This window comes from Phoxinus phoxinus (genome assembly GCF_949152265.1).
Source record: "Phoxinus phoxinus genome assembly, chromosome: 6".
Classification (NCBI taxonomy): Eukaryota; Metazoa; Chordata; class Actinopteri; order Cypriniformes; family Leuciscidae; genus Phoxinus; species Phoxinus phoxinus.
In genome coordinates this window covers 9,275,713-9,347,801 of record NC_136881.1, presented here as the reverse complement: position 1 = coordinate 9,347,801, position 72,089 = coordinate 9,275,713, and the positions used below count along the sequence as shown (strand labels likewise).

The following is a 72,089-nucleotide window of genomic DNA, read 5'->3' as shown; positions in this document are numbered from 1 at the left end:
TATAGGCTACATACAATTATAATGTTGTGTGCTTGAGACATGGATTTTAATGGTGAGGCCTTTGTTTTTGTAATCAGGCTCTCAAAAATTTTGAATTTAGATTTATCAGTCAATACATCGGTTATCAGCTTTCAAATATAAAGAATTATCGGTTATCAGTATCTGCCAAAATGTTCATATCGGTGCATCCCTAATTAGAATGAATCAATCAATTTTGAGTGATTCGATCACAAGAATCAATTACATTTTAAAATATATCATAATAGTTTTTTGTGATAATAGTTTACATTATCTCTGCTTTACTGTATTATTGATTAAGTAAATGCAGCCTTGGAATGAGCATAAGAGACTTCCTTTAAAAACATGTACATTTTTTACTGGTAGTGTATGTAGAAATTACAGTGACTGAAACTTCAACCTAATGAGACAAAAATTATGTTTGGATCTTTGGTTTAATAATAAAAAAAGCTGTGTAATGTCTGTCACTATGTCTATGTCTGCCCTCTGGTGAAAATGCTCAATATTTTATGGACTTGGAAATATTATAGCAGCAGTTGCATAAGAAGCTACAGTAACTGAAAATAAATTTGGTATGATGGAGGGAGGGAGACCTTAGTCAAATAAAAAAACATATATAAAATGTAAAGTTATTTTTTTAAATACCGGTATATATATTTCAGTCATTAGCTTACAAAAATACACTGGCATTATAGTGTATGCCATTATATAGGCTATACTTCCCTGTCCTATTTTTTTTTTTTTTTGCACATTTATACGGGTAAATATTTTCTGAGTTCTGTAAATATTAATATTTTCTGCAATATAGACGTGATAAGTGTCTTGTGTATACTAGTTCCACTATCTTGGCATTGCAATCTATATGTTCAATTTAGATTAAGCAATCAATATAAAAGCATTATGTCTCAGAGGACATGATCTCAGATTTGTAAATAGAATTTATAATAAACAACTGCATTTCATTTTGTACCAACTGCTCTTGCTCTTTGTACCCACCTTCTCTCTCTCATGCTCTCTTCTAATCAGCCAGAAGCTTTCAAGTGACTTGTAGTGGAGTCAGTGCACAATTGATTCTGACAGATTGAATGTGGGTATATAGCCACTCGAGATTTGGTCTCTATGTGATCATGTTATCAGGATAACATGATCACATAGAGACCAAACTGTTGTGCTGCTGTTTCTCTACACATGATGCACATGCCTTGGAGGAAAGTGCTACATCAAAAGCATTGAATTTATAAGACGCTGTGTCGACTTCTTGAGATGTACATTCTGTTCCATTCTGTTGTGCTCTGTCCACCTCTTAGCAGTTCAGACAACCCACTGACTAAAGAATCTTCCTTAGGCCCTGAAACATTCATTCAGTAGGCCATAAAACTGCAGTAGGGATTTTTCTGCATCTGTTTTCATCACGCTTACATTATGTAATTATACAAACCTATAAATAACTGCATCTCCATTGCCAAAGTGGTGTACAGTTGACAGAATTTCAGTATGTTATAATGCAGGGGTGTCCAATCCTGCTCCTGGAGGGCCTCTGTCCTGCAAAGTTTAGCTCAACCCCAATTAAACACACCAAAGCCATAATCAAGGTCTTAATAGGCATACTAGAAACGTCCAGATATGTGTTGAGGCAAGTTGGAACTAAACTGTGCATTACAGTGGCCCTCTAGGACCATTTTTGGACCGCTGATATAATGTTTTCAGAACTTGAAATGTTTTAACTCGGTACTAAGGTTTTCACTGAAGTACACAATTTAAAGTATAAGAGCACTAGACTAAGGGCGTTCACACTTGGCAGGTTTGGTTCGATTAAAACTAACCCTGGAAAGGTGGGTCTCTGTCCGCTTCCAAACGAACTCTGGTGCGGTTTGACTTGAATATGAATGCAACACAGGCCGAAGACATATAAACAAAACGAAAACAGGATATGATGTCACAAGATGCGGCCCTAAAAAGGACAAAATGCTGAAGCAAACCTTTTTTTCCCCAACCCGATCTCCCGGTAATTTGTATGTATTTTACGAGTTGGCTAATTTGCACGAATTCATACCTCACTCGTACGAATTGGTACGATTTTTACTAAATCGTACATATTTACGAGTTGCCCAATTCATATGAATTCGTACGAATGACCTGACCCGCCTCTAAACCTACCCATCACTGGGGTTGTTTATTAACTTTACACAAATTTAGACAAATCGTACGAATTAGTCACCTCGTAGCCTACTCACTCGTACGAATTGGTCGTGAAATAGCGTCTCCTTGCAGCATATCACCATTGTGTGTGTAACAGAGGATTTACCGCAGTTTTGACCACTTTACACATTTTGTAAGTTCTTTGTGAGATCTCAGCCGGTCAAAATACCATCATATCATGTACGCACAACGGGCGCATTAGGCCCAGTACACAGCCTTGTATTGGATGATTGATCATTTCTGTTGCAAAATATACTTCACAAAAGCTGTTTGTCATTTTATCTTTCAGTGTTAATAATAACATTGTGAACACTAAGCGAACCAGGACTAAATATATAATTTTCTTTTTTAGTCCTGACCAAAGGAACCGAACTACAAATGAGAACAGACCCTAAAAATACCTAAATAAACGTAAGAAGTTTGTAAATACAGCAGTATTCAGACAAATCCCTCACAAAAGTGATTTTGTAAACTTTGGAGTGTTTTCTTTTTCATCATTCAAATTCTTTGATAAAGCATGCACATACATATTGCATCTTAAAATTAATAATGACTGTCTGTGAATTCTGCAGTCCTGGCTTTCTCATACATTATTAATGAGTTCATCTTCATCAGCACAGTCTCTGTGTAGATTGATAGTGACATTTTGCCCAAGGGATATGTGGGTAAATTAAGTAGTTGTGTGTGTATTAATAACTAGATGCACCACATGGCCAAAAGTACCCAAACACTACACTCATATGAGCTTGAGAACATTTCAATTAAAAAATCATGGATGTTAATCAGGAGCGCATTAACGCACTCAAGCACAGGGGCCTAGGCTGCAAGATAATAATATTTTTTCAAAAAATGATTTGTATATATGGGTATATATTGTTTTATAGCCAGTCGCGTTCTTCAGTTGCTGCTTTAAAGGACAAGTCTGGTATTTTACACTTAAAGCCCTGTTTTCAGATAGTTTCTGATGAAATAGAACGGTTAAGATTGAAATTTGGACACATGCTGCTGGCCCGAGAATTTTCGGTTGTGCGTTCTACATACTCGTACTTTCAGAGCAGTTTGCAATAGCCCACATTTTTGCCAAGCGATTAATGATGAATTATGACTACTTTGTTTAATTTATGGTGTTGATATCATACCTGTAAACTCGTCACATTTCAACCATGTTTCAGTTGCCTGATTTTTCTTTCATCCTTACGTACCGTAATGTTGTTGTAACCCAGAGATATCTGGTTATCTTCAGGCGCCCCTGGGGTTAATAGATGGCCTCCCTTATTTGCTGCTTTAACAGTTTCCATTCTTCTGGGAAGGTTTGAGACTAAATGTTGGATGTTTTGCCAAAAGAGATTTGCTCCCATTTGTACAGACACAAGCATCAGTGAGTTCAAGCTCTGATGTTGGGTGACTGGTCCTGACTCGCAGTTCAGTGGGATTCTGATCTGAACTTTATGCAGGCTAGACATGATTTTGTTCTTGTCTACGAACATTATTTTACAGTATGCATTATTATAGGTCCATTTTTTTTAAAGGTATTATGCAAGTATGCACATACTGTAAGTCTGACAAATGTGATGTAATGTACCAACATGCGTGTGTGTGTGTGTGTATGTGTGTGTGTGTGTGTGTGTGTGTGTGGGGGGGGGGGGGGGTGTACCTGCTGCGGTCCTAATTCTGCCTTCCAGTCTCACCATCAAACAGTCAGTGTTGTGTAACTGAGGTTTGAGCAGCAGTGTTAGGTCAAGCTAGTTACACATGTGTGTTCTTCTAACTAGTAAGTAACTTCACTGGCTCAACGTATAGGGTAAAATGGGTAAAAATCTTTTTAAATATATTACTATCAGATTGTATTTTACACCTCTGCAATCAAATCTTTGTTTATATCACAAGTTATCTACTCAACAGAATTATGGCAGATTAAATATTAATAAATACAGCTGTTTAGAACAATCAAATGAATGATATATCAAAGGAGCAGCCTGACAGCGCATCATTTAAAATGAGTGACTGCAAATCGTATAAAAATGTAACCGATTAAAGCAAACTGGAACGTGAATTATAGTGTTCATGTAGTTCTACATTGTTTAGTTCCAGACTTTTTCAAATGATAATATAATTAAACTAAGTTAACTAAAATGTAAAAAAAATATAGGCTTATTTGAAAAGTAGCCTACATAAATATTTTCTTAGCTTCAATACTTAGACAATGTTTAAACATTATTTAGCAGAATCAAAGTTGATTTGATCTGAGTTTGATAATTAGCTGGTAAACACTGAGTTTATATATATATATAAATGATTTAACATAAAATTATGGGTATTTAAGTTTATATAGTACATGAATGTAAAAGAAAAAACATGTATTACTTTTGGATATACAGACTAGAGACATGTTATAGGATACACGACTACAACATCAACTGAGATTCTAAAGGCTTATAGTATTCACATCAAGAGAAAAAGCTGCAATCCCGTTTAAAGGTTAAGGTGTTATGAGTCTTCTTGAGTGAGAATGAAAGTTGAAAATTGCCTCTACACTTTCAAACACAGGCTGGCATCAGATATACAGCAATTATATTACTCGAATCAGCCTATTTAAAACCAATATACCCAAAGAGAGCAGAAAGTTTGATTGGGTAGTTTATAATGCATTCAATATCGACGTCACACGTTACTTTAACAGATTGTCTCGAGACTCTGGAGGCTTCTTGCATTCTTTCAGTCTGTCTAGACCATGAAAGAGAATGAGAGAAGAGAACGTGTGATCATCTATGAGTCGTCCATATTAAATACCACAGCTGTGAAGTCTGTCGCAACTAATCGTATGGCTGCCAATCTCACTATACAATACATCAGCGCTGTATCTGAATATGATGCACACAAGATGCAGTCTGATTACATCTGAAAATCCAGCAAATCGATGATGATGGTGATGTGCGTGCTGAAGCTGCACTGTTCTCTATATTGATCTGTGACTGGCGACTCAATATTTCTCTTCAAGGAGCTTTCAAAGTGTATTTTCACGTTGGACTGATTACACTGTTCTGTCTTGTGAAGTTAGAAATGTAATTAAGATAATTACGCTTCTAACGTTTGTTTTTGTTTTTTGTTGTTGTTTTTATTCAGCAAAAACCTTTAGGCCTATACTGTTACAAAAGATTTCGATTTCAAATAAATACTGTTCTTTTGAAATTACTCTTATTCAAAGAATCCAGAAAAAGTGTGTCCTGGTTTCCACAAAAACATTGAGCTGCTGTTTTCAACATTGATAAAAAATAAGAAATGTTTCTTGAAAACCAAATCAGAATGATTTCTGAAGGATTGTGTGACACTGAAGACTGGAGTGATGAGGCTGAAAATAAATAACATTTTAAAATATATTAAACAAATATTTTAATTTGCAGAAATATTTCACAATATTATTCTATTTTTGATGGCCTTGGAAAGTTTTTTTTTTTCAAAAACATTTTAAAATCTTACCGACCCCAAGTGTGTGTTTAGAAAAGCCCACAAATGAAGATAATTTAAAGACATGACAATATTATCACAAAAAGCGCAGAGGGACCATTAAAAGCTTGCAAGTTAGAGCAAAATTACTGAACTGTTAATTAAAGTTTTCTAAATTCCTCAGGGCATGCTGTGTGATCTCAGCATTTCTCACTTTTTAAAAATCTGATGAATAATGATCAAATTGGCATCCAGCAGCATTTTGATTAGTTAAAAAATAAAAACCTTTGACCTAGTATTTTCATTTGAGATAATTACTGATCCGTAGGAGTTACTTGGCTCAGCTAAAACAGAGTTATTCTATGGGCAGAAAAAGTGTCCACAGGACCTCTCGGTGTCTCAAACATAAAAATATAATTATTTCATAAATGATCAGTAAAATTATAAAGTCAATCTGAATGGTAAAGTAAATATGAAAATATAGTCAATTTAAGTGATGTCTTGAATGACAAACACTTTTATTTATTAAAAGTATACGTTTTTACTCATGTCGTATTAAACCTGTATGACTCTTTCAGCCAAACAGAGTTGATGACCGATTGACATACTGAATGGACAAAAAACAGACATTAAAATATCTTCTTTTGTGTTCCACAGAACAGGTTTGGAACGAATCTTGGGATGAACAATTACATTTTTGGGTGAACTAGTCTATCGTCATTGTGATCACATATAATCATTGTGAAACATATAAGCCTATAGCCTCTTTCACACAGCAATCCAGGTAAATTACCGTAAAATGAACATAATTACTTTTCCTGTAAATACAAAGCTGTTCACACTAGCAATGGTGTGCTGTCTTTTTGCCGGTAAGATAGTTGACTCGTATGTTTGTACTGATGTGTGAATAGCCTACAGTACGTGATGCAAATCAGAAATGGTTTTAAAATGCAGAGCCAATGAGGAGAAGTGTCCAATTTGACTACATTTTTTACATCCGAGTATGACCACAAACCAAAACCGATTTACTTGTATTTTTAAGTCCTGTTCACACTTGATCCATTTTTTTTAAAATCAAATGTAAATTCATGTCCCAGTTCAACTTAATGTTGTCACATTTTCCTGGTTAAATAAACATTACTATACATTACATCAAAAAAGAAACCAAATACAGTTTTAGTATTATTTTTTATTGTTCTGTTTATTAAAACCAAGTATAAATCTCAAGTTAGTGTTTTAAGCATTTTTACATTTATTCCAAAAGAATAACTGAAGGCAGTAACTAACATTTTAAACAATATTTTATTTGTGTATTGATGAATAGCTGTTCTCAAGCTATTTTCCGATCATCATTCATGCTTGGTAAACGAAGATGTATCTTTAATTTCACCAAGCTGATTACTCATTAACTCATTAACGGTAAATTACCATTAAAGACTGTATGAATGAAAGGGGCTATATATAGACCGACATATTCCATCATTATTTATTTGAATTTCAATTGACAAAATGTCTTTATGTCAGTGTAGTGAATATGGTACCACAGTTCAAACACACTTCATCAGGTCTGTTGACAGGGGAAGAAAACCTGAACCTGAATTCAACACTGTCTCTCGCTTTAGTGCTTTTTAAAGAAAGTCTTGCCATTTCAAACCCGTGAAGAGGAAGCACTGAGCCAGTCACAGGAGGCGTTCCTGCCATCTCTGTCAGCTTGGCCCTTTTAAGATGAGGTGACATCAACCAGCTCTGCCTCCTCAGGGTGTAAACTTTATCTGGATGTGTGTCTGCCATCGTGATCACAGCTCCTGCAGTGAAGTCTCACGAGTTTAAGGGTGTAAGATTGGCTATTGTTGAACACTGTTGTCGTGCGTCACTAAAGCAGAAAGTTATACTCCTTAAACTATATCACAAAATATTCTTCTTGCTCGAGTGGAGATGATGATTAAAGGCTTCTGAATATTCTCTTATTTAACAGGTGCGTCCATTTGCTGTGGCTGTCTTTAGATGGTTCTTGTTTCAGTTTCTTGTGTGTATTGATTAGGTTTATTTTTGCTTGTTTGTTTGTTTGTTTATTTTTAATATAACCTCTGCAATTAGAACTGCATCTTCGCCTGCCATCTATTCAACCCCCTGCATCATTACAAAATGAGATACATTTTTTTGTTCAAAGTAATTATCATTATTATTATGGCGCTTGTTAATGTAAAGAATAAATCGGACATGTTTCTCTATTTCAGATATTCTATAAAAAAATGCTATCATTAATGACTTGGTGGTGTATTTCATTAGAATGATTAAACTGCATCAATGATAAGGTGATGTCTATGAGTCTAAACAGGTGTGACCTTCAGCACTGACCTTCAAACATTGGCTGCATTCGAAATTGCTACTTCCTTACTATATAGTAGGTGAACAATAGTATGTAACGAAAGATGTCTGAATTCACAGTACTCATAAAAGAGTAGGCAAAAAGTACACGGATGACCTACTTCTTTCCGTAGAGATTCTGAATAAATAGCGCTTGAATTCTCTAAATAGCGCTGCCTGGCGTTGTTTTTTATTCTCTCTTGATAGAGCCACTTTCCTCTCCCATCCTCCTCCATTTATTCCCAAGAAACTGTGCCGTATCAACAAATGCAAACAAATATCAAGCTGCTCTCTCTCTGCCGCTATTTCTCTCGGTCTCACTGTTGAAGGAACCATGGCAACGGATAGCATATCCTGCAAAGATGGCGGCGCCTTCCCGAAATGCAACGCAGCGTGATGTAGCCGTAGGTTCGCATTCTCTAGGTGGAGAGAGGAGAGAGAGTGATAGAGCCAATTCAATGGATGGGGATTATTAGGAGGCCATGATTGGTAAGGGCCAATGGGTGGAATGTGGTCAGGACACGGGGGTTACATCCTACTATATATAGAACATACCATTTTAGCAGTCGTGATGAAGTTATTACTTATTCAAAATAAGTACTCACACATCGGATGGATCTGCCTCCTCACACTTTCAAATGAGACACCTTCCCACCTGTTCAACCATTCATTCATTGATTGCTTGGAGACCCCAGACTTCCTCTTCAAGATTATCATGGATATGCATGAGTGGTGTCTATTAACGACTGATAAACACAAATGCAACGATACGAAATGATCTTGATTAAATGTGACCTGTGCTTCTCCTTTTGCAGGACAGAAAATTAAGGCATTGATAGACAGATTTGTTAAGGAATGTTTTTTCACTCACTCATTATAGGAAATGTATGTAGATTACCTGCGACAGATGATGTGTAGAAGGAAATCCGGAGGGGAAAGCGATTCACATGCAGTCTTCTTACATTTCACATTGACAGGAACATTTCAATTCAAAGGTATATTTGTGTCAGGGATATTTAGTCATGTTTGATCTTAGTTTCACTTTCATGGACATTTAGTTAGTATTCATTGGTTCCTGTTCTCCATTGTCCAGCCCTCGCTCCTTGTTTGTGGAAGGAAATCCAGAGTGGAAAGAGCAGGAAGATTTCACCTGAAGACAGATATACACACAAGTCTTCATACACTTCACTGAACATTCAAAGATATATTTGGAAGCAACAGTGAGTGTGCCATTTGTTTTATATACACACTACCGTTCAAAAGTTTGGGGTCAGTTAACTGAAATTAATCATTTTATTCAGCATGGACACATGATCAAAAGTGACAGAAAAGACATTTAGAATTTTACAAAAGATTTCTATTTCAAATAAATGCTGTTCTTTCACAAAAATATGAAGCGGCACAGTTGTTTTCAACATTGACAATAATAAGAAATGTTTCTTAAACACCAAATCAGCATATTAGAATGATTTCAGAAGGATCATGTGAAACTTAAGGAATAAGCAAAGGAATAAATAATATTTGAAAAAAAAAATGTTTTAAACTGTAAAAATATTTTATTGTTAATCAAATAAAATCAGCATTGCGGAGCATAAGAGACTTTTTTTCAAAAACATAAAAAAAAATCTTGCCGACCCCAGATTTTTATACATTCTTCTCGACATGTAACTGGGAGTGGTTTCCTTGGCATGCCATGAAAAGAGTTCTTTCTTTGATTCATTAAAAATAATTTTTGTGTGTTTTCAGAAAAATTTGATAAACACCATGATATCCCTTATTTTCCTTCCTCTCAGCAATCTGTTTTCCTTCCTGCCAGTTAAAACACAAAGATTTACCACACATACTCACCAGGTCTACCTTTCCTTGATTCCACATTTTCCTCTCTCCCTTTCCTCCCTCACTGGTTGTTTGTTTAGGAAGGCGCCTACAGCTCTGTCCACACTGGTGTTAAAGCATGCTAAGAGGGTGAGCATCTAATCGCAGCCTGAAAACAAACTCACACAGCCTCAAGACATCACTTCCCACACATTTCAAGACGCATATACACTTACCCGAAATAAGCCTGAGACACATGCGGTCACCACAGTCACCCGACTAACCAGTGATAACATTTAAGGACAGGAAGCAGCGAGAACCACCCAATGACCATCCAGAGCCCTCAGGCTTTGTCTGGGACGGTGTGCTGCCCTTATCTTCTTCATGATCGCTCAAGTGAAGCATTCCCTGGCATGCAGGTCTCTAAATCTTATAAAATACAATCAAAATGTCAGTATTCACATATAATTATTTTCCTTCACAGTTTATTGGTGGATTTATTTCTCAATATCACCACTTAAAATTGATGTGAACAATCTTCATGGTAATTCTAAATAAGACTGTTGCCACAAAGACAATGTATAACTTTAGAAAGATCAACCCTAAATATTTGACTTTGTAACAGAATAAATGAAATGTATCATTTACATAATTTAGTAGGCCTAAAGATATATTTTACAGTCAGCTCTTGATCTGGATATACTTAAGTATAATTAAGTATTCTATTGAGTATATAAAAATACATTTTCACCTCTTTTTACTGTCTTATAAACTTACATTGTTTGAAAATATGAATTTACAAAGAGATATTAAAATATTAATTTCCTAACTCTGAATAGCCTGTATGTGTATTATTGTGTACGTGGTACGTAGGTTACTTAAAATCTACTTAACTCTTTCCCTGCCATTGACGGAATTTTCTGTCATTTATGACGCCGTGATTTCCTGCCATTGATGGCAATCCATGTTTTCACTATGATATGGTAGGGGGCGCTATTTTTTATATTACGCATACTTAAAATATGCTTAAACCTTACTTAGCTTTAAATATACTTAAATAAATATTCTAAAAAGAAGTGAAAGTGACATGTGAAGGCCAAGCATGGTAACGTACCGGTATCTGAATGTGTCCTTTGCATTTAACCCATCCAAGTTAGAGCACACACACACACACAGCAATGATATTTGCAGCTGGCTCTAATGTCCCTGTTGTGGTTAACATGAGATGTAATTCACTTTGAGCCTAATATCAAACGAATAATCTTTGGTCTCAAAAATCTATTATTTGTTACCAGGCAAATCGTTTTGGCTGAGGGCAAAGTTAGTTCATAACCTGATATTTAGAGCACTAGGCTACCTTTGTACTTTTCACCAAATTGTTTGCTTGTTTCAATATCAATGTTTTTCAATGTTTCAAATGTCAAAATTAGCAAAATAAAAACTACATCATGACAATATCATTTTTTTTAAATCCTAACACTGATTTTTTTTTTGCATTATTATGACTCATATTTTTGTTGTTGTCTGCACTATAGCTCCCTCCAAACCCATAGCCTACTATAAATGTATGTAAATATCTCTTTGCTAAATTACTACTGTAACTTTACAATAGAATAATAATAGCATACAGTATTTAGACCATAGTAGAGTGACTGTAGTAATGGGGTGCTACTGCTAACATGAATTAGAATGTTGCTTGCATGTTTTAGCACGTTGCTAGCATGAATGAGCATGTTTTAACACACTGCTAACATGAATTAGCATGTTGCTAACATGTTCTAACACGTTACTAACATGAATTAGCATGTTGCTTGCATGTTTTAGCACGTTGCTAGCATGAATGAGCATGTTTTAACACACTGCTAACATGAATTTGCCTGTTGCTAGCATGTTTAAATTTTGGCTCAGAATAATAATAATAAGCTTAAAAATAGTAAATCAGTATGTTGGCTTTGTCAAGCCAAAATAACAACAACAACAATTGTCCTATGTAATACTTTGAACATAACTAAAATATATTTAGGTTATGTCTACAATGAGGTGGTTGTTTTGCAACAAGGTGGAGAAATTTCTGTTCTGTAGGCCTGCTGATGAAGAAGTGACTGGTACAAGAAAAATAGTGAAAAAAACACACACACACACACACAGAGAGAGAGAGAGAGAGAGAGAGAGAGAGAGAGAGAGAGAGAGAGAGAGAGAGAGAGAGAGAGAGAGAGAGAGAGAGAGAGAGAGAGAGAGAGAGAGAGAGAGAGAGATAGAGAGAGAGAGAGAGAGAGAGAGAGAGATTATCAGGGAAAATGAGGAGAAGGAAAATGGAAGTGAAGGTGCAGTTCAAGAACCTTTCATTATTTTGCACAGCCTATGGATTTAAACTTTTTATGTGATGCCCATACAAAAAAATAGGGTTATCCATGGTTCCAAAATTTGTTGTGGGTATATGGGATAGTCAAGGATGATTGTGAGATTTCTCTGCCTGAAATTTTAGCCCTGGAGATATAGACATGTGGTGTGTGTGTGTGTCTGTCTGTGTGTGTTTGTGTGTGGGTGCGTGCGTGCGTGTTTGTGTGTGATGATGATGTGTGTGTGATTTTTTATCCCTTTAACATATAGCCTATGTGGAAGAACATAAATGTCGCTATTGTCGTACCTATGCCACTTTAATGACGTGGGACACCACTACTTTTAGCCATACGATTTCTGCTTCCTGTTTTTCAAATAATTAAAATGCTTAATAGAAAAAAGGCCCCGAGGCCAGTGCCAGTGGTCACACAAAGCGCACATACACGCACTTGTTCTATAACTGTTGCTGACACATAAGCAGGAAAGCACAAGAAATGTACGTCACTATGTTGAAGAGGTAAAAGAGCAAGGTATTGATTCTGTCAGTGCACATTTAGTTGCCCTGAAATCAGGTCTGAGTGGCTTGTTTCTTTAAATGGTTTAAGGAAGAGCAAATCTCTTTAGGTTGGACTAACAAGACCCTCATTTGATACTTCCTCTCACAGACACAAAGTAACATAAATATATCTGTTTTATATTGAAAAACATCATTTTCTTTAATTCTCCTCATCTAATAGTAGCCTCACATTTAATGTTTTTATAAGTTATAGCTAGCTACACAATATCGTTTGATACAATTGTCACTGTTCCACACACAATATAGCCTAACATGTTCCTGTTGTTGCTTTCTGTGTAGGAAAGTACTTGGCAAGTGTAGCATATATAAGTGCCGAAATAATAAATAAAATAGTGGACCAGTATCAGAAGATCTTAGTTTGGCTCAGGGAGGAAATGGTAGAGTTCAATGATACACAAGAGTCACGGCTGCGGTGCAATTGTGAATTGTATTACATATAGGACAACAAGTATTTACAATATTTACACGTGCACATATGAAGTATTCAGTTCAAAGTTATTAATGAGCATACAACAATCTCAGAATTCACTCAATCAATAAAAGGTTGCTTGCAGCCGCCGCGGTTCACAACACACAGCCTCGAGACAGACAGAGTCCAAAGGGTCCACGATGGAACAGTTCATAAGATCAGTACCAATATGTAGATGTATGTAGTGTCAAGGTGTGTGAACATATCTCTGAGGGTGTGTGCGCAGGTGTAGCAAAGTTAGCAGCTGCAGCGCCTCCTACCACACCGGTAGATGCATGCACTCCAAAGCATCAGGTTTGGGCCTAGTGGCTCGCCATCAATGCACAGAACCTGGCCTGTACAAAACAGGACCAATTAATACATCACTCTGGTTCCAAGCATCACAACTATAATCACCATAATCATAATATAATAAAGTCATCATATTATCATAATCATAATCTCAGTTCATTTGTTTCAGCATGTACATGATTCAATATAAATACTGCATATAGCAATATAAATAACTTAACAATCAGCAAGAATACTCTTATAAATAGACAATATCGATAAATAGCTTCAAAATACATTTCAGAATCAAAGAGTAGTTGATAACTTCATAATTCAACAATATTAATCATTGTGTTACTCATTTAAATAAGCACAAAATGTGTAAATAAGCACAAAATGTGTATATATAGTCAGACTCAGTATGATTAAAGTACAGCCAGCGCCAGCACCGGCTAACTGAACCATATACACAAACAACACACTTTTAGCACCGTATAACAAACAGTGACAACTCACCAGTTCCCACAGCATTAAGTCACTCAACAGCAGTCATTTGCAAAAGGTAGAGGCAATCTAAAAGGTTGGCATACATAATAGTTAAACCAGCAGTTTAATTAATAAAATGTTTTACAGAACTAAACGCCTACCTGCAGCAGCTCAACACACCAGCTCGCGCACACACATACCAAAACAACAGCGCGCGGCCGTATTTAAAGGAAGTGACGCAACACTCCGTCTCAAGTCTCGCGCTACTTCACGAAGTCTCGCGACAACGCGAACGCAAGAGGGAGCCGCGAATAAGGAGAATAAAGGCAAAAACCATCTGGGTTACACCCTCCCCCCTTAAATCATGCACGTCCCTGTTGCATAAAAACTGCAGAAGCAAACTATTACAGTTTAGGGACAGAGTCTGCTGCAGTGGCGTGACTAAGGGCCTCTGTATAAACATCAGACAAGCTATGAAAAAGTGTTTGAACGACTGAAATTAACGGGTTGCCCAATACTGCATATTGAAGTCGTTGAAGGGGTTGACGCTGCCGACCTGAACGTCTGGGTACTACACCAGATCCCACTATATCACTGGGGGTAGTAGCAGAACTATGAACAGCAGGACCCACAGATGACTCAGATTGAACCGGCTCACGAGCTTCAGCCTCAGGCTCCAGAAGCACTTCAACTTCAGGCACATTGACAGTTATCTCTTCCAAAGGAATTTCCAATTCTCTTCCCACAGGTAGCTCCATCTCTCTTATAACATGTTCATCTATTGGATCAAGTAGAGGATTTCCAGGCTCTCCCACAGAAGTTTCTACCTCGCCGCTAGACATAAACGGATCTTCACCAATGATTGGCCAGGACTCTTCAACATCAGGTAAGTGGGTTACAATTGAAGATCTTGTTACAGGAACTTGTAGAGAAGGTGGAACAGTGTCACTTGGGACTGTCGGTAAGGCAGACCCCACAATGTTAGCGGTCGTTAGGTCATGTTCACCTCCACTCACACTTTCCACACTGAACTTCACGGGGAACTGAGTAAAACTTCCAAGGGTGGTAAACTCAGCACCCTCTGTATCCTCATCCTCAAAGATTTCAACTTGGTCAGTGCGGTTGCGACTCTGGCTACGAGTATGGGGCTTTTGAGCAGTAAGATCTTCTGGGAAATCCTCTGTAGCAGAAGCCGGTAGGAAGCCACAGGGCAAGAGCAGATCACGATGGAGCGTGCGGTTAGGTCCCTCCCTAGTCTCTGGTTTCACAATATAAACTGGAAGATCCCCAGCACGTTTCACAACCACATACACCTCTTGTTCCCACTTGTCTGCTAGCTTGTGTTTTCCTCGGATTCTGACGTTCCGAACAAGGACTCTGTCCCCAATATCCAAGCTTGCAGGCTTTACACATTCATCAAACCGACTTTTGTTCCTTTTAGCTGACTTCTGAGCGTTCTGGCATGTAAGTTTATAGCTCTCCTCGAGACGTGATCTCAAGTCCTTCACATACTGAGAGTGCGAAGGAGAGGAAGAATCACGGACTGGCAGCCCAAAAGCTAAGTCAACCGGGAGCCGTGGTGATCGTCCAAACAGGAGTTCATAAGGCGTGAACCCCGTTACCTCATTCCGCGTACAGTTATACGCATGGACAAGAGGTTTAACGTACTCCCTCCACTTAGCCTTTTGCTTGCTCTCAAGAGTTCCCAGCATGTTTAACAGCGTCCGGTTAAAGCGCTCGACAGGGTTGCCCCTGGGATGGTATGGGGTGGTCCGAGTTTTCTTGATGCCGGCTACATCACAGAGCTCTTTAATCAGTTTAGACTCAAAGTCTGGACCTTGGTCAGAGTGTAAGCGTTCTGGAATGCCATAGCAAACCATGAAGTCGTTCCACAGACACTTTGCCACAGTTTTAGCTTTCTGGTTTGCAGTTGGAATAGCGACTGCAAATTTGGTGAAATGATCAGTAAGCACTAAAATGTTCTTGGTGTTACTGCTGTCCGGCTCGAGCGTTAGAAAATCCATACATACTAATTCCAAGGGACGACTGGTTTGAATATTTACTAATGGAGCTGCCTTTTCGGGAGGAGTCTTACGTCTTATACACCGACCACAGGTTTTGATAAAGTTCTCAACGTTAGCTGCCATTTTTGGCCAGAAGAATCGTTGCCGCACCAAATCCAGAGTTCGCTCTATGCCCATGTGCCCCATATCATTATGGAGACTCTTCAGCACGATAGAACGCAACACTGGGGGCAGAACAAGCTGAAGGACAATTTTATCTTCGTCCTGTCTTCTCCTGTATAAAACTCCATCTTCCAGCTCTAACCGATTCCACTCCCGTAACAACAATGGAAGCTCAGGAAGTTCCCCTCTAACAGTGGGAAAGACCTTCTCCCCCGTCTCAAGCTGGTAGATGACCTCTCGAATTGCAGGGTCGGCACACTGCTCTTCTTTCAAGTCAGCGTGATTCAGAGGAGAAATAACAGGAAGGCCATGTAACTCTTCATCAGCAAAACAGTCAGGAATAATATTAGCATGGACAGAAAGAGACTCAACTAATGTAACATCAAGTCGAGTGTATTCAGCAGGAAAGCATGATCTAACAAGACTGCTCTGACATATAGCAACCACAATGTCAGGGGAGATTTCTGCAGCTTCGCCGGGGTCACACAGTTGCTCAGCTAGTCGGTTCACATATTCCCATTCCTCACAGCTTGCAGCCTTATCTGGCACTTCATGGTAACGTCTGGACAGAGCGTCTGCATCAAAGTTGTGTTTGCCAGCACGGTACTGCATCTTAAAGGAATACGTTGACAGCGCAGCTAGCCACCGGTGGCTTGTGGCGTCCAATTTTGCTGAGGTCAAAACGTATGTAAGAGGATTGTTGTCTGTAACAACTGTGAAGTTAGCACCATAAAGATAATCATGGAATTTCTCTGTGACACTCCATTTTAAGGCCAGAAATTCAAGTTTGTGTGCTGGATATCGAGACTCACTCTGAGACAGGCCTCGGCTGGCATAGGCGATTACCCGGAGTTGATCATCCTGTTCTTGGTATAGAACGGCTCCCAACCCAATTATACTGGCATCTGTGTGAAGGATGTAGGGTAACTTTGGATTGGCGAACCCAAGGACAGGGGCAGATGTTAGCTTAGAAATCACTGTGTCAAAAGCAGCTTGACAATCAACCGTCCATCTCTCCCCAAAAGACTGCTTCGGATCCAGGAACTTTCCAGCAGGACTTATATCTTTGATAGACTGACGAATGGGTGCATAGCCTCTAGTAAGGACATTAAGAGGTTTTACTATGGTGGCGTAATCTTTGATGAACCTCCTATAGTATCCTGCAAACCCCAGGAAGGACCGTAGCTCTTTAAGATTTCGGGGGACTGGCCAGGATTTGAGAGCTGCTATTTTTTCAGGGTCCGTTTCAACACCCTTGTCAGACACAATATGTCCAAGATAACGTACACTGGACTGGAAAAATTTGCATTTTTCAGGGGACAGCTTCAAGCCGAATTCCTTCAGGCGAGTAAGTACTCTGAGTAAGCGCTTCTCATGTTCCTCTAAAGTGTCAGAGAAGATAATGATGTCGTCTAGAAATACAAGGGCTTCCTTAAGATTTAAATCACCCATACATTTCTCCATAAGTCTCTGGAATGTGCTTGGAGCATTCGTGACGCCTTGCGGCATCCGATTCCATTCCCAGAAACCCAGCGGTGTGACAAATGCGGTTTTAGCCTTATCGGCTTCACTCATTTGAATCTGATAATATCCAGACTTTAGATCCAGAACAGTGAACCATCTGGAGCCCGTTAATGCTGAAAACGACTCTTCAAGGTTTGGCAGGGCATAGGCATCTTTCACAGTTTGTAAATTTAATTTACGATAGTCGATGCACAACCTAACATCGCCATTCCGCTTCCGGACCACCACAATTGGGGAGGCAAATGGTGACTCGGACTCCCGGATGATGTCCGCTTCAAGCAGATCCCGCAAATGGCTTCGTACAGCTTCAATGTCGCGGGGATGGATAGGCCTGGCGCGAAGCTTGAAAGAGGTCTCATCATGTAGCTTGATATGGTGTTTTACCTGGTCCGTACAGCCGAAATCAAGGTCGTGGTAAGAAAACACTTCAGGCATTTGGTTGAGCTTAGATGTTACTCGCTCCTTCCATTCAGATGGAATAGGCGATTCTCCAAAGTTTAACTCCAAAGTGCTTCTTCGTGAACCTCCTTGGACGGAAGAAGTGTTTACAGTGTGCTGGGCCAGGATAGTAGGTGATGTACCAATATCAGCAATTACTGTCATTGGTGAAATGAGAACATCTTGTTCAGACTCGTTCATAACGAGAACAGGGACCTTGTAGGGAGCATGAGTTGGAAGTGTGATAACACAACTCTGGACACATAACCCCCCAGGAAGAGGGGACATCGGGTGTTCGATCACAGCACATTGAACTGTAGTTGGACTGTCTATTCTGGCAGAGCCTTCTAGAACAATGGTCTGACCAGAAGGAATCAGAACTGATGTCGGACTCAACAACTTCACGGATCCTGCTTGACCCAGCTGGCTTTGTTGATGCTTCAGTTGTAAGAGCTTTAGGACTGCACAGTAGCCTTGGGCCGTGGGTTGAAAATTAGAGATGTCACTACTGGTGTATCGCTCATATAAAGGCTCCAGAGTATTCATGCCAATAAGCACAATTGAAGAACCCTCAGGATGACCATCGGGTACAACTAAAGCAAGAGTCGGTATCTCAAGTTCTTCTCCTACGAACTCTTTGTGAAACCCTATGGTCACCTCTACATACCCCAAGTATGGCACTGACTGACCGGCGGCACCCTCTACCTGGAGTAAGTCGTAAAGTGGCTTCACAGGGTGATCACTGAGACTCTGGTTGTAAAAAGAGACTGGAATCGTAGTGACCTGCGAGCCTGTATCCAAAAGGCAGTGGTAGTTCTGCCCAGCAATCTGGACGACTGCAGAACATTTTGAGCCCACCAGGCCCTTTGGGAGTTGCATGGTTGCATCCTTTATCTTGGGCTGTGACATTTCTGCACACCTGACAATCTTCTTTTCCTTGGGACGGATTTGGTCCCCTCTGGCCCCTGTCTGTCCCACAACAGGAACCGGACTCAGTTTAAATGGACGGAGTTGAAAGCATTTTGTTGGTTACTAGTGAACTGTTTCTTTTTACGAGCAACCAGAGTAGAATTGGGTTCATTCTCACACTGGGGCCGGATGTGGCCATCCTCACCACACCGAAAGCAATAACCAGGTTTTGCCGGAATAGGTGTGGAACGACGGGGCTGCTGATTAGTGGCCCTGGGATGTGGCTTACTGTAGATGGAAGTCTTGGGAACAGAACTGGTCTTTGACTGGCTAGCCGTTAGCATGGCTAGCTGTCGCTGGACATCAGCTAATTGTTGAGCCAGTTGCTGGGTGATGTTGACCAAAGCGGTAACTGCGGCCCCATCTTCAGGGTTAACACGAGCAAACTGGGCATGAGATGTAGCTTTCTGCCGTGTAGACCCCAGATATTGCTTCATTCGATGTGCTTTTGCTGCCTCTCGGTCCTCTTCAGTGCGCAAGAGGAGCAGCAGCTCGGCAAAAGTGGGTGGACAAGTCTTCTTTTGTTTTAGCTGGAGCTCAGCGATCAAAGAATTGTCCCAGCATCCACGACAGAACTGGCTCAACAAATGTCGATTTATTTCAGACCCTATGACACCTCCCCTCTTCATGGCGGAATTCAGGACAACCTGGAGCCGTTGGAGATAAGCCGATGGTTTCTCACCGGTATCCTGAAATGTGTCCATGAATTTAGCAAACAGTTCATCCCCATCTTGAACAGTAGCATATGCGGAGTCAAGAGTGTCTAGATACACTGTAGGCAGCGTGCTGGAACTCAATTGCTTGACCATGTCTGCTGCTGGAGGAAGGAGGCTCTCCACTATCCTCCTAGAGCGATGGAGATCAGACACAGATGGATCCTTCAACAGCAATTCCACTCCTGATCGCCAGGTGTCATAGTCAGCTTCATTAGTGGGTCTGGGAAGCCGACCAGAGAAAACCCTGATTCTTTGGTGATGTGCTACACTCTCCCCATTCTTCACAATGTGCTCTACTACGTAGCGCTGGACCTCAGGTGGATGGACATCAATGCTGGAAGTTGAATGTCTCATCCCTGGCTGCATAGGATTAGAAGGATCAATGCGGGGCTCAGCGATGGGCCTAGGAGCAGCAGTGTCCACGAGGGGGACAGAATTGGCTGATGGGGACTGAGTTGATGGCTCTGGCAACGTGGGTGACTCCGTGACGGGTAGATCTTCCACATGAGGCACAGGGCAGAGCTCGGAGACCGAAAGTCCAATCTGAGACATCGTTGTTTTGAGCACTTCTGTGTAATCCACCCCAGTCAATTTGGCTAAATTCTGCAATTCAGACAGATATAACATGGTTTTAGCTCTAGCAAAGTGATCTGTACAAACAGAAGATAGCTTCGAAATACAACATGTATGGTTTTTTTTAGCCGAGACCCATGTGTGCGGCAAAATGGGACGCAGCGCTTCCAAAGCTGCCCCGCTAGTAAATTCAACCACAAGCACACCATCATACTCAGATTCGGTCTCAGAGATTTCCTCAATCTTATTAACTGACCCATATTGGCTTAAAAACTCAATAACTTCATTACTTTCTGGTTCTGTTATGCCCTCCAACAACACAGCATTTGGAAATTTGATACCACGTTTCAAAAACACATCCATTATTGGTACTGAACTACAATAACCCAAAATTAATAACTCAAATGCACATTAAACTCACCAAATCCTCCTGGCTGGCTCGCCAAAGTCTATGTAGCATATATAAGTGCCGAAATAATAAATAAAATAGTGGACCAGTATCAGAAGATCTTAGTTTGGCTCAGGGAGGAAATGGTAGAGTTCAATGATACACAAGAGTCACGGCTGCGGTGCAATTGTGAATTGTATTACATATAGGACAACAAGTATTTACAATATTTACACGTGCACATATGAAGTATTCAGTTCAAAGTTATTAATGAGCATACAACAATCTCAGAATTCACTCAATCAATAAAAGGTTGCTTGCAGCCGCCGCGGTTCACAACACACAGCCTCGAGACAGACAGAGTCCAAAGGGTCCACGATGGAACAGTTCATAAGATCAGTACCAATATGTAGATGTATGTAGTGTCAAGGTGTGTGAACATATCTCTGAGGGTGTGTGCGCAGGTGTAGCAAAGTTAGCAGCTGCAGCGCCTCCTACCACACCGGTAGATGCATGCACTCCAAAGCATCAGGTTTGGGCCTAGTGGCTCGCCATCAATGCACAGAACCTGGCCTGTACAAAACAGGACCAATTAATACATCACTCTGGTTCCAAGCATCACAACTATAATCACCATAATCATAATATAATAAAGTCATCATATTATCATAATCATAATCTCAGTTCATTTGTTTCAGCATGTACATGATTCAATATAAATACTGCATATAGCAATATAAATAACTTAACAATCAGCAAGAATACTCTTATAAATAGACAATATCGATAAATAGCTTCAAAATACATTTCAGAATCAAAGAGTAGTTGATAACTTCATAATTCAACAATATTAATCATTGTGTTACTCATTTAAATAAGCACAAAATGTGTAAATAAGCACAAAATGTGTATATATAGTCAGACTCAGTATGATTAAAGTACAGCCAGCGCCAGCACCGGCTAACTGAACCATATACACAAACAACACACTTTTAGCACCGTATAACAAACAGTGACAACTCACCAGTTCCCACAGCATTAAGTCACTCAACAGCAGTCATTTGCAAAAGGTAGAGGCAATCTAAAAGGTTGGCATACATAATAGTTAAACCAGCAGTTTAATTAATAAAATGTTTTACAGAACTAAACGCCTACCTGCAGCAGCTCAACACACCAGCTCGCGCACACACATACCAAAACAACAGCGCGCGGCCGTATTTAAAGGAAGTGACGCAACACTCCGTCTCAAGTCTCGCGCTACTTCACGAAGTCTCGCGACAACGCGAACGCAAGAGGGAGCCGCGAATAAGGAGAATAAAGGCAAAAACCATCTGGGTTACACAAGACATGAAATGAAAATCTAATTTAAATTGAGCCATCCGAATATGTAAATGTTAAGACCTTTAGGCTTTTTTGTTTGGTTCCAAGAACAGCCCTGTTTTTTTCCTAACACAAATATTTTATTAATGGTATTTGTGCTTTATATTTGCAAATGACTTATGGCATTTGTGTTAAGGGTTTGCTTACGTTTTAATCAATGTTTCATCGCACTACACTTCAGGCAAGGCAGGCGCTAGAGTTCACATAACGAAGCAGGAGCATGGGCGTCTTGGGCGCGTAGTCTGAAGCGTTCACGCCATGTTGAATTTACCGTGATTACGAGATTGTAACAAAAAATTGGATTTAAAGGATTAGTTCACTTCAGAATTAAAATGTCCAGATAATTTACTCACCCTCACGTCATCCAAGATGTTCATGTCTTTCTTTCTTCAGTCGAAAATAAATGATTTTTCTCCATAGTGGACTTGGGTACAACCAGGCTGGTTTGAAGGTCCAAATTGCAGTTTCAATGCAGCTTCAAAAATGGCTCTACATGATCCCAACCAAGGAATAAGAGTCTTATCTAGCGAAATGATCGCCCATTTTCTAAAATAAATAAACATAGGCTATACTTTTTAACCACAAATACTCGCCTTGCACGAGCTGCCATGCGCCTCGCATTACGTAATCACGTTGAAAGGTGATAGGTATAATTGTAGCCTATTATAACGATCTATATATATAAACAAAGGTCTATGGAATATCACTTATTTAGATAGTTTGAGCTCTTCAGATGGATGAAGGTCACGCAGTTCCTGACCACTTGGAAAAGAACAACAATGTGTCTTTTCAGGTCCTATTTTGTTCACCGTTAATGGAAAGTGCACACTTTCTCTATAGTCCTTTTTTGGGGGGCCTATTCTGTTTTCAGTTAATTTACTGATCTACATTTTAGCAACAAGTAGGATCCCTCTTGAGGGGGACCAAAGAATGTGCTGAACTAAAGTAAGAAATAATGGGCATGAGTCAGCATGGATAGGGGTCACAGGAAGCAAAAATGTACTTGCATCCTGTTCTTGTGGGTGACTACAGTAGGCCATTAGTATTGACCTTTATTCAAAAGCGTCTCATAGAGAGGACAACATTAAAAGGACCTGCCACACAACCTTTCAAGCTGTCATCCAGCAGAAGCGCAAGCAAGCTGAAGAGGACGGTAGTTCAGAAGATTTTACTCGGCGGTGAATTCGCCCTTGACCTTTCAGAGTAGACTATCCAGTTCTAGTCAGTTTGATAGAGAACTAAAAAGAGATGGAGAAAGAGGACAAGACAAAACAGTTTTTTTTGCTTGATGGAATTTACACTGACCTTTTCATCTCCTCATTTGTAATGAATATGACTGAACAAAACACCCAGTAGTACCATTACTTATCGTAGCTTAATTAACTAGAGAACAGTTTATAACAACAACTAAAAGTACTCATGTACTTATTAAAATAAAATATATTATTTCTTTTTATAGTAACGTTTAGCAATGACTCACACCGGTTTTCAGCAGAAAGTCCCACCCAAAACTCGTGCCATTGGTTAAACCATTGTTAATGTGCTTGGGATGCTCATACAAACAGAACAATGTTGGCAAAAGTGTGCCACAATGAGGGAATTTAGAATCTACATATTATGTTTAAAAGTATTTTAACATAAAAAATGAGAACATAGCCTTAGGAATCTGGTAAAGTTATGCATGCTGGTTTTCAGGTTAGTGATTTTCAGTGAAGGTAATATATTTGACTGCTTTATAACTGAAGAGTAAAGAAAATATGACCCCAAAAAGATTTATGTGTTTATCAAAATCTATTCCAGAGAACACTAAATAGAGATAAAACATCAGAAATTGAAATGTCATACTTTTCCCATATAAGATTCCACTGGTTTCAGATTATGTGAAATGTAATTTTCTGTCCCCAATTATTTTTATCATCTCTTACTTTTTCTCAGAGATGTCTGGTTTCAAACAGGAGCCCCTATTTCACATATTCCACTGGACCTAGAAGAGCTGCCAAAATAAGCCTCTTTTCATAAATTCTAAATTTGTTAAATGCTTTTTTTAGCATTAAAGATTCATACTTTCTGTCAAATTTCAGAACTTCATCAGAGCGCTGCTCACATAGCTGTAGTATTGCACTGGCTGGAACAAATCAATTGAGAAACACTGTACCCTTGTGGCCAAAACAAATCAATGCACTGGTTTGGTCATTTCCAACCAGTTCAAAATTCATTAAATTTAGAATTTCACTACATGTACATGTGCCTGTACTGTCCAACAGTGTTTGTACGAACAATGAAATATTACTGAAATTTTCTGAGGGCAACATGGAAATCTAATCATTGAGCAAAGCAATACAAAACAGCAACAATTTAACAACAAATATAAACATGTTTCAGTCAAACAAATTAGAATTATGTTCAAGTACCAAAGTATCTGTACAATTTTATTTTATATTATATTACTCTCATGTCACTTATGCATAAGGTTCTCAGGTTTGTCATATCCAAATAATCTAAAGTCTGCTTCATAAAGATTATAAAGTTTTCTCCTGTCAGATACTGAAATGTTTGCAAACCAGTCTCGCTCCCAGTTTACAGCTGTCCTATTCTCGTTCCCTGGGGGAAAGTGAATCTGATTATCCAGACCAAGAATCCTCAACAAATGTTCTGTATCCTCATCCAGAGTTTCCAGCTTCCCAACAAAATCATAGTCAATTTGACACGGATGGCAGAGTCTGTTCATCTGCTGCCAGTGTTCATTAAATGGATCCTTCTTCTCAGTCTGTGGATCTAACAGGTACTGAATAAAGTGAGTAAAGGACAGTCTGATACCTGCGGCGAAGGCCTCTTGAGCAGAGTCAGGGGGGGATGAAATATTAGCATAACGCTGAAGCATTGTGGAGCCATACTGCATATAGAATTCCTCATTTGGCAAAGCAAATTTGTTCCGGAAAGCAGAAATTAGTCGTACAAAAGGATCCCGTACAAAAAGGAACTTAGAGTAATTCTTTAGTTTGTGATGCATCAAAGGACGTGAGAAACGACCAAAGAGCCTCCAAAACTTGTTAAACGTCAGATGCAGAGTAGCATTGTGGGATAACGCTGATGGTATGTCAAGAGGATCCAGATATGGAGCTCCATTAGGTGCCTTCAGGTTCTGGCTGAGCACAATCATGACTCGTTTCCAGTTGGTACACGCTACCTTCGGTACAAAACAGTAAATAACACCATGATGATCATCCACAACAAGATGGTCCAGGGCATTGTTCGGAATCTGGTCAAATGTCTTATATTTCCCTGAGAAGTTCAAGCTGCTATTGGCTGAGCAAAGTTCTCTTATAATACGTCTACGATGTGCTTGACGCAGTTTGAGGTGTGAGGGAGATGTCTGCATAGTGTGCATTAGGTTGTTTGGACCCAGATCATGTTTTAAGTGAGGTGTGATGATCGTCAGGTTTGATTTGACTGACCTGCTTGAATCTTCACTTGTCCTACGTTCAGAGGACGTCATGCTTGTGGGGACTTCAGGTAATGATGATGATGATGATGCCACGTGCAGATAAAAAGTCCCATCTCTCACGTAATCCCAGTGAACTATTGCGAAGAATATGATGAATACTGTTCCCAGCAGAAGGAAACACTGGAGCTTCCTCTGCATTTTCACTGAAAACAAGTCTGTAACAGATCCCGACTTGAATGCATATCATTATCAGCTCTGGAACGAGTCAAGTTGGGACTTCTGGTGAAAAACATAAACATTTAGGACATTCATGTTGAAGTTTCAATTCAGAATTTCTCCCACAAAAGATGATCCATCACTCACCCATATTTTGTCCTCTTGTGCTATTTCAGAATGTTCCACGTGAAAACTTTAAGAGGGCAGGAATGCTTGAAGTTACATATGTAACTAGGGTGTGACTGTGAACGCAGGAGAGAAACACTTCGCCTTTCAGCCAGAACCAAATCATATGCTTTTTTTCCAGAAGGTTCAGCTAAAATTACCACAACCAATCACAGGAAACCACAGCTCAAAATAAACCAACACGCTTGCAGCGTCAACTGAAATGACAAACAAATATGACCAAAAACAACATTGTCATAAAATACCTTTTACTAGTTATTTCATTTAATTTCAATTACCCGTGTACTAGGTTATAAAAATAGCTGAACCCCTGAGATCGAGTTGCCTTTTGTGGGATTTCAGACGTATTGTTTTTATGTGAAGGAGAAGGGACAGACAATCTACACACAGAGATTGCTCTTGATTGTTACAAATGATTGATTTATTACTTTATATTTGATTAAAAACCCCATTTAATTTCCTTTTTCTTTTATTTACACTTTCATAATTCATGTTTTTATATTCATTCATTCATCTTTCATTTCTTGATGTCATCTTATTTCCATGGATCATCAATGAACCCATGAATGTCATGGATTTACTTTATACCTTGTTCCTTGTCTAGCCCTATCATATATGGCTATATTATCATGGTTGGCTATATTATCAATGCTTTTCAACATCAGACATACCCATTTTCACTGAGCTTGACCAGCCATCAGTATGTGCCAATGTTAATCTTTCATTTAGTTGATATTTCCAAAGTGACTTATGGTAGTTATTACAGGGATGACCTCCACTGGAGAAACAATATAGGCTTTCACACAAATTTTTATATAATGAAATTTTTATTATAAAACAATCAATTAATCACAATTGATAATTTATTTTGTTTTAGCAGCTTACTCAATACAGAGAAAAAATAAGCCATTCTGAATCATGCTTTATTTCCAAGCTTATTTACATTTTTTATTTGTATGATTTTCTCCAAATTTGCTTCATTTATCATTTATCAAAAAATGAGCATGTGTAAACCGTGTAAAATCTCTATTTAATATCTCAAAAAGTGTTTTTTCGAATTATAAGATTTTCAAAACATATCTGAGAATGCTATAATAAAATGAAAATTACATCAATTCGCAACATAGTCTCAGCTGTACATTTTAGTGCAAACAAAAATCACCCTTCTCTTGTTTAAGAACCAGAAACTCAAACATATGACCTTTTTACAGTATGTTTGTTTTTTTGCCGTGCTTCATTCATTCTGTTGACATCGGCCATTCCTTTTTGTCTAGGACTTTCATTAGTGGACTTCTTGTAATTGCCTGGTTGCTGTAGGATATTGCTGGGGTAAGAAACATCTCCTGGGCCTAAAAACATTTTTATTAACTTAGATTGGACTACAAAACAATCACAGCCTGCCCACTTCATTTCACAATTAAAAACAAAGGAAACATGTTGAATAGCAAGAAGAAAAATCTCACCTCGCTGTTGTTTGTAGATTGCCTGTCCTCGTTTGACATTGGAGTGTTTTTGATGGATGGTGCTGGGTGGTGTTCCCCTGATCTCTAACTTCTGAAGCTGCACTTCTCCTAAATTCAAATTGACAAAATATCTAAATTTGTTTCGCACATCTCACGTCTGCGGCACGAGAGCAACAAGCTGATTATGGTACCCATATTAAAAAGCCGGAAAAACGAAATGAAATCACTGCATTTTCTAACAGAGATCCAAACGCTAGCCTGAATCTCAATTTTGCTTGAGTTTGAAAAAACAAGTTGTAGTTCTGTACCTGTAAAGTGAGAGACGTTGTTCTTCATTTTAGCTACTGGGGGTGGTGTCGCAGGGTTTCCAGCACCACCGTTGAGTTGCTGGATCATGTTTAATGCTGGTCGCACAAGGCGGTTGTCGGAGATGCTCTCCAAAGCTGGATATCTGGAAGGGTTTTGTCTTGGTTTTTGTACATGCTGTGATAAAAACAGATCAAATTATGGCACCTCATTTGAGAGTGCCACCTGAAATTTACAGTTTTTGCATCTATTTACATAGAAACCTATTTTCTCAATGTAATTATTAGGTTATCACTTGCCATGCGTACCAATGAAAATAAAAAGCTAAAGCACACTGTAAAAGTGATAGTTTGTCTGACATGATGGAAAGTGTATGTGATATTAGACAAAGAACAAGAAAGAATATAATAAATTAAATAATTTACCTCACAACACAATGATTTACAAACAGCTAATGACTTTATTACTTCATTAGTGAAGTAATAAAAATCATAAAATGGCAAATTTTAAAACTGCACTATTTAAAAATATTTTTTACATACCCCATATAATACTCTACCGTTCAAATTATTAGGGTCAGAAAGATGTCTCTTATACTCACAGAGGCTGCACTTATTTGATCAAAAACACAGTAAAATTGTTATTCTGTTTTAATACATTGCAAAATGTAATTTATTCCTGTGATGGCAAAGCTGGATTTTCAGCATCATTACTCCAGTCTTCAGTGTCACATGATCCTTCAGAAATAATTCTAATATGCTGATTTGGTGCTTAAGAAATATTTCATATTATCATCAATGCTGAAAACCATTGTGCTGCTCCATATTTTTTGTGGAAACCATGATATTTGTTTTCCAAAGTCTCTTTGATAAATAGAAAGCTCAAAAGAACAGCATTGATTTGAAACAGAAATCTTTAGTACCGGTAATTATATAATAAAAGTCTTCATTGCCATTTTTGATCAATTTGATGTGTCCTTGCTGAATAAATGTTTTTTTTTCCAGAATAAAAAATCTTACTGACCCCAAACCTTACATTAGCCTAACCAAAACTCACTGAAACAACAGATGTGCTCATACCCTTTTGCTTGCTTCAAAAGATCTGGACCGCTTCTTGCGCTGTTTTTTCTCAGGCAGCTCCATTCTGCCTTCTGTTCTCTTTGAGTCCTGCTTCGATTGGGAACTGCCTCTATGTCTTGGGGGGTTTCTTTTGACCTCTGCGGACTCATCTGCCAAAGTAGAAACTAAACTGTCCATGCTCACCGAAGACTTGAGTCCTGAGGCCAAATTCACACCAGCCACCCTGGAATTGGACTCATTTACTCGAAGGTGTGAGCGCCGTTTTGCAGCAATGACTGAGATGTTCTTGGTGTCACTGACAATTTCCCTCAGAGTGTCTGGACTCACAGCTTCAGTTGGACATACAGGAGTCGAATTCTTAACAGCACAAGCCTGCTCAAAGACATTCAGCCGCATTACAATCTTCACAAAACTGACGTATGACGCACAAATGCAAAACGTCAACGTATCGCTATCAATCAACATGCTTTGTCATCTAAATCAATTGTAGACTAATTTCAAAATAAAGTACGATTTGGGAATAATATAGTTACATCAAGTTGAGTTCATGTTGACCTGTTTGAGTTAATTTACTGAATATTTTCAGTCTGATAGCCAAAAGTGTATCTGATGTAAAGTTGTTTATTTACACAAATTAAAGGATGTGCCTGACAGTCCAGCCCGATCTCATCCCAAGGCGTCATATACTGACGCTTTGACAAATCGTCTACATCCAACGCACATGGCACCCTTTAGCGTCAATATGAGACGCAGATAGAAATGGGCCAGAAGGCGCCTCCTAGCGCTCTAACCCTAACACTACCCCAGACCTAAACCTAACCATAACTGTGCGTGTCATATTGACGCTAAAGGGTGCCATGTGCATTGGATGTAGACGATTTGTCACAAGTGTCAGTATATGACGCCCTAGGATGAGAATGCGTTGGACAGTCAGGATGGTTCAGTGTCTATGAACGATTCTGTGTGTCTTTCATCACAAGAGTTGGGCTAGAGTGGTAGGTATAGAGGTAGAGGTAGTGTATATTTAAAAATCAAAAGAGACTGTTGAAACTGACTGAAAAGGGACAATAAAAGGAGAAAGAAAGGAAGAGATCAAATAGAACAAAAAAAACGAGTGTTGCTTACTGCTCTGGGGTTTGTGGCGAAAGTGTGAAGGTTGAGAATTTGGTCCACGCTTGCATCATTTAATTCACCAAAGTATAGTGAGTAAAGCTCTTGTAACTCTTCAGGTACACAAAGTCCTTGATCTGTGGAGAGAATTAAGAAATACATTATTTATATTTGAAATTTCCTAATGTTTATTTAACAAATGTCTTTTTAAAGATACCTGCCCATTTCAATGACCCACACCTTCAATCAGAGCCTTTTGCTGGTGTATGATGTCATCACAGAGTGTCCGCTGCTGCTCGTGGCGCTGAATGATGAAGTCTTTTGTTCGAAGAACGTTTTCTTTACAGAGAACAGCTGACTGGATTTCAGTTTTTTCAAGCTCCAGCTCATGGACTTTACAAAGCAGTGTCAGGATGTCTCTCTGCTCACTGTTACTTATGCGTTTAGGGAGCAACTCCTCAATCTTTGATGACTTCAGTTTCATGTTCAATAATTTTTCCTCCAGTTCACGCTAAAAAAAAGAGAGGAAAGTATTAGGGAAATGAATTTTGGCAAACAAAATGCCTCCTAATTATGCTTAGGTCATAACACAGCATGTATAAACATTAAAAAGGATTACATTGCTATCACTGCTTTACATGTCAGATGTCCATATGCTTTTATGACTCATTCAAAATGATTATTAATTAAACTTGCTTACTTTCTGCTCCATTGTTTTTCTCTGTTCAGCCAGTAGGGGGCCGATCTCCTCTCGAGCTGCTGTAACATACTGTGGCTCCTCTGGCCCACTCTCTTGCTCTTCCTCATTACCTCTGTCTCTTTTCTCTTCAGTTACCTCTCTCACTCGCCGGGCACGTGCTCGATCACGCTCCCAACTACCAGATGAAGAAAAGAGAAAGAGGGTAGATGTGAGTTGAAAATAATAAGAGTAAGATGCAATACTACATAATGTAATCAGGAATATTTTTGACTACTTAAAATAAAAAAAGAAACATTTAACTATCAAAACATTTATCAAACGTCCTGGGAATTTTCAAGTGGATTTTGGTATAATGTGTGATGGTGTAGATTTTTAACTATGTGTGAGATGGCAATGATGTAAGGTCGTAATGACATGTTTGGAGGATAAGCCCAAAATGTCAAATTTACCATTGCAACACTCTTAAAAATATGGGGAAGTAATTAAAGAGATACAATAACATTTTAAAGTGTATTTTAAGTGCATTTTAAAATTATTGTTAAACTGTAATTCAACTTTACAATTAAACTTCAAATTAATATTAAACCCTAATCAATGTTGTTTTAGTATCTTTGAGATACCATTATAGTTTTAATTCATATTTTTAATATATTTATGTATTTTTATATTTATCAAAAATATATGTTTTTGTAATTGTGTGTTTGTCATTATTATTATTTATTTGTTTTATGTCTGTACAGTTTCTATTTATTTATATTTCAGTTATTTTAGTACATCAAGTTAAACTTAACGAAAAGGAGAAGTTGTTCATATTTTATTTCAGTTAAAGTCGGCATGAAACGGAAGTTGCAATCATCCTTTTTTCCCTAGGTGACTTATAAATTACTTTTCGAACAAGAAAAAATGTAGGGTGGGACTTGATGAACAGGAATTAATTGGGTTGTAGTGGTTTACTATTGCTGTGATGTCATGTGAGTGACAGGTTGTAAACACGTCATCAGAGAAGAGAAGAGATGTTGCTGCAAGAGGGAGGCGAAGCTATTTTGATTAAAGATTATGAGGAGATATGAATTTTAAAAAAGAAGATGTGCACAGATAAATAATTTACAATAAAAACGGCAATATTCCATAAAAAAATAAGAATCGTCAATTTTGATTTCAAGGTGACTACCGTTTAATAATTGTTTTAGTTTTTGGTAACTATAATAACCCTGCCCCTAATTGAAAACATACTGATCAGTGTAACACTGTTTATATGTGGAAGTCTGTGTTTACTCTGAGATGGTGAACAGATGTCTGGATGTGTCTATGTGGAGTTCCATGTTGCAGTTCTCCAGCTCCATCAAGCTGCGTCTGATCTCCATCTGCTCCCTGAAGGCAGACAAGAGCTGCTCCTGCAGTAAAGCCATCTCACCATGACTGTACTCTTGCACCTCAGCTAAGAATTCAGAGAAATCAGTTGGCAATCATAAAAATGACCCTTTTACAGCTATTTCAAGAAAGAATGTCCTTATTGATGAAACTAACATGGCAAGATCTCATATTACAGCTACTGTACCCAAATACAAACACAAAATTGAACACACCTTTAATGTCACAGATGCCTGCTTTCTCTCCTTTTTGTTGCTCTTGACTCTGTTGGTCAATCTTTGCACGAAGTCGGTCAATTTCACTCCGCAGATCAGAAATAATACTGGTGTATTGGGCAAGGTGATATGAAACATTCATCAAATTACGCTTCACCTAGAAGAGTTTAAACAATTGGGCAATCAGACAATGAACAATAAGAGATCATTAACATCCATAATATTTATGGAGGTAGGTGTTTGTGTGAACTGGCCAACGCTTTTACTAATCCGAACACACTCAAAAGAAAAACGTCAATCCATTAAAGGGGAAACACACCGCAGGCAACTAACATTCTTAAAGGGGTGATGAACTGAGAAATCACGCATTACATGAAACTCATTATAATATGAAAAAATGTTATCCAATCATAGCAGTGGGCGTTTACTTCCAAGTCTTCAATGCGGCACGCCCATAAAAACTGAGCGTTTCAGGAGCTAGGCTCAAAACCAGGGAAGAAAATAGCATAATACTTATTCATTTTAATGTTTTTGAATGTCATTCAAAACGTCATAAGTAGACCTCAGACAACAATATAATTTTTTTTAATATATATTAAATGCAGACTTGGTAAGAGACATTATTCAAAAACATTTTTAAAAATCTCTGCGACCCAGAATGGAAGTGTCCTGTAAATTTCTTAATCAAACTTAACCTAAACTTAACTCTTTCCCTGCCATTGACGGAAATTTCCGTCATTTGTGTGACAACGCAAAGAAACAGAAACAAGAGATATAATATGTAAGCAGATGCATTTGTAAAATAACTCAATCATCAACAATAAACAGCATATAAATCAAAACTGCTTAATGTTACTGAAAGAAATGTCGACCCAGGGCGAGGTATAGGACTGTGCATGCTTTGAAGGTGTTTATGGACTCGATCCACTCCATGTTTTATGATCTAATCAACATCTATGTTTTGATCATAGTTCTGAATCCGATCAAGACGTAGTGTTTGACAAAAAAAGCGATTTTCTCCGCTTTTTACTTATATTCAAGTGTTCATAAAAAAAGAATGCATGAAGCTAGAATAAAGTGGAGCAGAGCAAACTGTTCTTTCTTTTGATATATTGCATGTTCAGATATTTTAAAATATTACAATAATTCATACAATAAAATATTCTGGGGGCCATGAAACTTTTGTGAAAATGATCAAAAATGCTGGCGGGGAAAGAGTTAATACATTTTAATACTTAATTCTCTTTGTGTAATATTTATTCAATGGTTATTTTTAAATATTAACATCAACAGTTTTAAGTTGTGATTGATGCAGACTTTCTAAACAAATACTATTAAGTGTGTTTACCTTGTTTCGTATATTTTTGGCTTTGTCGGCATAAACCAGTGTATTTCTGGACTCCTCAAAGTAGGAGCTGGCAGGACTAATATGGGTAATCATGACTGTGCGACTGTTTCCTCCCAAAGCATCCTGAAATCCACATCACAATTTGCAACTGTGACAACTGTGCAAACCAAGACTTTCAATGATTAAGGCATTTGTGAACATTGTGGGATACAGTATTCCATGCAGTGTGCTCTGGTTGTACACTTTGGTAAATATAGTAGTTCATCTGGATTTTCAATGCAGAAATACAGAAATCGTATGATATATTATTTATATTTCTGTCTTGACAACTGTGTTTGTGTTTGTTGAGTTAGGACATATCAGTCTACGTCATCTAGAGTTTCATGACATAACTTTGTGTATATATATATATATATATATATATATATCAATTATATTTATACATGTATAAATATATAATGCTATATAAAAAATACTATAGCCTGTTTTTTACAGTAGGCAATACAAAGTCTATTTGAACGAGGAAGATTAATTACACCTGTTGTAGCCTGGCTGGTTTTGCTCACCTTAAGAAGTCGAGTGAGTTTGCTGTCTCTGTAGTTGACAAACTGAGCACCTTTCCCACCCTTCTCACTCAAGGCATTGATGCAGTTGGCCAGTGCTAACAGGGAACGGTTTATATGTGCTCCTTCTTTCATTCTCTTTCCTCTGTTTTGAGTCTGAGAGGAGAGAATATGTGACAAATGACCGTCTGTTGGTGTTCTTAGACAAATAAATTGTCTAAGAATGTTTGAATTTAAGGAAGGATGTTTGTGATGTTTTGGCTGCCTTATGAAATGTGACATGCTCAAATTCTTTAATCAGTCTCACATTATTTGCATATGAATAATGAAGGATAGAATAACTTAAATATTTATTTTGATGAAAGATGAGAGAGGCACTGGACTATAAAATCTGGCATCCATGAGGAATTTAAAAGCGTGCGTTTCCACTTCAGCAGATCTACACCCACAGCATGTACCTGTGATGCTCGCTCAGTTCCTGCCAAGTCTACCATGAATAGCTTTCCCACCCTGACCTCCTCATTGATATCCTTTACGCGACTCTTTTGCTTGACTGCCACCTGTGGAGTAGACAAAGCAGGAGCCGCACACTCAAACTACAGTGCCAATTTAAGGTAATGCACATGGTTATTGTGTGTGTGTGTGTGTGTGTGTGTGTGTGTGTGTGTGTGTGTGTGTGTGTGTGTGTGTGTGTGTGTGTGTGTGTGTGTCTCTGTTTTAGGCTTGCCTGAAGTATAGCATGAGAGCGAGATGAAGTCTTATTAGCAGCTGTCGACTCCTGGGTCCTCAGTTTATTCCCTTTGGTCAAAAGAGCCATTATCTAAAATCACAAGCAAACACCAGGTTCAGAAGGACATCATCCTTTACTGGAGACACTATAAGGAGTAGACAGGTCAATCATGGGAAATTAATAATAATAATTCATTACATTTATATAGCACTTTTCTCTGCACTCAAAGCGCTTTACATGGAAGGGGGGGATCTCCTTAACCACCACCAATGTGCAGCATCCACTTGGACACCCACCACACACCAGCTTATTGGTGGAGAGAAGACAGAGTGATGAAGCCAAAATCAGTATATATGGGGATGATTAGGAGGCCATGATGATGGATAGAGGCCAATGGGCAAATCTTTTTTCCTACTCTTTTTTTCTAAGGACATCCTGGGATTTTTAATGACCACAGAGTGTCATGACCTTGGTTTAACGTCTCATTGGGGCCTTAGGACCCACACAGATCACAGGGTGAGCGCCTCACTAACACCTTTTCCAGTAGCAACCTAGTTTTCCCAGGAGGTCTCCCATCCAAGTACTGACCAGGCTCAAGCCTGCTTAGCTTCAGTGGGAAACCGGGCTACAGGGAGATATGGCTGCTGGCACTTTCAGGATGACACTTACAATAAAATGCTCACTTTATCTAAACCAACATAACTTCTAATAACTAGACTTACACTCATTTTCAAACGTTTTGTGTTGGAAAGATTTTTTAATGTTTGTGAAAAGTGTCTTGTGCTCACCAAATCTGCATTCATTTGATAAAAAAAAAAAAAAAAAGTTAAAATTGTCTTTTTGTGAACTATTACTACAATTTAAAATACAATTCTGTGATTGTATAGCTGCATTTTCAGTATCATTACTTCTTCAGTGTCACATGATCCTTCAGAAATCATTCTAATAGGCTATTTGGTTCTCAGGAAACATTTATTATTATTATTATTATTATTATAATGTTTAATATTTTTTTTGTGGAAACTGTGGAAACCTTTCCCCCAGAATTCTGTCATGAATAAAAGGTTAAAAGAATAACATTTGTTTGAAATAGAAATCTTTTTTCATAACATTATAAATGCCTCTACTGTCACTTTGGAACAATTTAATGCAGACTTGCTGAATAAAAGTATTCATTTATGAAAGAAAATTATAATAAAATCTTACAGACTTCAAACTTTTGAATGGTAGTGTATTTAAAAAAAAAAAAAAGTACCTCTTTAGCATTACATGTAGAGAATTCAGTGATGCCTGCAATTCGTATTTCCCCTTTAGCGTCCTCACGCAGCTCAAGGTATCCAGAAGATGGATTCAGCAGATCTCTGATCATCTCATTATAAATCTGCAAAGAAGTTCATTAATATTTAGTGCATTCAGGACACATTGCATTTGTATAAAGTCCTAAAGGGACAGTACCAAAATTGATGTAATATCATCAAATCAATAAGACTGACCTCTATATATGACATATAAACACTGCAATTCAAGTCCTCTGTGCTGTCTTCAATGGCCGTAAAGAGATCATTGAGTGTTCGGATGTAAATGCCAGGCTCAGAATCTAAGCCTAACATAGTGTATGTCTTTCCAGCTCCTATGAAATCAATAGATTGTTAGAGGAAGTTTGCAGGATATAAGAATATATTAGAATGTAAAGTATGTGCTTTTTTTAAATCCAAATACTAAAAAGAAAAATTCACATCTACATTACCTGTGGGTCCATATGCAAAGACGGTGGCATTATAACCAGCAATCACACCATCAATAAGATTTTTTGTTGTTGCCACATAAACATCCTCCTGAAGTAAAGAAAATAGTAATATTGAGGTCTGGAACTGTGATCATGCTGCATATTTCAAAACCTTAAATTACCTAAACACAAAAACTCATTTGAAAACCGATTACTTTTTTTCAAGAACGGCACCTTAAAATCTTACTGAACATGTAGGACGAGGATCAAGTATCCACGACCAACAAAAAGAGTCAATATTTTGTGTGGAAGAGCATCACTACTACACACCTGGGTTGCAGTATAATCAAATGCCACATCAAACATGTATGTTTTTTCACGTGAGCGGTTGGCCCTCAGGACATTGTCAGCATCCTCACAGGGGTCCATCAACACCACCATCTGAAGAAAGTTATTAGACATGAGAATGAACTCTTGGATCAATTCGGCAATGTTTAAATATTAACTCACTGCAAAATAAATGACCTGAAATATGTTGAGACTGATGTCCACATCTCTGTGACATACTGTACACTACCATTCTAAAGCTTGGGAAGATATTTTTTAAATGTTTTTGAAAGAAGACTCTTATGCTCACCAATTCTGCATAAAGAATTGTGAAATTGTATTACAAATTAAAATAACTGTTTTGCAACAATTTTTGATTTTTCAACATTTATTATCAATGCTAAAAACAGTTGTGCTGCTTAATATTTTTGTGGAAAGAGGATGCTTTGATTAATACAGTTCAAAAGAACAGCATTTAATTAAACAATTTTTTTGTAGTAATGTAAGAGTTTTTACTGTCACTTTTGATCAATTTAATGCTTCCTTGCAGTATAAAAGTATTATTATTCTTTTAAAAAAATTACTGACCCCAAACTTTTGCATGGTACAGTAGTGTACATGGCAAGAAAATTCTTTCATGTTGAGCTGTTGGAACTGGGTTCTAATTCAATGGATGCTGTGTTTCCGTCTTCCTTCCCTTAAAGGATTAGTTCACTTTTAAAATGAAAATTCTGTCATCATATACTCACCCTTAAGTTGTTTCAAACCTGTATGAATTTATTTCCTCTGCTGAACACAAAGGAAGATATTTAGAAGAATGTCAGTAACCAGACAGTTTTTGGTTCCCATTGACTTCCATAGTATATTTTTTTCCTACTATGGAAGTCAATGGGAACCAAAAACTGTTTGGTCCCCAACATTCTTCTAAATATCTTCCTTTGTGTTCAGCAGAGGAAATAAATTCATACAGGTTTGAAACAACTTAAGGGTGAGTATATGATGACAGAATTTTCATTTTAAAAGTGAACTAATCCTTTAACAAAGCCTTTTTTCCACTGTCAGGCAAACCGATCTCATTGCTTAACCGTTCCCGTGCAAATCCAGCCCAGCTGGTATGGATATGGTTTCAATTTACACTTCGAGGCTGATAACAGAGCTCTTTGGAATGTAATACAAATGTGCAGTTGTTGCCAACCGTGCGGAGAATTCCAGGCCGAGAACGGTTTGTGATTGCGCTTTGCCAAACCAATCTCAAGTGGAAATATAACTGGAACCATTCCTTGCCATTCTTAGAAGCGTTCTTCCTAACGGCTAATTTAATTAATAATTAAATACATCTAAACATAAGGTGCACTGCTAAAATAATATAATAATAAATAATTATTAAGATTGATGTGGAAAAATTATATAAAATGAGATTGAGAATATTGACTTGCCTAATAATCATGCACACAAAGACATGTCTGCTGCATGTTTCTTTGCCTTTAAGAATCCTAAGACATCAAGCATAAGCAAAGAAGACAGTAAACCTTATGTACTGACTGTAAACAGGATTTACTGCAGTGCAGATGAAAGGGAGGATTAGCTAGGTCTTTAGACCATCATTCATCATGACAGATTCAGCAACAGACTCCTAATCAAGAGTTGTGAATATTATGCATATGTTTTCAAAATGTATACAAAACATATATGGGGAGACAGTGGCTAGTTGTAACAAGGCTATGTATTAGGTTTACAGTCAAAAGTCACTTGATTATACAATTTCAGACAGGAATTGGTAATGCCGGACATGTGTCTCAGGTGGTCCTTCGTGTTGTTGTTTTTTGCCTACCTGGTTGTCAATCTTGTGCGCCACTGTGGTTGCACCCTCCTCAATCTCTGCATCGTTCAGAGGCCGGATGCGCAGAGCAACCTTGAATCAGTGCACATAATTTATTTAAAAACGTATCTTTAAATAAATCTGCCTTCATCCTATTAGCTGCAAAAGACGTTAACAATGTAGGCTATGTTCATATCATTAAAAAAAAAGTTAATTAGTTTAAAATTCATATTTGAATCTACATGAACTGTTCTGATCTGATAAGGGCTATAGGAGAATGGGGCTAGTTGTCACATAGGGAAGTGTTCACTGTAGTGTTATACTACCTTGTGTTACTATATGGTCTTGACACACTAGTCACTACACTATAAATTGTGACAAGGGTCAACTGTAGGCTATAATAAACATATATTTTTTAACTAAAGGTCGAAATTTGTTCTCAGGGTATGTCAGGTCAGTGCAAGTTGTCACATGTGGTGTATAAATATTATAATTTATCACAACCTCTGATAGCCAAAAAAAACAACTCACCAAGGCTGCCTTTAGCCTATTTGATAAAAAAGGTCAAATCAGTAATATTGTGAAAATATTATTACAATTTAAAATAAAAAATTGTATTAAAATATTAATTTAAATGTAATTTATTCCTGTGATGGCCAAGCTGAATTTTCAGCATAATTACTCCAGTCTTCAATATCATATGATTCTTCAGAAATCATGCTGATTTGCAGCTCAAGAAACATTTATTTTTATTATCAATGTTGAAAACAGTCGCGCAGCATAACATTTCTGTAGAAACCTAACGTTAATAGTTTTTAAAAGGATTGTCTGAATGGAAAGTTCAAAAGAACATTTATCTGAAACAGAAATATTTTGTAACATTATAAATGTATTTACTGTCACATTTGATCAATTGAATGTGTCATTGTTGAACAAAAGTATTTATTTATTAAAAAAAAAAAATCTTACTGACCACACTTTTGAAAGGTATAGGATGCCTAACTTAATAATGCATGTTGCGTCTTACTTGAGGTTTTCATGAATTATTTTGCATTTTATAATTGTTTATAACCAAATTGAGAAAGATGTCCATTTCTGGTTTCCTAAATAGGCCAATAACAACTAGCCTCCATTTGACAACTTACTCTTACCTTTTTGTATGATCTTTTTACAATGACTTTTTTTGTAGCGACTTTAAGACTGACTATCAAAACATTCAACTACACTGAGAATATTCACTAAAAATTGATAACTGTAGTCTCCACATAGTGCCATACTAACGAATGTTATTATAAGTGTTATCACAACAAGAGACACATTATGTTCACTTGATGATTCTCTCCAGTCCCGCAGGGAGACACATTATCATGCATCTCTATGAGTAGCCTACATTTTCTACAGTAGGACATTCGTGACAGGTGCAAGTGACAGGTGTTCAACCTTACTGTTGAATGAACTGTGGTGCTTTAATAAAAGATCGACAGCCTACCGTGAGCTGATGGTCCTTCCACTCTCCTGGCAAATCCTTCATCTTTATATTCCCAATTTACTCCAGTCTTGTGCTGTATCAAAGCCTGTTTTTTTGTGTGTTTTTTTTACAGACAATATGAAAATACACCTCAGCTAGTGCTACGCTAGTGTTTTACTGCGGGTTAGTTAATCTTCTAATCTCATTCTGAGACAGGACTTGTGCTGCTGGCCCCTGCGGAGGTCCTGGATTCACCAGCGGACGGTTGTTAACGGTGATGGAACCCCTGGGTGTGAAACAACCCAACGCGCTCCTACCATGCTGGGACTATGTCAACCCATCCTCTCCAGTGCAGCTAAAAGAACATTTTCATCAGTCCAAACCAAAGTTATCCTCATATTTACGCCGATATTTAAGAGAAAACGCGTGTGAATGATTTAACAAGAAGGATAAAGGTGTTTGCGCGCCTCTTTAAACCAGTCAAGACACTCGCAGCGCGTGCTGGCGCAAGACAACTGTTACTGTTGCTATGGAGACTAGTACACACTCGTTTGGTTACTTTGGCAAGTTTTTGTGGCAAAATGAGTCAAGACCAAATAATATATTTATCATATTTTGTCGTTTTATAATGCTAATTTGCTCGCATTTGCAAATAATACTTGCAACAAATACTCAAAACAATTTCATTTGCAAAAAAAAGCACATACTTTGTGCTCAAAATGAGCATAAAATAGAAATAAATATTACAATAATTAGGGTTTAGTAAAGATTTACATAGAAAAAACGGCATAAAATTTAAAGTTGACCATGTTTTAATTAGGGTACTCTAGATACCATTTCATAAGCACAGTTGTGAAAAAAATTTTTTTTTGTTACCATAATGTTTTGATTCATAGAGTGATATTTTGATTAATGTATTAAACCAGTAAGGGCCAGCCTTAATGGTGGGCCAGATGGTGTTTGTTTGACCAACAAACACCATCATTGTTATTTATAATAATAATAATACTTTTCATTATCCGCTGAAAAACCCACCTAAAACCAGCCACTATGCCCACTATTATAATATTAGACTATGAAATATTACATAATATGGTGTGTTGACACGAGTGAAGATGTCTAGAAATATAACCTCTGGAATAATGGTGGGAAAAAATAAGAAACGTTGCCTTTGCAAACAAATGCTCTGTCAGAAGAAGAATAGCAAATGATAAATCACTGCCCTTTACTCCTTTCAGTAAATGCTACAAGAAAATTGTATGACATCAGAGGATTTAGGAATATGTTCTTACTTAAAATTCATATTAAAATAAAACATCCATTCTCAGCAGGAATCAGTAAGTGTGTTTACTGTATATGCACTTCAAAAGTTTTAATTGAGTTCTAAAAAAACAACAATTCATTTAGTATTTTAATGTATGTAAATGCTTTAGCCTGACTGAAATCATACCAGTCTATTTTTTGCTTTGTCCAGCATGTATAAGAAATATTCAGACTACATTGGCCTCAACAGTTGCTCCAAAACAGTCCCTTCCCTCTTTTAGCAACATCTCTTCTCTGATGACATGTCTGAGGGCGGGACAACATGTCACTTACATGACATCACAGCACTAGCAAAGTTGTTCGAGAAACTTTCACTTGGATTTACATCACAATCGGGAAGAAACGCAATTTAAAAGGCTGGTCATTTTTGACAGGGAACAGGGAACCAAATTAGGTAATGGATTTTCAACACAGCACATGGGCAAAGACAGTTGCTATAGTGTAAGAAATGGATGTTAAGACATGATGGAAATGGAAATGTCAATAGAGAATGAAAACAATAGAGAGAACGAATACAGGAAAGAAAGAGGTGTTTCTCTGCTCCTCTGAGCTGAAGGCACAGCTCTCTCTGCTGGTTGTAAAGCTGAACGGCAATGTTTTTGTACTGCCTGTATTCTTCCATCTTCAGACAACGTTTGTCCACTAACTCCTGCATCAAAAGCATTGCAGAAACATTGTATCAACACATTAATTACATATAGAAAGAAAGAAAGAAAGAAAGAAAGAAAGAAAGAAAGAAAGAAAGAAAGAAAGAAAGAAAGAAAGAAAGAAAGAAAGAAAGAAAGAAAGAAAGAAAGAAAGAAAGAAAGAAAGAAAGAAAGAAAGAAAGAAAGAAAGCAAGCTTTGGACTGGCTCAGTCCTTTTGCTTAAAGATTTTTTAATCTTGAGGATTTTCAGGATTCTTTGATGAAGTTGAATGAACAGCATGTATTGCATTTATTAAATGTATTGGTAACACTTTACAATGGTCTCATTTGTTAACATGAGTTAATTAACTACATGAACTAAAAATGAGCAATGCATTTGTTACAGTATTTATAAATACAGTTGTTCATTGTTTGTTCATGTTCACTAATGTTAACTAATGAAACCTTCTTGTAAAGTGTTCACAATTTATTAAACAGAAATCTCTTGTAACATTTTAAGTGTCTTCATTTTCACTTTTGATCAATTTAATGCATCCTTGATGAATGAGTATCAATTTCTCTCTCTTTTTTAATATCAAAAATGTTTGAATGATATCACTGTTTCCACAAAAATGTTAAGCAAAAACTGTTTTTAAACTTGATAATAATAATAATTGTTTCTTGAGCAGCAAATCAGGATATGACCCTGAGGACTGGAGTAATGATGCTGAAAATTAAGCTTTGCCAACAGGAATAAATTATATTAAAATAGAAACAGTTATTTCAAATGGTCATATTTCATATTACTGTTTTTACAGTATTTTTGATCAAATAAATTCAGACTTGTTGGGCACAACAAGAGACTTCTTACAAAAACATTTTAAAAAATGAATGTTTCCAAACTTTTGTAATGTTAGTACTGTATAAGGCTAATATTTATTTTGATGAAAATGTTGTATCAAGTTTTTAATATGCAATTCTAATGAGTGATGATAATGCGTCAGACAATTGATGCTGACTGCCTCTTATCTGAGCAGAGGAACGCTGTAACAACCATGCGTGTGAATGAGAGGCGGTTACTCTACTGAAGAACATTAAAGTGCGTAGCATTTGCGCATACGTAGCTGGAAGCGTCAACGCTCTGCTCGTATTTTTTATGTCCTTTCCAGCACGCCGTACGTACAGAGCGAAAGTAAGTGCAGCCAACTTTGATACCAAACTGTAACATGTGATGCATGAAAGGGTGGTTTTTCTTTCAATACTGTATATGTTTTTTCCTCACTTGCTTTTAAATGACTTATTGTAGTGTACAGATGCAGACTCAGACAAACGTTTAAATCGTTTCTCCATACTGGCGTAACGTTACCCTGTTGTGATTGTATCAAGGTAACGTTTTGTTGTTGCCACTTGCAGTTGGATTTGATGTGCTGGTGACTCAGGGATTTTGATATCATGGACAGTGACTGCTTATCTTTGCTACCAGCGGTCTGTCTGGTACTGGCCGACCCGAAGCAGTCTCCACCTGATGACACCTCGTTAGAGAAACTGCTCGATTGGTTCAAAGAGATGCACAGCCAAAGTGAGTAAACTGGAATCAAATTGATACCAATTTTTGACTAGTTGAGACCAAGATTTCATAACTTTAGAATAACAAATTCTATGTCTGTGCATGTAGTGTTTGTGCGACATTAAATTATTTTACTTAAGTGTTTACGCAACTATCAGTGTTTACATCATCTATCTATCTATCTATCTATCTATCTATCTATCTATCTATCTATCTATCTATCTATCTATCTATCTATCTATCTGTCTATCTATCTATCTATCTATCTACATGCATACATATTAGTGCTGTCAACTAATTTTCACATTGACTCCAAATTGACATTAAAAACAACAAAGATGGTATATTTTAAATATGTGTTAATTGGCATCTTATTACTAAGTACTATGAATAAAGGTCAGTATCATCGATACCAATACTACTACTGATGTTTTTGTTTTTTCAATTTCTGGGAATGGAATGAGTAATCTAGCCATTCAACATTACATTATAGCCTAATTGAAATCCATTAGTATTTCAACATTTAATAGGCTTAAAAATATATTATAAATAATACTATTATTAAAACTTTTAATTTAATTTAAGTGAACTTGAAACATTCTTCACAAAGCATTTATAATAAATGTCATATTTAGATGTGCTTTTAATATAGTGTGTTGGAAAAAAATGAAAGCTGTCAATTACTTTTTCCCCACTAAGTTTATTTTGTGTGTTCAGTTTACAATAAGCAAGAAAATGAATAGTTAAAACATTTGGTATCCGTATTTTTATGTGAGTATCGGTCCTCTCGATTCATCGGTAATGCTAGTATTTACACTTATTTGTGCACTTATACATGCTGCGCGTGTCTTAATTATTGAGACAATCACATTACTGACAGGATAAAAAACAAGCTGCCAGATAGAGCTTGAAACATGTAAGCATCCCTAGGGTCGCGCATATCACGCACAATATACTGTACGTATGTGTACAGTATATACTGCACATTGTCTGATAGTGATTACTATGTCTACGTGTTTCCTCAGGTAATGAACAGGTGCTTTTGCAACATCAGCCGTGCCTCAAGGAGTTCATTTCCAGTGTTTGTACGTCTAAAACTACAGATCCTGCTATCCTGTCTTTCACCCTCAAACTCACTGGACTTTTGGCTTGCACCAAGCAGGGTTTCCATTTGCTCGAGGTGAGATAGTTTCCCACTATATTGTCACAATATCAGTGACATAGTATTTGCTCGCTCACAGTAGGTTCTCAACATTTCTTACTTCAAGACCCCCATGATTTTAGAAAATATTTGAAGGCCACCCAAAATATTTCTGGATGATGCTGGTTTTCAAACTTTATTTACAGAAACTAGGATTGGCAATATATTAAAATAATTCAATAGAATAATTATAAATAATTGACAAAAAATTATTCCACAATTCCAGAAGTTTCAATAACTGAAAGTTTTCAGAGTTTATGCTTTTACACCAATAATGTACATGACTTTTCTCATTATTTGTGATTACAGTTTTTTTTACTCACAAATAGCAATTTCTACTCAATAAACTATTTTAAAGCTTGACATAACAAGAAAAATGTATATTCATTATAACAAAATGCCCATGACATTTTAGAATTTTATTAATTTACATATTTATTTTCCTGGTCTAGATATCACACATTTTAAATTCCCATTTATATCCAGGTTTTCAAAGACTGCGGTTCTTAAGTAAAAATGTTCCTGGTTCTTCATTAATTCCCTCAACAACTGCATTTTATTTAAAAGTAAGAAATATGTGTCAAAAAATATTTCAGGTTTTAATCATTTTTATGTTTTATCTCATTTTAATGGTTGTATTTTTGCTCCTTTTGGAAGTTTGCAGAGGCCCCTTGGTTGAGAACCACTGGTCTAGCACTAACCCAAAAAAGTACTATGGTATTCTTTGCAGTTTGCAATGTTTTCCAGTCACATCATGTTTTTGAGTTCTCTGTTTTTGGAAATAAGGTGGGAGGTCTTTTGGTGTGTGTGTTTGAGCGGGAAGCCTGGTTTGTGTGTGATCTTTGGGAGGATGCTTCAGTTCGCAGTGGCTGGCTGCAGGGACTGTTGAATATGCTGAAACACCGGCAAGCTCTGGACTTCATCTGTGGAAACGGTGAGAATTGTCATAATCTATCATCCATTCCAAAATTATTAAGAAAGTTCCAAATGTGCATAAAAATGGACTATAATAAGAGAGTTGTGGGCCAGTAAAAAAAAACATTGCAACATAATATATGCTTTAAATTGCAATCTAAGAACTACTTTAATTTAGATGGCAGATGAAATTAATGCTTTTATTCAGCAAGGATTCATTCAATTGATCAAAAGTGTCAGTAAAGACTTTTACATTATTCTATTCACTTATACAATTAAAAGACTTATACAATTTCTATTCAAAATAAATGTGGTTCTTTTGAACTTTCTATTCATCAAATAATCCTGAACATTTTTTATCAGAGTTTCCACAAAAGTATTAAGCAGCGCAGCTGTTTTCAACATTTATAATAATAATTATAAATGTTTCTTGAGCACCTAATTATTAATAATAAATCATTAAACATTTATAACAATCCTAAACCTTTTAACAATAGTGTACATAGACATTCACACTCTGTATTTCATATTTATTAGAGGTCATCACATACAAGTAAACACTGTATTGCATTGTGTTGTTTTAATTATGTTGTTTCTAGACTGTTGCCTGTTAGCTGGTGTTAGGGTTCAGATGAGACCATGAAAAAAGATTTTCGATCTTTAGTCTTTTCAAGTCTTAAGTCTTATATTCTGTTCTATCCACAGGACTCCTCAAAGTGATTCTCCAGCTGCAGAACGACGGGAGTCTGTTTGTTGCCTGTCTGGCTAATCAGCTTTTAGTGCACATCCTAAACTTCCTCACATCATCAAACATGACCAATGGCAGTGATGCTGTGGAATCAAGAGAATCGTCTTTGAGCCCTGATTGGGTCTCGGTCTCCTCAGAGATTATGAATGGCGTGGTTGATGCGTTGAGCTCAGATGATCATCCTCGGATCCTCCAGGGTTTACGGCTTCTGTCATCGGTTCCCTCTCAGTGTGGAGAGCCTATCAGAAGCACGCTATGGAAAGATGTGCTAGTACCTCTGGAAGTGTTGATCAACAGGGGGTCTGAATCATTGACTCAGCCTCTGATGACTGTTCTTCAAGCTGCTGTGAGGTGAGTTGAATAGGACATTTTTTACATTTTATGTATCTATTAATTTGAGCTAAAATATTTGTATTACCAAAAAAAAAAAAAAAAAAATTATAATAGCATAAATGTTAATGCAAAAAACAAAACCTATTAATTCTGCTTTGCATCTAGGTTTATTCCATAATAATGACATAACATTATCCCACATATTTCATTAGTTACATTTAATTAATTCTGATTGTTTGTAGTTAAAGTGATATAATTTAAAAGCTGCTTTAAAAAAAAGAAGGCTAAAATAAATGTACAAATTATAGTTTATTTCAATTACTCAATATGGAAAGTACATAATGTTTTATTGTCTTCTCTTAAATATGTATTCAGTGTAATTTAAGGATGCAGAGAATTTTTTTTGTCTGTTGCAGGACGCCTCTGCTCGGACAATCGGAGTATAAAGTGGAGGAATTACTGGAAGCCATGTTGGGTTCTGGAAACAAAAATGAGAGTTTTCAGTGTGCTGCACTAACCATAAAGCTGGAGAAATGGTGACTACTGAATACTTTTCACATATGCTTAATGCAGCATTAGGGGCTGGTGATAAACTGGTAAAAAATTTAAATGATCATCTCTATCGTGGTTACGTTCATGTGACATTGCCGTTCAGCGTGAAAGTTTACTATTGGTATGCCCTTTCAAGCCTTACCAGTTTAAACATTCTTGTGATTTGTTCTGACAGGTGGTTTTCTGAACGATCACATACAGCATGTGGATACTGAACTGAGTTCTCTTTAACGTCTTATTGCGATTAAACTGTCAGATACACGCAAGGCTATGTCAAAAAATGTCCGTCTTCTGACTGACTGATTACTTTACAGGCTTGAAGACCTTTTACTTACATTACTTAGGCTAGTAGCTGTGATATCGAAATTTGCATTGAGGATTGTGAAATTGTATAATTTATAATTATCTAATATTTCCGACAAAAATAAGTATTGTTAACGTGATATTAAATGACAAGATTTTGGTATCATCCATCCCTATGCCATATACACACATTTGAAATGGCAGCCAGTTATGTATTGTGTTATTTCTCTTTCTCTTCATCTTTTAGCCCTGAGGGTTTAAAGAGGAAAGCTATTGATATCGTCTTGCTTCCCCTGCAGTGTGTGTCAGCGCAGTCTCAAGACACTGGTATCACACATTCACTGAATTGTGCCTTTTATATGGTAAAAACCATGCAGTTGTACTTACAGAAGTCTTCATATCTCCAGCAGAAAAGATGAATTTAGCCCTAAAGGAACAGCTATCCCAGAAAGCCTCATGTATTTCCCACCTCATGCAGAGTTTATCAAGTCTAGAAGAGCTGGCATACACAGTAAGTAGACTTTTGCTTCACTCTCAAGACTCTCTTTGGGCCGGTGCACACAGAACCTGTTTTTAGGTTTCGCACTGTGCTACTTTAAAAAAACAAAAAACATTATGTAAACGTGTGCACTAAATGGATATCTTTAACTGTTTTTAAAGAGATTGTGTCAAGTTCGAAGTTTAAGTTCCAAAATTTATCTCGAAACGCAGCTCTCTTTCTCTCTTTTCTGTCTGCAGTTGAAAACTATTGTGCGGTGTCTTGCATTTTTGAAAGCAACAATACATTCTGTGTAAATGGTTCCTTAGGCTGGGTTTTTTTGCGCATTGTCCATGCAGATTTTGCTGTAAAGTCTGTGGAATGGATTTTAAATGTACACAAAGAATGTGTATTCCACAATGAAATGTGTACCTTTCTTTTGTTAGAAATATCAGTTTGAAGGCATTTCCATTCACTCGGTCACCAGCTCTGTGGTGTTGCTTCTGAGGATTTGCTCTGGGCATTGCCCCTCCTCTTTGATTCAAAATAATGCCTCCACTCATCTGATTGGCTGCTGCAAGGTTCAGAGGTGTGGCCTTGATTCATTAGGCGCTCTCAGTGTGTATGAAGGTAAAGACTCCTTTAGATGGAATTTGAGTTTCACCTTATGTTGATATTGATATGAGAGGGATGAGTAAAACATCATAATTAACTATGCAAAAGGTAGTAGCATTATCAATATACACAATGTTCAGTTTTTTTTTGATGAATAGAACGTTCAAAATAATATCATTTATTTAAAATGTTTCAACAATACAAACATCTTTACAGTTAAACCTGATTCATTGAATAATCCTTGCTGAATAAAAGTATTAATTTATAAAAAAATGATAAAGTGTAAATATATAAAACAGAGCCTACTGACTTTGGCATCATTGATCTTGAAAGTGATTGGTATTGGCTGTAATCTCTGATTAATATTTTTACATATAGAAAATATGAATATAAGGAAGGACATATTTGGTGTCCTCTTGGACTATCTAAAGAGTCCAGATTCCCATGCTACAGTAAGTACGCACACTTCCTTATATCTAGTAGCTAATATTACTTTTTGCCTTTAAAGCAGATCTGTTGTTGAAACTCCTTATTTACTTGAAGCTCCTTTGATTTCCAAGGTCTTGAAGAAAACATACCAGGCCACTGTGAGCTGGATTGCTGTGTGTTCGCCCTTCCCTGATCTCCTGCAGTTTATCAGCCATGGTGAGGAGCACTTCAGCCTCATTTGTAATGTGATGCGGGAAATTTTGATAAAAGGTGTCTATCTAAAAACATTAAATCAAACAAATACATCATTCCTTTATCATTTAAAGGGATAGTCCAACCAAAAATTCTGTCATCATTTTCTCTCCATCATGTCGTCCCAAACCTGTATGACTTTCTGTCTTCTGCGGAACACAGAGGAAGATTTTTTTCCTGGTATCTAAACAGTTTTGGGTCCCATTGACTTTGAAAATATACATGTATATGGAAGTAACTGAAACTATTTGGCAACCAACACATTCTTTAAATATCTTCTTTTGTGTTCCACAAAAGAAAAGAAGGATTAATAGATACAAAAATGATCCTATTGTTTTGGAAGATTCGGCAAAGACATGTACATTTCAAAAACAGAACGACATCAAAAGACATCACAGTATATGGTCATGAAGTGAGTATGTGTATTCTGCAGACCTCTTTCCTGTATTGAAGAAACGGATGTGTGATTTGCGATGGGAAGTGAGAGACTCCACACTAGAGTTCATCACCCAGCTGACTGTGGCCCTCAACGGTACCACAAGCATATATCGTTATGCTTTTACCATTTCATCTTTTGCTCTGCAGAGTATTTTAGGGATGGTTTTCATTGTAATTGTACTTTTTGTCTCTTTCTGCCAGGTAACAGTGGTTTCATTGAAGCTCTCCACACCAGCGGCATGGTCTCCATTCTCCTCTCTTCACTGGCAGATTCAGAAGGCTATGTAAGAGCTAGTGCTGTGGCTGTCGTCGGGGAGGCCGTTGACTCTTTTCTTCATCACACGGTGCTTGTGAGCAAGAGCAACCTGCTGGTGAGACAGTTACTCAATACGCAAATGTTTTGAGAGCTAAAAGTTTATAAATACATTTTTTCCACCACCATGTCCCTTTAGGGGCTCGGTATTATAAAGTATAGATGTTTAAAGTTAAATATTCAAATATTTTCATCAAAAGACAAAAAAAATATTCTGGACAATTAAACAAGATAAACAATTGATAAACACAGTGAATTGATCACTAAGCAATATCTCAACGCTGACTGTTGCATCCCACCAGCTGAGAAGCAGTAGTTTGGACCACAAAAACCAAACATGTTACACAAAAGAATCTAAAAATTAGTTTTGGACCACCAGTGTGAAGAAAGCAATTCTGGCCTCAGTGAACTTGTCAAGTGTCGCAATTGTAGCTCATTGATCATTTTAATGGATGGACACTTGACGTCATGTTGATATTCTTGTTTCATTTTATTTCTCAGTTTAATCTCATGTTCTTCACGTGTTGTTGAACTTTAGGAGGAGGCCTTGAAGCAGATGATGACCATTCTCTCTCAGGACACGGAGGGCTTCCCGCGTAGAGCGGTGGTCAAAGCCTTCACATCATGGCTGAAAGGATCACACCTCGTGACAGCTGTGCACCCGTTCCTGAGCTCCGTCCTGTCACTGGGATGCAACGATTTTGACTGGGAAGTGAAAATGCACACACTGGAGCTGGCAGAAGTGTTGATGGAGAAGACACTGACCTGCTGTCCATATGCAGTCCAGAACTTTGGTTCCTCTGAAAAGGAGTTGATGCAGGCCTTGAGCAAACTGAAAGAATTTGGGCTGTTTGACTTGCTTTTTAACAGCTTGTTTGACTGCGACAGACCCGTGTGTGAGAAAGCCTGTGCACTCTTGCTCAAACTCAGAACACTTACATCTGAGAGCGCAGACTTCGATTCCACTCTTGTCTTAAATGTAAATGGGAACAGATGGGGGGACGAGGTGCAGAGTAGATACCTCAACACACAGCAGGCCAAAGGATCTGTGTGCACATCTGATGAGAGAATGGACAGTGATCTACTCTGCATCAAAGGCATTAGCCTACCCATGATACTGCACATACTCGATCTAGATGACATGCAGAGGACGTTGAAGTTGAGTAGTGATCATGTCGTGAATTCGCCCCGATCGCTAATGGAGGACATTCTTTCAGCAGCCCAGCAGAGTGAGGACAATATAGTAGATTGCTATTGAGAATATACTGTTACAATTTGAGACTTTTTTTAGGGGCATTTAATAAAGGATGATTTACAGTCTGTTCAATATGTTGTATAATATCAAGGTCCATTTAATTTGTACAACCTGTATTTCAAGAGTTTTTGTAGTGTTTTATTTTATTTTAAAATAATTAATATATAGGGCTGCACAACTTGGCCAAATGATTGTTGCGATTATTTTGTCCTATATTGTGATTTATTAGTTTTTCAGCTGCTCATAAACCTCAATTCAACTAATTTTATTATTTAATGCACTTAAAGGATTAGTTCACTTTTCAAATGAAAATTTTGTCATCATATACTCACCCTTAAGTTGTTTCAAACCTGTATGAATTTCTTTCCTCTGCTGAACACAAAGGAAAATATTTAGAAGAATGTCAGTAACCAGACAGTTTCTGGTTCCATTGACTTCCATAGTATATTTTTTTCCTACTATGGAAGTACTGAAATTCTTCTAAATATTTTCCTTTGTGTTCAGCAGAGGAAAGAAATTCATACAGGTTTGAAACAACTTAAGGGTGAGTATATGATGACAGAATTTTTATTTTAAAAGTGAACTAATCCTTTAAGTTATCCGGAAATAGTGCTGAGGTCTAACTAAAGATATACTTCAGTAGATCTTATATACAGTGATCATTCTATCCTTACTAATAGGGATATTAAAACACATTTTAGGCTTAATATTAAGAAATGTACAATTTGCAATAAAGAATTACTCCAAATTAATTTTAATTATGATATTTAGATTCGTACAGTAAGTCTCAAGCAATATGTCAGTGGATATGTTAATGGATTTGTAGCATACTTAAGTATGAAATAATACATTTTAATGGTACATTTTTTTCATTAATATTTGTATTCGGGTGTCACCACTGACCCAAGTCCACCCCCCAAGTCTATACCAAATTTAGCATTTTAATTTTGTCATCGTCATCTTTATTTTGGATTAAAGTATTAAATTGTATTGTGAGTTCAGTATCGTGAATCATATCGAATCAAGACATAAGTGTGTTATTACACCTCTAGTAGTATAACAACACAACAGAGTGTATATTGGCTCTGTTTGTTGTTTGCTTGCCATCTGATAGAGCTTTTGGACCTGGAAACTGTGACTTCTGATGTTAAGTATACAAAATATATGTGATGCAATTTTAACTAGTGTAATCAAGATTTTAATGGCATTTTTTTTAACATTGATTTATTAATAAAATCCTAAATTCAATCTGTTAATATAAAGCAATTGAGTCTCTTCATATAATCTGGACTAAACTGCTCCATTCATATGTATTAGTTTTACAATCTCTTTATGAACTTTTTGACGTGTCAAAGTGGTAGTTGCATGGACTGTCAATGGAGAGACAGAAATCTCTTTAAAATACTAAAATAATTTAAAATACTTTCATTTGTGTTTCGAGGATGAACAAAAGTATTACAAGTTTGAAGCGACATTAGGATGAGTAATTGATGACATTTTTTTCATATTTGGGTATACTAACCCTTTAAGTCTGATGTCACAGTTTCGGGGTCCAAAGGCTCCATCAGATGTCAAAAGCATACAACAAATGGTGCTGTAATATTATAGAAAAACCAGGATCCTAACATTTTTCTCTATACCAAAGTATATAGCAAGGTCAAAAAAATGTAAAGACCAAGGTTCATTTTTTTTAACCGTTTGTCACTCAAATTTGCCAGATTGACCAACAGAAAGCTGATTGAAAATGACTTCTGAGTGAGCAGGGCTTCAAATATTACGTCACTACACTGTTGACAATGGATTTGACCACACCTTTACTCCGTTGCAACATAAATATGCAATAAATATAAATAAAATATTCACAAGGGGAATTTGAGGTAATTAATAATGAGTCAGAAAAGTGAAAAGTTGCAGCATTGTTTTCTGCCTGGCTCCTTTTCTTCCTTACACTTTTATTAGGTTTTCATCCCTGTTCCAACTTTTTTTCAGCATACCATGCCAAGATCCATGCAAGGTACAAAACGTATTGATAGTATGTTATTAAAGTGATAGTTGTGAAAATAAGAATAATTTTCTCAACCATGTTTCAAGTCTGTTCCAAGCCCAGGGAACAGAGTTCAGCTCCAACCCTGATCAGACACACCTGAGCAAGTTAATCAAGGTCTTCAGGATCACTGGTTGGTGAGTTTGATCAGAGTTTAATTTTAGTTTCAGGAAGGCCTACTCTTATGCTGCGTCTCAATTCGCCTATACTTATACGCCCTAAAAGTATGTAGGCTACTCTTTTTGTGAAGAAAAAGTACATACTGTTGAGTGTGTAGCACAAGCTTTGGGACTATTGTTAGTCTTTAACGTTTTTAACGGTTGCTCTCATCCTGTCACAGTAAACTGACCTGCCAATATTGTCGAAGATAAAAATCCTCCACATTTAATTAAATTTCCTACCGTATCGGAAAGAAATGCAGTAGCTTGTTGATCTGCAATCTCCTCATAACTATGCATTTTAAAGTTAAACAGATCTTTATAAAAGTCCACATTGTATTACACATTGTATGGAAGTCATCATATTACAGATGAAATATATATAACATGGATAACATAAACAAATATTCCCATCAGGTTAAACTTCGATTAGTCACTCAAACCTATCTAAACCCATAGACAGTATATAAAATGGACACAGCGACCCCATAGACTTCAACAGAGAAAAGTGGAGTCAATTGACCCTTTGCATGGAGCTTGATTGACAGGTGATCTGACCAATCATACTTCGCCATCCGCCATTTTGTTTGACAAAGCAGTCAGGAGAGTTAGTAGATTACAGTTTTTCTCAATTGTTTACACACAATTACTGGTACTTGAGACACAATGACCACAACATGTAACTTATTCACCAACACCCTGAACCAATTTTGCTAAACTACAAGCACAATTCCTGCTTTACACTCAATTTGCAGTTCTAAAACACACTTTTTTTCAAAACACTACACACAATTCTCTGAATTTGGCACAATTTTCATGCAGAAAGTATCTTGTTTTTACAAGGAACACACTGCCATTAAAATATGCACACTGACTCATCACATGAGCAAACACCCGTCAAACAGTTTTACAATAGGCAGTCAGAGCTTTAGTGTAAAAGGGCAACAGGTGAGCTCTTCAATGGAGCAATGGATGCCAACATTGGAATTTTTTGTTATAATTTTAACTGTATACAGTAAATTCTTCTGTTGTTTTGTATGTAGACCACAGTATGTACAACTTTGTACACATTGTTTTTGTGGGGAAAATAAAATATATTTGTTACCGTGTATTTGTGTATTCTGAGTATAAAAACAATATTCTCAAATATTTTACGACACACTTATGTATGTACTGTCTGTAATAAGTGTAACACTGAACAAAAAAAGGCTTAATTCATTATGATGAATGGAGAAGACGTGTTTTCCATTCATCAGTGTTTTACATTGAGCACATCAGTGTTCAACTGCTTTAAATGTCTAATCATATGAGGGTTTGTGTGTGTCATTTGAAAGGAAAAATACCATTTTTAAAAAGAAGAAATAATTTTTTTTTAAATGTAAAGTTTCATTTTGCAGGAGAATTGAGGGGTTTTGCCCATTGTGTGTGTGTTTTTTTATTTGTGTGAGTTCTGAGAATGAGGCATGCTTTCAGAAAATTGTGTGCAAACAATCGAGAAAAACTGTAACGTGAGGACTTTTTTTTTTTGTTTTTGTTTTTTTTAAGAGATTTTGCAAGAGCTTATGGCGGTCAGGTTCTTTTTTTTCTTTTTTTTTTTTTTTTTTTTTATTGCTCAAATGTAAACAACAGTATACAAAGTATACAAAACACACAACTTAATATTACCCTTGCCCGGGGGATAGGCATCTGTAACGTGAGGACTTGAACTTGAAAAACGGAGTGTACTGACGCCTTTCCGTGGTTAAAACAACATTCCTTATGTTCATTCATGTTTATTTGATGCTATAAATTAACTAGACTTGTTAGACCAGACTTCACGAGCAGCTTTAACTGATGCTCAACAGCGATCTGTCAGACACATTAAAGAGCCACAAAACGGTATTTATTGTTTAAATTTGTTTAAAAAAATTACCACATTTGAAAGGTGACTTTGTTTAATATGTTTAATATCAAAAGTAACCAAAAAGTAACCTGGTCTGTCCTGTCTGTCAGCGCGTTGTCAGTGTCCTCTCTGCTCCGTAATGTATTTTTCTCTGCGTGAGAACATGGTGTGGCGTGATAGCGGCGTAGCTTGACGGACTTAGCGACAGTAACTAAGGGGGGCGGGTCTTTGCGAACGGTCAATTAGAAGCACTCACTTTCTGATGGTTGACCGTACTGCGCAGGCTCAAACTGAGCTTGACGACATAGATGTGACGTGAACAACCTGTCTGACATATGTAAGTCTTGTAGTAGCTGTGCCGAGAGAAATCTGAATCATTCCCTTCCGAATCTCGCAGAGACGGAGAGCGTGAGTATTAGCTGTTCATGAGCTAGCAGCAGGATCAACTTTATGACTGCCTATGGGCTTCTCCCTTGACTTTATTTTGACTTTATGCTTCCACGTCCCCCCGATTGCTTGCGAGCTTCTCCGCCTGTCTATACGGTAATTTCTCAACTGTGCGACAGAAAGTCGATTGGTTATGACGCAATCGTTAGCCTAGTTTTTACAAAAACTGCTTCTACGGGGCCATAACGTAAGATACAAGGTAATGGAGCCTTTTATACATTGTCGTGTTTCTTTCGAAATAAATAATGGACAAATGGAGTCTTTAAACGCCTCAGATGTAAAGTGAAACTGAAACTGAAGCCTCCCTGGGAGCCGCCATTGTAGCAGACCATCACCTGCAGTTAGCATTTCATTGACTCCCATTCATTTTGGCGGCACTTTGACAGTGAATAACGTTACATCTGAGGCGTCCAAAGACAAGGATTATTATTACTTATTTATTAAGCCCCTGAATTATTTTTTATATTAAATAAAATGTGGAAAAAAAAGTGCACTGTTGATCACACTAGTGAACTTTGTTTCACCAGGAAACAAACTTTCAAAACAAACTTCCTGGTGAAACATTAAAGTAGACTAGTGTGATCAACAGTGCACTTTTTTTTTCATATTTTATTTACCGGTAATATTGAGAAAATTATTTATAAATAAAAATGAGATGCCTACTCTCAGATAAATGAGGCCTACGATTAATCAGATGCAAATAGAAATTTAAAACCAGTCCTAATTGAAAGAAAGCAAGTTGACAAAAAGATTGAATCAAATATGTTGGGGATAATATAGCATAATGAGTGATTTATAAGCTATTTTATGTTGGCCGCCCGCCAGTCATTTTTGACCGGGAACATCACAGGTTGTAACGTACGGAATGAGGCGGTCGGATCCATGTGCAGCACTTTATTTAAACTTGACACACAAGCAGTTGAAGCAGACATACACTCAAGCAGACAGTTCAACGAAGGGCAATCCGGTAACTCGTGGTCAAAACAGGCTTAGGTCAAGGCAGGCAGCACAGGTTCATAAACGGTCCAGATAACAGGCAAGGGTCAAGAGTCCAGGGAAACACGGAATACTAAAACCAGGAATAATGCTCGGAGATGTACGCTTATAGTGTAACAAGACTTCGCAAAGGACACAGGGAAAACTCAGGTTTAAATAAGGAACTCAATAACAGGTAATCAAACACAACTGAACATAATTAAACAATAATGAGTCCATGGTGCAAAATAACACAGGAAGAGAGTGCCCTCCAGTGGCTCATGCGGGCACTCCAGCCGCTGATTGTCACATAACCCCCCCTCTAAGGAGCGGCTTCCAGACGCTCTTAAGAGCTCCGGGGGGAGGTCAACGGGGGATGGGATGGAGGGCCAGGCCCGTGCAGGGGAACGGGACCAGGACACAGCCAAGGCGGGCCTGGACCATGGAGCGTGGGCGACCAGGGCGGAGAACATTCAGAAGGGAGCCAGGGTGGAGCACACTTGACACAGGACCAGGGCAGAGCACACTTAACAGGGGACCAGGACAGAGCACACTTAACAGGGGACCAGGACAGAGCACACTTAACAGGGGACCAGGGCATGGGGAGCACAGGGCTGGACAGGACCAGTGACATGAACTCAGGCGAAGGTGGACGTGCAAAGGTCCATGTAGGCGTCGCCTCCATGGCCCTCACAGGTTACCTACGGCCCCCCCCAAAAAAATACTTGGGGAAATCTACGGCTAAAGCCTCCAGGCTGGAAACCACCACAGGAAGAGGCGCAGGTAACACGAGGCGCAGAGGCGGGGCCGGCAGGGCGAGGCGCAGAGGCGGGGCCGGCAGGGCGAGGCGCAGAGGCGGGGCCGGCAGGGCGAGGCGCAGAGGCGGGGCCGGCAGGGCGAGGCGCAGAGGCGGGGCCGGCAGGGCGAGGCGGGGCCGGCAGGGCGAGGCGCAGAGGCAGGGCGAGGCGCAGAGGCGGGGCCGGCAGGGCGAGGCGCAGAGGCGGGGCCGGCAGGGCGAGGCGCAGAGGCGGGGCAGGCAGGGCGAGGCGCAGAGGCGGGGCCGGCAGGGCGAGGCGCAGAGGCGGGGCCGGCAGGGCGAGGCGCAGAGGCGGGGCCGGCAAGGCGAGGAGTCTGGGAACGCCCTCCGGAGCCTGGCGAGCCCAACGAGTCCTCCTTCTCCTTCTGCGACGGCGCTTCACTGGGCTTGATTCATTACAGGATGCACTTGACTCACAGGATGCAGTTGACTCAGTTGACTCACAGGATGCAGTTGACGCAGTTGACTCACAGGATGCAGTTGACTCACAGGATGCAGTTGACTCACAGGATGCAGTTGACTCACAGGATGCAGTTGACTCACAGGATGCAGTTGACTCACAGGATGCAGTTGACTCACAGGATGCAGTTGACTCCGTTGACTCACAGGATGCAGTTGACTCCGTTGACTCACAGGATGCAGTTGACTCCGTTGACTCACAGGATGCAGTTGACTCCGTTGACTCACAGGATGCAGTTGACTCCGTTGACTCACAGGATGCAGTTGACTCCGTTGACTCACAGGATGCAGTTGACTCCGTTGACTCACAGGATGCAGTTGACTCCGTTGACTCACAGGATGCAGTTGACTCACAGGATGCAGTTGACTCACAGGATGCAGTTGACTCACAGGATGCAGTTGACTCACAGGATGCAGTTGACTCACAGGATGCAGTTGACTCCGTTGACTCACAGGATGCAGTTGACTCCGTTGACTCACAGGATGCAGTTGACTCCGTTGACTCACAGGATGCAGTTGACTCCGTTGACTCACAGGATGCAGTTGACTCCGTTGACTCACAGGATGCAGTTGACTCCGTTGACTCACAGGATGCAGTTGACTCCGTTGACTCACAGGATGCAGTTGACTCTGTTGACTCACAGGATGCAGTTGACTCCGTTGACTCACAGGATGCAGTTGACTCCGTTGACTCACAGGATGCAGTTGACTCCGTTGACTCACAGGATGCAGTTGACTCAGTTGACTCACAGGATGCAGTTGACTCACAGGATGCAGTTGACTCACAGGATGCAGTTGACTCAGTTGACTCACAGGATGCAGTTGACTCAGTTGACTCACAGGATGCAGTTGACTCAGTTGACTCACAGGATGCAGTTGACTCACAGGATGCAGTTGACTCACAGGATGCAGTTGACTCACAGGATGCAGTTGACTCCGTTGACTCACAGGATGCAGTTGACTCACAGGATGCAGTTGACTCACAGGATGCAGTTGACTCACAGGATGCAGTTGACTCAGTTGACTCACAGGATGCAGTTGACTCAGTTGACTCACAGGATGCAGTTGACTCAGTTGACTCACAGGATGCAGTTGACTCACAGGATGCAGTTGACTCAGTTGACTCACAGGATGCAGTTGACTCACAGGATGCAGTTGACTCAGTTGACTCACAGGATGCAGTTGACTCACAGGATGCAGTTGACTCACAGGATGCAGTTGACTCAGTTGACTCACAGGATGCAGTTGACTCAGTTGACTCACAGGATGCAGTTGACTCCGTTGACTCACAGGATGCAGTTGACTCCGTTGACTCACAGGATGCAGTTGACTCACAGGATGCAGTTGACTCACAGGATGCAGTTGACTCACAGGATGCAGTTGACTCACAGGATGCAGTTGACTCAGTTGACTCACAGGATGCAGTTGACTCACAGGATGCAGTTGACTCACAGGATGCAGTTGACTCAGTTGACTCACAGGATGCAGTTGACTCAGTTGACTCACAGGATGCAGTTGACTCAGTTGACTCACAGGATGCAGTTGACTCACAGAATGCAGTTGACTCACAGGATGCAGTTGACTCACAGGATGCAGTTGACTCACAGGATGCAGTTGACTCACAGGATGCAGTTGACTCACAGGATGCAGTTGACTCACATGATGCAGTTGACTCACAGGATGCAGTTGACTCAGTTGACTCACAGGATGCAGTTGACTCACAGGATGCAGTTGACTCAGTTGACTCACAGGATGCAGTTGACTCACAGGATGCAGTTGACTCAGTTGACTCACAGGATGCAGTTGACTCACAGGATGCAGTTGACTCACAGGATGCAGTTGACTCACAGGATGCAGTTGACTCACAGGATGCAGTTGACTCACAGGATGCAGTTGACTCACAGGATGCAGTTGACTCACAGGATGCAGTTGACTCAGTTGACTCACAGGATGCAGTTGACTCCGTTGACTCACAGGATGCAGTTGACTCACAGGATGCAGTTGACTCACAGGATGCAGTTGACTCACAGGATGCAGTTGACTCAGTTGACTCACAGGATGCAGTTGACTCAGTTGACTCACAGGATGCAGTTGACTCAGTTGACTCACAGGATGCAGTTGACTCACAGGATGCAGTTGACTCAGTTGACTCACAGGATGCAGTTGACTCACAGGATGCAGTTGACTCAGTTGACTCACAGGATGCAGTTGACTCACAGGATGCAGTTGACTCACAGGATGCAGTTGACTCAGTTGACTCACAGGATGCAGTTGACTCCGTTGACTCACAGGATGCAGTTGACTCCGTTGACTCACAGGATGCAGTTGACTCCGTTGACTCACAGGATGCAGTTGACTCCGTTGACTCACAGGATGCAGTTGACTCCGTTGACTCACAGGATGCAGTTGACTCCGTTGACTCACAGGATGCAGTTGACTCCGTTGACTCACAGGATGCAGTTGACTCCGTTGACTCACAGGATGCAGTTGACTCCGTTGACTCACAGGATGCAGTTGACTCACAGGATGCAGTTGACTCACAGGATGCAGTTGACTCACAGGATGCAGTTGACTCCGTTGACTCACAGGATGCAGTTGACTCACAGGATGCAGTTGACTCACAGGATGCAGTTGACTCACAGGATGCAGTTGACTCAGTTGACTCACAGGATGCAGTTGACTCAGTTGACTCACAGGATGCAGTTGACTCAGTTGACTCACAGGATGCAGTTGACTCAGTTGACTCACAGGATGCAGTTGACTCAGTTGACTCACAGGATGCAGTTGACTCAGTTGACTCACAGGATGCAGTTGACTCACAGGATGCAGTTGACTCACAGGATGCAGTTGACTCAGTTGACTCACAGGATGCAGTTGACTCAGTTGACTCACAGGATGCAGTTGACTCAGTTGACTCACAGGATGCAGTTGACTCAGTTGACTCACAGGATGCAGTTGACTCAGTTGACTCACAGGATGCAGTTGACTTACAGGATGCAGTTGACTCACAGGATGCAGTTGACTCAGTTGACTCACAGGATGCAGTTGACTCAGTTGACTCACAGGATGCAGTTGACTCAGTTGACTCACAGGATGCAGTTGACTCACAGGATGCAGTTGACTCACAGGATGCAGTTGACTCAGTTGACTCACAGGATGCAGTTGACTCAGTTGACTCACAGGATGCAGTTGACTCAGTTGACTCACAGGATGCAGTTGACTCACAGGATGCAGTTGACTCACAGGATGCAGTTGATTCACAGGATGCAGTTGACTCACAGGATGCAGTTGACTCAGTTGACTCACAGGATGCAGTTGACTCAGTTGACTCACAGGATGCAGTTGACTCAGTTGACTCACAGGATGCAGTTGACTCAGTTGACTCACAGGATGCAGTTGACTCAGTTGACTCACAGGATGCAGTTGACTCAGTTGACTCACAGGATGCAGTTGACTCAGTTGACTCACAGGATGCAGTTGACTCAGTTGACTCACAGGATGCAGTTGACTCAGTTGACTCACAGGATGCAGTTGACTCAGTTGACTCACAGGATGCAGTTGACTCAGTTGACTCACAGGATGCAGTTGACTCAGTTGACTCACAGGATGCAGTTGACTCAGTTGACTCACAGGATGCAGTTGACTCACAGGATGAAGTTGACTCACAGGATGCAGTTGACTCACAGGATGCAGTTGACTCAGTTGACTCACAGGATGCAGTTGACTCAGTTGACTCACAGGATGCAGTTGACTCAGTTGACTCACAGGATGCAGTTGACTCAGTTGACTCACAGGATGCAGTTGACTCACAGGATGCAGTTGACTCACAGGATACAGTTGACTCACAGGATGCAGTTGACTCACAGGATGCAGTTGACTCAGTTGACTCACAGGATGCAGTTGACTCAGTTGACTCACAGGATGCAGTTGACTCAGTTGACTCACAGGATGCAGTTGACTCAGTTGACTCACAGGATGCAGTTGACTCACAGGATGCAGTTGACTCACAGGATGCAGTTGACTCACAGGATGCAGTTGACTCACAGGATGCAGTTGACTCAGTTGACTCACAGGATGCAGTTGACTCAGTTGACTCACAGGATGCAGTTGACTCAGTTGACTCACAGGATGCAGTTGACTCAGTTGACTCACAGGATGCAGTTGACTCACAGGATGCAGTTGACTCACAGGATGCAGTTGACTCAGTTGACTCACAGGATGCAGTTGACTCAGTTGACTCACAGGATGCAGTTGACTCAGTTGACTCACAGGATGCAGTTGACTCACAGGATGCAGTTGACTCACAGGATGCAGTTGACTCAGTTGACTCACAGGATGCAGTTGACTCAGTTGACTCACAGGATGCAGTTGACTCACAGGATGCAGTTGACTCACAGGATGCAGTTGACTCAGTTGACTCACAGGATGCAGTTGACTCAGTTGACTCACAGGATGCAGTTGACTCAGTTGACTCACAGGATGCAGTTGACTCACAGGATGCAGTTGATTCACAGGATGCAGTTGACTCACAGGATGCAGTTGACTCAGTTGACTCACAGGATGCAGTTGACTCAGTTGACTCACAGGATGCAGTTGACTCAGTTGACTCACAGGATGCAGTTGACTCAGTTGACTCACAGGATGCAGTTGACTCAGTTGACTCACAGGATGCAGTTGACTCAGTTGACTCACAGGATGCAGTTGACTCAGTTGACTCACAGGATGCAGTTGACTCAGTTGACTCACAGGATGCAGTTGACTCAGTTGACTCACAGGATGCAGTTGACTCAGTTGACTCACAGGATGCAGTTGACTCAGTTGACTCACAGGATGCAGTTGACTCAGTTGACTCACAGGATGCAGTTGACTCAGTTGACTCACAGGATGCAGTTGACTCAGTTGACTCACAGGATGCAGTTGACTCAGTTGACTCACAGGATGCAGTTGACTCACAGGATGCAGTTGACTCACAGGATGAAGTTGACTCACAGGATGCAGTTGACTCACAGGATGCAGTTGACTCAGTTGACTCACAGGATGCAGTTGACTCAGTTGACTCACAGGATGCAGTTGACTCAGTTGACTCACAGGATGCAGTTGACTCAGTTGACTCACAGGATGCAGTTGACTCACAGGATGCAGTTGACTCACAGGATGCAGTTGACTCACATGATGCAGTTGACTCACAGGATGCAGTTGACTCAGTTGACTCACAGGATGCAGTTGACTCACAGGATGCAGTTGACTCAGTTGACTCACAGGATGCAGTTGACTCACAGGATGCAGTTGACTCAGTTGACTCACAGGATGCAGTTGACTCACAGGATGCAGTTGACTCACAGGATGCAGTTGACTCACAGGATGCAGTTGACTCACAGGATGCAGTTGACTCACAGGATGCAGTTGACTCACAGGATGCAGTTGACTCACAGGATGCAGTTGACTCAGTTGACTCACAGGATGCAGTTGACTCCGTTGACTCACAGGATGCAGTTGACTCACAGGATGCAGTTGACTCACAGGATGCAGTTGACTCACAGGATGCAGTTGACTCAGTTGACTCACAGGATGCAGTTGACTCAGTTGACTCACAGGATGCAGTTGACTCAGTTGACTCACAGGATGCAGTTGACTCACAGGATGCAGTTGACTCAGTTGACTCACAGGATGCAGTTGACTCACAGGATGCAGTTGACTCAGTTGACTCACAGGATGCAGTTGACTCACAGGATGCAGTTGACTCACAGGATGCAGTTGACTCAGTTGACTCACAGGATGCAGTTGACTCCGTTGACTCACAGGATGCAGTTGACTCCGTTGACTCACAGGATGCAGTTGACTCCGTTGACTCACAGGATGCAGTTGACTCCGTTGACTCACAGGATGCAGTTGACTCCGTTGACTCACAGGATGCAGTTGACTCCGTTGACTCACAGGATGCAGTTGACTCCGTTGACTCACAGGATGCAGTTGACTCCGTTGACTCACAGGATGCAGTTGACTCCGTTGACTCACAGGATGCAGTTGACTCACAGGATGCAGTTGACTCACAGGATGCAGTTGACTCACAGGATGCAGTTGACTCCGTTGACTCACAGGATGCAGTTGACTCACAGGATGCAGTTGACTCACAGGATGCAGTTGACTCACAGGATGCAGTTGACTCAGTTGACTCACAGGATGCAGTTGACTCAGTTGACTCACAGGATGCAGTTGACTCAGTTGACTCACAGGATGCAGTTGACTCAGTTGACTCACAGGATGCAGTTGACTCAGTTGACTCACAGGATGCAGTTGACTCAGTTGACTCACAGGATGCAGTTGACTCACAGGATGCAGTTGACTCACAGGATGCAGTTGACTCAGTTGACTCACAGGATGCAGTTGACTCAGTTGACTCACAGGATGCAGTTGACTCAGTTGACTCACAGGATGCAGTTGACTCAGTTGACTCACAGGATGCAGTTGACTCAGTTGACTCACAGGATGCAGTTGACTTACAGGATGCAGTTGACTCACAGGATGCAGTTGACTCAGTTGACTCACAGGATGCAGTTGACTCAGTTGACTCACAGGATGCAGTTGACTCAGTTGACTCACAGGATGCAGTTGACTCACAGGATGCAGTTGACTCACAGGATGCAGTTGACTCAGTTGACTCACAGGATGCAGTTGACTCAGTTGACTCACAGGATGCAGTTGACTCAGTTGACTCACAGGATGCAGTTGACTCACAGGATGCAGTTGACTCACAGGATGCAGTTGATTCACAGGATGCAGTTGACTCACAGGATGCAGTTGACTCAGTTGACTCACAGGATGCAGTTGACTCAGTTGACTCACAGGATGCAGTTGACTCAGTTGACTCACAGGATGCAGTTGACTCAGTTGACTCACAGGATGCAGTTGACTCAGTTGACTCACAGGATGCAGTTGACTCAGTTGACTCACAGGATGCAGTTGACTCAGTTGACTCACAGGATGCAGTTGACTCAGTTGACTCACAGGATGCAGTTGACTCAGTTGACTCACAGGATGCAGTTGACTCAGTTGACTCACAGGATGCAGTTGACTCAGTTGACTCACAGGATGCAGTTGACTCAGTTGACTCACAGGATGCAGTTGACTCAGTTGACTCACAGGATGCAGTTGACTCAGTTGACTCACAGGATGCAGTTGACTCACAGGATGAAGTTGACTCACAGGATGCAGTTGACTCACAGGATGCAGTTGACTCAGTTGACTCACAGGATGCAGTTGACTCAGTTGACTCACAGGATGCAGTTGACTCAGTTGACTCACAGGATGCAGTTGACTCAGTTGACTCACAGGATGCAGTTGACTCACAGGATGCAGTTGACTCACAGGATACAGTTGACTCACAGGATGCAGTTGACTCACAGGATGCAGTTGACTCAGTTGACTCACAGGATGCAGTTGACTCAGTTGACTCACAGGATGCAGTTGACTCAGTTGACTCACAGGATGCAGTTGACTCAGTTGACTCACAGGATGCAGTTGACTCACAGGATGCAGTTGACTCACAGGATGCAGTTGACTCACAGGATGCAGTTGACTCACAGGATGCAGTTGACTCAGTTGACTCACAGGATGCAGTTGACTCAGTTGACTCACAGGATGCAGTTGACTCAGTTGACTCACAGGATGCAGTTGACTCAGTTGACTCACAGGATGCAGTTGACTCACAGGATGCAGTTGACTCACAGGATGCAGTTGACTCAGTTGACTCACAGGATGCAGTTGACTCAGTTGACTCACAGGATGCAGTTGACTCAGTTGACTCACAGGATGCAGTTGACTCACAGGATGCAGTTGACTCACAGGATGCAGTTGACTCAGTTGACTCACAGGATGCAGTTGACTCAGTTGACTCACAGGATGCAGTTGACTCACAGGATGCAGTTGACTCACAGGATGCAGTTGACTCAGTTGACTCACAGGATGCAGTTGACTCAGTTGACTCACAGGATGCAGTTGACTCAGTTGACTCACAGGATGCAGTTGACTCACAGGATGCAGTTGATTCACAGGATGCAGTTGACTCACAGGATGCAGTTGACTCAGTTGACTCACAGGATGCAGTTGACTCAGTTGACTCACAGGATGCAGTTGACTCAGTTGACTCACAGGATGCAGTTGACTCAGTTGACTCACAGGATGCAGTTGACTCAGTTGACTCACAGGATGCAGTTGACTCAGTTGACTCACAGGATGCAGTTGACTCAGTTGACTCACAGGATGCAGTTGACTCAGTTGACTCACAGGATGCAGTTGACTCAGTTGACTCACAGGATGCAGTTGACTCAGTTGACTCACAGGATGCAGTTGACTCAGTTGACTCACAGGATGCAGTTGACTCAGTTGACTCACAGGATGCAGTTGACTCAGTTGACTCACAGGATGCAGTTGACTCAGTTGACTCACAGGATGCAGTTGACTCAGTTGACTCACAGGATGCAGTTGACTCACAGGATGCAGTTGACTCACAGGATGAAGTTGACTCACAGGATGCAGTTGACTCACAGGATGCAGTTGACTCAGTTGACTCACAGGATGCAGTTGACTCAGTTGACTCACAGGATGCAGTTGACTCAGTTGACTCACAGGATGCAGTTGACTCAGTTGACTCACAGGATGCAGTTGACTCACAGGATGCAGTTGACTCACAGGATGCAGTTGACTCACAGGATGCAGTTGACTCACAGGATGCAGTTGACTCAGTTGACTCACAGGATGCAGTTGACTCAGTTGACTCACAGGATGCAGTTGACTCACAGGATGCAGTTGACTCACAGGATGCAGTTGACTCACAGGATGCAGTTGACTCACAGGATGCAGTTGACTCAGTTGACTCACAGGATGCAGTTGACTCAGTTGACTCACAGGATGCAGTTGACTCCGTTGACTCACAGGATGCAGTTGACTCACAGGATGCAGTTGACTCAGTTGACTCACAGGATGCAGTTGACTCAGTTTACTCACAGGATGCAGTTGACTCACAGGATGCAGTTGACTCACAGGATGCAGTTGACTCAGTTGACTCACAGGATGCAGTTGACTCAGTTGACTCACAGGATGCAGTTGACTCACAGGATGCAGTTGACTCAGTTGACTCACAGGATGCAGTTGACTCAGTTGACTCACAGGATGCAGTTGACTCACAGGATGCAGTTGACTCACAGGATGCAGTTGACTCAGTTGACTCACAGGATGCAGTTGACTCAGTTGACTCAGTTGACTCACAGGATGCAGTTGACTCACAGGATGCAGTTGACTCACAGGATGCAGTTGACTCAGTTGACTCACAGGATGCAGTTGACTCAGTTGACTCACAGGATGCAGTTGACTCAGTTGACTCACAGGATGCAGTTGACTCACAGGATGCAGTTGACTCACAGGATGCAGTTGACTCACAGGATGCAGTTGACTCACAGGATGCAGTTGACTCCGTTGACTCACAGGATGCAGTTGACTCAGTTGACTCACAGGATGCAGTTGACTCCGTTGACTCACAGGATGCAGTTGACTCACAGGATGCAGTTGACTCAGTTGACTCACAGGATGCAGTTGACTCAGTTGACTCACAGGATGCAGTTGACTCAGTTGACTCACAGGATGCAGTTGACTCACAGGATGCAGTTGACTCACAGGATGCAGTTGACTCAGTTGACTCACAGGATGCAGTTGACTCAGTTGACTCACAGGATGCAGTTGACTCAGTTGACTCACAGGATGCAGTTGACTCACAGGATGCAGTTGACTCACAGGATGCAGTTGATTCACAGGATGCAGTTGACTCACAGGATGCAGTTGACTCAGTTGACTCACAGGATGCAGTTGACTCAGTTGACTCACAGGATGCAGTTGACTCAGTTGACTCACAGGATGCAGTTGACTCAGTTGACTCACAGGATGCAGTTGACTCAGTTGACTCACAGGATGCAGTTGACTCAGTTGACTCACAGGATGCAGTTGACTCAGTTGACTCACAGGATGCAGTTGACTCAGTTGACTCACAGGATGCAGTTGACTCAGTTGACTCACAGGATGCAGTTGACTCAGTTGACTCACAGGATGCAGTTGACTCAGTTGACTCACAGGATGCAGTTGACTCAGTTGACTCACAGGATGCAGTTGACTCAGTTGACTCACAGGATGCAGTTGACTCAGTTGACTCACAGGATGCAGTTGACTCAGTTGACTCACAGGATGCAGTTGACTCACAGGATGCAGTTGACTCACAGGATGAAGTTGACTCACAGGATGCAGTTGACTCACAGGATGCAGTTGACTCAGTTGACTCACAGGATGCAGTTGACTCAGTTGACTCACAGGATGCAGTTGACTCAGTTGACTCACAGGATGCAGTTGACTCAGTTGACTCACAGGATGCAGTTGACTCACAGGATGCAGTTGACTCACAGGATGCAGTTGACTCACAGGATGCAGTTGACTCACAGGATGCAGTTGACTCAGTTGACTCACAGGATGCAGTTGACTCAGTTGACTCACAGGATGCAGTTGACTCACAGGATGCAGTTGACTCACAGGATGCAGTTGACTCACAGGATGCAGTTGACTCACAGGATGCAGTTGACTCAGTTGACTCACAGGATGCAGTTGACTCAGTTGACTCACAGGATGCAGTTGACTCCGTTGACTCACAGGATGCAGTTGACTCACAGGATGCAGTTGACTCAGTTGACTCACAGGATGCAGTTGACTCAGTTTACTCACAGGATGCAGTTGACTCACAGGATGCAGTTGACTCACAGGATGCAGTTGACTCAGTTGACTCACAGGATGCAGTTGACTCAGTTGACTCACAGGATGCAGTTGACTCACAGGATGCAGTTGACTCAGTTGACTCACAGGATGCAGTTGACTCAGTTGACTCACAGGATGCAGTTGACTCACAGGATGCAGTTGACTCACAGGATGCAGTTGACTCAGTTGACTCACAGGATGCAGTTGACTCAGTTGACTCAGTTGACTCACAGGATGCAGTTGACTCACAGGATGCAGTTGACTCACAGGATGCAGTTGACTCAGTTGACTCACAGGATGCAGTTGACTCAGTTGACTCACAGGATGCAGTTGACTCAGTTGACTCACAGGATGCAGTTGACTCACAGGATGCAGTTGACTCACAGGATGCAGTTGACTCACAGGATGCAGTTGACTCACAGGATGCAGTTGACTCCGTTGACTCACAGGATGCAGTTGACTCAGTTGACTCACAGGATGCAGTTGACTCCGTTGACTCACAGGATGCAGTTGACTCACAGGATGCAGTTGACTCAGTTGACTCACAGGATGCAGTTGACTCAGTTGACTCACAGGATGCAGTTGACTCAGTTGACTCACAGGATGCAGTTGACTCACAGGATGCAGTTGACTCACAGGATGCAGTTGACTCAGTTGACTCACAGGATGCAGTTGACTCAGTTGACTCACAGGATGCAGTTGACTCAGTTGACTCACAGGATGCAGTTGACTCACAGGATGCAGTTGACTCACAGGATGCAGTTGATTCACAGGATGCAGTTGACTCACAGGATGCAGTTGACTCAGTTGACTCACAGGATGCAGTTGACTCAGTTGACTCACAGGATGCAGTTGACTCAGTTGACTCACAGGATGCAGTTGACTCAGTTGACTCACAGGATGCAGTTGACTCAGTTGACTCACAGGATGCAGTTGACTCAGTTGACTCACAGGATGCAGTTGACTCAGTTGACTCACAGGATGCAGTTGACTCAGTTGACTCACAGGATGCAGTTGACTCAGTTGACTCACAGGATGCAGTTGACTCAGTTGACTCACAGGATGCAGTTGACTCAGTTGACTCACAGGATGCAGTTGACTCAGTTGACTCACAGGATGCAGTTGACTCAGTTGACTCACAGGATGCAGTTGACTCACAGGATGCAGTTGACTCACAGGATGAAGTTGACTCACAGGATGCAGTTGACTCACAGGATGCAGTTGACTCAGTTGACTCACAGGATGCAGTTGACTCAGTTGACTCACAGGATGCAGTTGACTCAGTTGACTCACAGGATGCAGTTGACTCAGTTGACTCACAGGATGCAGTTGACTCACAGGATGCAGTTGACTCACAGGATACAGTTGACTCACAGGATGCAGTTGACTCACAGGATGCAGTTGACTCAGTTGACTCACAGGATGCAGTTGACTCAGTTGACTCACAGGATGCAGTTGACTCAGTTGACTCACAGGATGCAGTTGACTCAGTTGACTCACAGGATGCAGTTGACTCACAGGATGCAGTTGACTCACAGGATGCAGTTGACTCACAGGATGCAGTTGACTCACAGGATGCAGTTGACTCAGTTGACTCACAGGATGCAGTTGACTCAGTTGACTCACAGGATGCAGTTGACTCAGTTGACTCACAGGATGCAGTTGACTCAGTTGACTCACAGGATGCAGTTGACTCACAGGATGCAGTTGACTCACAGGATGCAGTTGACTCAGTTGACTCACAGGATGCAGTTGACTCAGTTGACTCACAGGATGCAGTTGACTCAGTTGACTCACAGGATGCAGTTGACTCACAGGATGCAGTTGACTCACAGGATGCAGTTGACTCAGTTGACTCACAGGATGCAGTTGACTCAGTTGACTCACAGGATGCAGTTGACTCACAGGATGCAGTTGACTCACAGGATGCAGTTGACTCAGTTGACTCACAGGATGCAGTTGACTCAGTTGACTCACAGGATGCAGTTGACTCAGTTGACTCACAGGATGCAGTTGACTCACAGGATGCAGTTGATTCACAGGATGCAGTTGACTCACAGGATGCAGTTGACTCAGTTGACTCACAGGATGCAGTTGACTCAGTTGACTCACAGGATGCAGTTGACTCAGTTGACTCACAGGATGCAGTTGACTCAGTTGACTCACAGGATGCAGTTGACTCAGTTGACTCACAGGATGCAGTTGACTCAGTTGACTCACAGGATGCAGTTGACTCAGTTGACTCACAGGATGCAGTTGACTCAGTTGACTCACAGGATGCAGTTGACTCAGTTGACTCACAGGATGCAGTTGACTCAGTTGACTCACAGGATGCAGTTGACTCAGTTGACTCACAGGATGCAGTTGACTCAGTTGACTCACAGGATGCAGTTGACTCAGTTGACTCACAGGATGCAGTTGACTCACAGGATGCAGTTGACTCACAGGATGAAGTTGACTCACAGGATGCAGTTGACTCACAGGATGCAGTTGACTCAGTTGACTCACAGGATGCAGTTGACTCAGTTGACTCACAGGATGCAGTTGACTCAGTTGACTCACAGGATGCAGTTGACTCAGTTGACTCACAGGATGCAGTTGACTCACAGGATGCAGTTGACTCACAGGATGCAGTTGACTCACAGGATGCAGTTGACTCACAGGATGCAGTTGACTCAGTTGACTCACAGGATGCAGTTGACTCAGTTGACTCACAGGATGCAGTTGACTCACAGGATGCAGTTGACTCACAGGATGCAGTTGACTCACAGGATGCAGTTGACTCACAGGATGCAGTTGACTCAGTTGACTCACAGGATGCAGTTGACTCAGTTGACTCACAGGATGCAGTTGACTCCGTTGACTCACAGGATGCAGTTGACTCACAGGATGCAGTTGACTCAGTTGACTCACAGGATGCAGTTGACTCAGTTTACTCAC

At 39.9% G+C, this 72,089-nt stretch overlaps 3 protein-coding genes across 6 annotated transcripts; 1 reads left to right on the top strand and 2 right to left on the bottom strand.

The window, feature by feature from the left end:
* Nucleotides 1-23,760: 23,760 nt before the first annotated feature.
* LOC307000504 (carbohydrate sulfotransferase 12) lies at nt 23,761-26,207 on the bottom strand. Its single transcript, XM_079616138.1, has 2 exons — nt 25,968-26,207; nt 23,761-25,883 (listed from the first exon to the last, which is right to left on the bottom strand). The coding sequence occupies exon 2, from the start codon at nt 25,800-25,802 to the stop codon at nt 24,615-24,617; it is 1,188 nt and encodes a 395-aa protein (XP_079472264.1). The 5' UTR covers nt 25,803-25,883; nt 25,968-26,207; the 3' UTR covers nt 23,761-24,614.
* A 612-nt stretch (nt 26,208-26,819) lies between these two features.
* On the bottom strand, nt 26,820-40,433 carry LOC307000395 (kinesin-like protein KIF19). The gene is made up of 19 exons (XM_079615956.1): nt 40,253-40,433; nt 38,776-38,856; nt 36,948-37,058; nt 36,639-36,726; nt 36,385-36,521; nt 36,147-36,272; nt 34,889-34,981; nt 34,620-34,721; nt 34,165-34,317; nt 33,599-33,721; nt 32,251-32,407; nt 31,940-32,102; nt 30,665-30,839; nt 30,205-30,475; nt 29,980-30,101; nt 28,855-29,226; nt 27,778-27,952; nt 27,470-27,577; nt 26,820-27,355 (listed from the first exon to the last, which is right to left on the bottom strand). Exons 1-19 carry the CDS (start codon nt 40,292-40,294, stop codon nt 27,195-27,197), a joined length of 2,760 nt encoding a protein of 919 aa, XP_079472082.1. The 5' UTR covers nt 40,295-40,433; the 3' UTR covers nt 26,820-27,194.
* Nucleotides 40,434-43,200: 2,767 nt separating this feature from the next.
* LOC307000204 (BRCA1-associated ATM activator 1-like) lies at nt 43,201-52,833 on the top strand. Of its 4 annotated transcripts, none has more exons than XM_079615626.1 (14): nt 43,201-43,372; nt 43,594-43,759; nt 44,773-44,927; nt 45,735-45,882; nt 46,569-46,962; nt 47,361-47,480; nt 48,047-48,126; nt 48,207-48,310; nt 48,724-48,907; nt 49,271-49,344; nt 49,453-49,537; nt 50,007-50,105; nt 50,213-50,382; nt 50,863-52,819. In XM_079615626.1, exons 2-14 carry the CDS (start codon nt 43,633-43,635, stop codon nt 51,580-51,582), a joined length of 2,460 nt encoding a protein of 819 aa, XP_079471752.1. In that variant the 5' UTR covers nt 43,201-43,372; nt 43,594-43,632; the 3' UTR covers nt 51,583-52,819. The 4 variants fall into 4 exon arrangements, with proteins under 4 accessions (XP_079471752.1, XP_079471753.1, XP_079471754.1 ...); XM_079615627.1 differs by having other exon boundaries at nt 43,362-43,423; XM_079615629.1 differs by having other exon boundaries at nt 43,365-43,566; nt 43,664-43,759.
* The last annotated feature ends 19,256 nt before the right edge of the window (nt 52,834-72,089 follow it).

What these genes read in the sequence shown, in the direction of transcription:
- LOC307000504 (XM_079616138.1), bottom strand. Translation starts at nt 25,802, where the DNA reads ATGCAGAGGAAGCTCCAGTGTTTCCTTCTGCTGGGAACAGTATTCATC.
- LOC307000395 (XM_079615956.1), bottom strand. Translation starts at nt 40,294, where the DNA reads ATGAAGGATTTGCCAGGAGAGTGGAAGGACCATCAGCTCACG. An exon ending in TTGATTATACTGCAACCCAG is followed by an intron (nt 36,727 to 36,947) that starts GTGTGTAGTAGT and finishes TCTTTACTTCAG; the next exon opens with GAGGATGTTTATGTGGCAAC. An exon ending in CTTTTGAAGCAAGCAAAAGG is followed by an intron (nt 27,953 to 28,854) that starts GTATGAGCACAT and finishes TTTTTATCACAG; the next exon opens with CATGTACAAAAACCAAGACA.
- LOC307000204 (XM_079615626.1), top strand. Translation starts at nt 43,633, where the DNA reads ATGGACAGTGACTGCTTATCTTTGCTACCAGCGGTCTGTCTGGTACTG. An exon ending in GGACTTCATCTGTGGAAACG is followed by an intron (nt 45,883 to 46,568) that starts GTGAGAATTGTC and finishes TTCTATCCACAG; the next exon opens with GACTCCTCAAAGTGATTCTC. An exon ending in TAGAAGAGCTGGCATACACA is followed by an intron (nt 48,311 to 48,723) that starts GTAAGTAGACTT and finishes TTCTTTTGTTAG; the next exon opens with AAATATCAGTTTGAAGGCAT.